Source organism: Mesoplodon bidens (genome assembly GCF_964165515.1).
Source record: "Mesoplodon bidens genome assembly, chromosome: 12".
In the NCBI taxonomy this organism is placed as follows: Eukaryota; Metazoa; Chordata; class Mammalia; order Artiodactyla; family Ziphiidae; genus Mesoplodon; species Mesoplodon bidens.
Genome location: NC_138168.1, coordinates 25,739,782 through 25,811,870, shown reverse-complemented (window position 1 = coordinate 25,811,870; position 72,089 = coordinate 25,739,782). Strand labels below are relative to the sequence as shown.

Genomic DNA, 72,089 nt, shown 5'->3' with positions numbered 1-72,089 from the left:
TTTTCTTTTGTGCTTTTTTTCCCCCATTTTTGATACATTCTGGGATAATTTCTTGCTGCAGTCTTTCAGATCACTAATTTGTTCTTCAATTGTGTTTATTCTGTTATTCAGCCCACTTTTGAGATTTTTTTATTTCAAAAGGTTTATTTATTCTGTTTCCATAATATCTAATTGGTTCTTTTTCATAATCATTCACCCTAGTTTTTTGAATGCAATATTTTTCCTTATTTTCCAGATGATATAAAAATAAGCTTATATTACAGTCTTGCACTACTTCCACTAGGGAAAATTCTTTCATATGTCTAGTTTCTAGTTTTTTTGAGAAAAGTCACCCTTCTAAAGTGTTTGTGTTCCTCAAACTTTGAGAATATTTGCATCTTTCTTATGAATTTTTTTATTGGTAGCTGAGCTTCTTTATTGAACTTTCTAGCTCTCTTTGCACAGCCCTGTGAGAGAGAGGCTTGCTTTATTTTCAGCGAGACTGATGGAGGAATGAGCCAGGGCACTAGGTGAGGTAGAGACATACCTGATTCTTCTGGGATGCTGTAGACACTTGGGAGAACAACCTTGTCACTCTATCCCCAGCTCCTACTGCTCCTGGGTGAAGACAGGTAGGCCGTGTGTGTGTGTGTGTGCGTGCACGCGTGTAGGGGGTCAATGTGTATGGCTGCTGCCACGCTGGTACCCTTTTTAATTGCCCCGGGTCTCCTTCCTGTCCCCTACCTCTAACCACTTCTAGCAATGGAGTTCCTTCGCTACTCCTATACATGTTCTGAGAAGTGATTTTCCAATTTCGTCTTAAACCACGTGCTTTCCACTTTTCAAGTTTTCATTGGTTCCTCGTCAAGTAAAACTTCTCAATGTTTATGTATTTTTAATCATTTTTATGGATTTTACCTGGGAGCAGTATTTACTCATGCTACATTCGGCCATTTTGAAATCAGAACTATATTCTTTTTTTTTTAAGCAACAATTTCTTGAACCAACTCTGTATCAAACACAGCTAGTCATGAGGGTTACAATAGTGCCCCAAAAGGCTCTTTGCCTCTCCTCATAAAACTTATTTTTCTGTCACTTTAGTGCAAAAATCGAATCTAAAGGCAAAAAAAGAAAAATGATTGAGTTTAGGGAACATTTAGTAATCAACTCAAAAGGTCAGATCAATTATATCAAGCCAAGGAAGGTGTCAAGAAAATAGACAAGACATGAGATATGGGCAAGAAAAATGCTCTCTGGTCCTCCAGGGTTTTGTAATCCTCTGTGTATAGAGTGCCCATATGTCCCAATTTGCCTGAGATGGTCCAGTTTATGCCAGTTGCTCTGGTGTAATCATTAACAGTATCCCTTTCACTCTCAAAGGTGTCCTGGTTTGGACTATAAATCATATGCTCACCTTATTAAGATATTCTGTGAAGAAAATCAACAAATGAATATCTCTTGTTGGTGATAATATTTGGAACAATTGTGGGTGTAGACAGCAGGAGCAGCCAGTCACCATTCATTCATTCATTTCTTCACTCATTCAACAAAGTTCACTGAGGTTCTACCACGTGCCAGGCACTGTGCTAAGTGCTGCTTATACAGTGATGAGTAGCGCAGATACACTCATGGACCTTTCCCTGAATAACGATTAGCACAAACTAAACATGCGTTATATGATCTCTCAATATTTTTTCCTAGTTCAAGAACTTGATAAAACGTTGTAAACTCCCTGCTTACTCAATCATACTCTGACAGCTAAGTATTAAGTAAGCACATCAAAAGCACACCACTGTTTGAAAGGAAAGATGAAATACTCGTCTACCCAACAAGAACAAAGCAGGGGGCTGTGCAGTTCATATGGATTTGAAGTCACTGGATGGCCAGTTTGGATAATTAAGCAAACAAAACACACCACTGGAAAAATTATCTAGATGAATGATTAGCATGGTTTTGAATTCAAAGGATAATTTCACCACCTCCTTCTTCACTTAGGCACCGAGATAATGTATATAACAGATCGATCACCCGCAATTTTCTGCTCATTATACTCAATCCCTCCTCATCAAATTCCCCACTCCCTGCACAAAAGCAAAAGCAAAAAGCAAGTTGCAGCCTGCAGCCACTATTACTCTTTTATTTTTTTAAATGCAATTCCTTTGAAGAGTTTGAATACTGAGTATTCCTTTTGTTTTTTCATTTAGACAAAATTTTGCAAGGAATTTTCCTCTCATTTCCTAGAGATCAGTGTTCCTAGAAAGGCTCTCATTGTAAACCCCAGGGGAACTTTGAAAATGTCAGGAGCTTCTTAAATGGTGTGAAACCCACTTACAGCTTATTTCTTATAAGCTTTGATGTGGAAATAGCAGAATGCTTATTTTTTAAAAAAAATCCAGTGGCAATAGGAATGCACTGTTTGTGATATTATCCATAGTCAATTAACCCCTGGCGAGAGGATGGTGGGGAAGCCTCTGAAGGCTGGGGGTCCATCCCTTGTGGTGATTTTTCTCCTCTGTGGATTACAGCCCTGGTCTTGGTCCCAGATTTTGCACAGATGTGACTACAAAGGAGAAGGATAGGTGAGTGGAGAAGACTCAATGCAAATCTATCTTTATTTCTAGAAAAAGAACTCAAAATCAATGGTGGCCAAAAAGACTATCAAACGAAATGTAAAAGTCTTGGTAATATCTATATGTAGATATTAAATAAAGCACATGTGCTCGGGCGTTTGCACACATAATTATTAAATCCTAAGATTCTTTCTCTTTAAACCAGCTTCTCTTCCCTTATCACTTTGTTTAGTTAATGGTATCGTGATTTACTCTTAGTCACCAAAGCAGAAAACTAGTCAATCACAAGACTTCCCTCACCCTCCATAGCCAGTCTTCTTCAGATCTTTCAAATCTAACCCCTCCAGGTCTCTATCTCCCTTTCTCCCGTTGCCCTGCACCTGCCTTACCTAGCACAGTGACATCTTTAGGGCCATGGTGACAGTTTTCCTTAAGATCTCCCGGCTTCACTTTAAGCCTCTTCTGCTACAAGGATATTCTTAAAATTCCAGTCTGATCCTGTTTCTCTCTTTGCTTAGAAATGTTCAGCAGTACCCTTAGCATAGAAAGTAGCAATCGAGACCCAAACACCCTTCCCAGCCTCATCCCTGCCTGGCTCTGGGCCTGCCCCATACCCAGGGCCTACTGAAATATCTGCGTCTCAGACACATTGACTCCTTTAAGGTCTCCATGGCTTTGTACACTTTCTCATAAATCCAGAAAACGCTTTTGCCACTTCTCTACCGAGCAAACTCCTATGCATCTGTCATGGCCCTGCTCAGTCAACCCTCTTCTATGAAGTCATCACTGAGTTTCTGTGACAGAGTTCATCCCTTGCTTTTTTGCAGCCATAACTCTTATAGGTAATTCCATTACAGCATGCATTACACACTACCATAATTATTTGTCTTTTCCAGAAGACAGTGGGAGTCATACTCTTTGTTATTTTACCAGCCCCTTGCCGTGTTTGGCAAACGGTGTGCTCCTTAAATATTCATGGAATAAATTATTCAACATTTCTTTGCTAAATAATACAATTCATGAGAATTAATAAAACTTCTGTCTATAAACTATCGCGAGGAGATATCTTTAGTTTGTTTATTTCTGCCATGCTGGCATATGTGTGTATGTGTGCAGAGGATTTGTGTGAGTTGCCCCACTGGCTCACGGCATTGAATAACAGAGCAGTCAGGATGCTCTGATAATGCCTGCAGAGCCACGACACCGTCTTTTCAAGAATGAGGGTGAGTAGGGCAGAGCAGAGCCCCTCACCAAGGCCTACCCAAGTCAAGGTCAGGGTGTTCTGGGGGCGACAGCAGTACTCCTGGTGACCTGCATGTGTTTGACCCGCCTAATTCAGAGGAACTTGAGAAAAAGCCGATTCAGTAACATCTGGAAATGTTGCCTCTGCAAAGAGCTGCCCCCTGCTGAAGGAACTGTCAGGGAGTCACCCATTTCCCGGAGGGGACTATGATCTCCAAAGTGAATCCCATGACCTGCATGTGAAGGTTGCCCCAGCTCCACCCCAACCTGCCCACAGCCCTGGCCAAAGTCACCAGCAGCCTTGTCAGCCTGAGTTCCTCCAACAAACCCAGCTGGCTGGAGTCTGGCCTCATGGACCCTTAAGAGTTCTTTGCCACACACTTTTCCACCACTCTGGGCAGATCTGTGAGTCCTAGATAACAAAAAGAGTTGAAAATACTGCTTCCTCTAGGTTTGACTTTGAATGCCTTCGAATTTAGAGAGAGATTTGCCAAGTAAATTACTTCCCGGCAAGTAGTGTCATAGTGCTACAGCTCTCAAAGTTCACTGAGCCCAGAGCACTTTCTTCACATGAAAGTTTAAGCATGAGCCCGAAGTATGAAATAAACAAAGCAACACCGTCTCCAGTTAAAGTGGAAGTAGGGACCTGGGAGTCCTACTTGTTCAGCCTCCCTCTGAGTGGGTCCAAGGATCCCTAACGAGTCCTCAGAGAACAGTGAAAGCTGTGGGCATGATTGGGTTCCGGTGAGCTCTAGCACTGACCAGCTGCCTTACTGGGACCTCACCCTTTCCAGCTCCCCTGCTCGCCCCCAGCACCAGCACTCTCTTGTCCCCTCCTCTGGAGTATTCTCACCAACATCACAAACATACTTGAGCAGCTGTCACTTTCTAACATCCCTCCCTTGACTCCAGCTTACGACCCCTTTCTCTGCTCCCTTTTATAGAAAACTCTACCTGCTGCATTGATTTTCTCACCTGTTGTTTCTGAAATGTATTTGACTCCATCTATTCCCTTCCATCTCCAAGGCCACCACTGGTCCAAGTCAACATCATCTCTTGCCTAGACCATTGCAGTGGCCTCCTATCCAGTCTTCCTATTTCCCCTCTTGTCTGCCTGATATCCATTTTCCCCAGAGCAGCTACACAAATATTTTCATTTTATTTTGTCTTCTTTTAATTTATATATAATTGACATATAACATTATATTCATTTCAGGTGTACAACATAATGATTCAATATCTATATACACTGTGAAATGAGATCACCACATTAAGTCTAGTTACCATCTAGAAAAATATTTTAAAAGCATAAGTTAGGGCATGACACCCCCGCACAAAGGCACCAGCAACCTTGTCAGCCTGAGTTCCTCCAACAAACCCAGCTGGCTGGAGTCTGGCCTCATGGACCCTTAAGAGTTCTTTGCCACACACTTTTCCACCACTCTGGGCAGATCTGTGAGTCCTAGATAACAAAAAGAGTTGAAAATACTGCTTCCTCTAGGTTTGACTTTGAATGCCTTCAAATTTAGAGAGAGATTTGCCAAGCAAATTAGTCCTTGGCAAGTAGTGTCGTATTTGCCAAGAAAACTAATTATTTCAGTGGCATCTCAAAGCACTTAGAAAAAAATTCAAATTCCTTCTCATGCTGTATAAAGGTCTGCAGGGTCTGCCTTCTTCTTATTTCTCCAAGGTCAATTCAGGCCACTCTCCACCCTCTGTTCTTGCTGTTCTCTGTGTCTGGAACATTCTTATCCCTGTCTGCAGCTACCTGATGCATCCTTAACATTTTTTGGTCTTGCTTAAATGTTATCTCCCCAGAGAAGTTGTCCTTGACCCTGTAATATAAAACTTTGTCCTTATTTTTCTTGCTCTTATTCATCCTGTTTATTACTACAGCCTACAATTCTCTTGTTACCCCATTTGCGTTTGTAAGCACCCATCCCTCTCACTGGGATTCAGGCTGCGTGAGGGTTGGAATGTGTCTTTTATGTTCACCCCCCAGACCCAGTGCCTGGCACACATTCTGGCTCAGGATTTCACACAGAGGTTAAATGTTTGCTTTTTATTATTGCAGAAACAAAGTCCATTTGGAGTGACAAAAAATGGTCTAAAATTGGATTCTGGTGATGGAGGCATGACTCTGTGAATACACTAAAAATCACTGAGTTGTACACTTTACATGGGTGAATTGTATTGTATGTAACTTATATCTCAATAAAGCTATTTTTAAAAATTAACTTACTTTACCTTATTAAGACTTATTTTCCATATTTGCAAAAATGATGATAATACCCGAGAGAGAAAAGAAGGTTGATTAATTTTCATAAGTTTCTGTTTGTTTTACCAAAATCTGAGACCCCGTCCTCAGCTGTCAAAACTCTCACTTAGGAACCCCTAGAAATCACCTTGACCCTCAAATGTCAAAAATACCACACTGACTTTGCTCCATTGGTAACAGGTTACTGCCAATCTACTGAAGAAGAACCTATAAGAAAGAAAGAAAAAAAGAAAAGCAAAGAAAAAGAAAGAAAGACAGGAAAGAAGGAAAAGAAAAAGGAAAGGTACTGCTAGAAATGGAATGTTTCCCCCCAAAATTCATATGTTGAAAACTAACCCCTAATGTGATGGTATTTGGAGGTGGGGACTTTGGGAGGTGATTAGGTCATGAGGGTGGAGCTCTCATGAATGGAATTAGTGCCCTTATACAAGAGACCCTGGAGAGCTCCATCATCCCTCCTGCCATGTAAGGACGCAGCAAGAAGACAGCCATTCATGAACAAGGAAGCAGGCTCCCCTCAGACACCAAATCTGCTGGCCCCTTGACCTTGGACTTCTCAGCCTCCAGAAGTATGAGAAATGTTTCTGTTGTTTATAAGCCACCCAATCTATGCTTTGTTATAGCAGCTCAAACAGACTAAGACAAGTACACTCTAACCATAGAGTTATAGCAGATCACTAGAACCTTACCACTACTTGCAAAATTACAAAGACAAATGCATCTACTTCTTTTCCTTCAAATTTCTTTCCTTCAAATTCATGTTTGTTTGCTTCTTGTCCGAGGTTGGATTCCCTGAGAAGTGGAGCCTGAGGCAAGGATTCAAGTGCAGCCTGTTTGTTTGGGAGGTGATCTCAGGAAGCAAGAGTGGGGGCAGTGGGGAAATGAGACAGGGATGAGGGTGGAAGGAAGCCAGCACAAAGGAGTGAGAAGGGACTGCTGGGGTGTATGCGGCTCAATCTTTCAGGGTACAACACACCTCAGTGATGTCCCAGAGAGATGGATTTTCTCTACCATCTCCCAGCTGACATTGTTTGAGGGACCCTCCCATGGGCACTTGCTCCCCAACACTTGGACTGCCCTGCCTGGGCCAAGCACACTCCTGTGGCCAAGAGTTGCAGATGCTTATAGGAATAAGACCACGGAGCTATGGTCAAACACGGATGGGGTCTTCTGCATTCCAGATGTAATCTCCCAGGCACACACCAGCACAGAGGCAGCATTCAGAAGCACTGTCCACCTTCCATGGTATTTGGTGTCATCAGTGGGAAGGCAGACCTGTGCTAAGTTTCCCTGGACTCTTTTTGTTCCTCTTCTTCATAAACCCCTCCTGAAAGCCAAGGCACATGAGACTCCTGAGGACTTCATTCTCACAGAAGACATTGTTAGTAGCCAAGACGAGTTCTGGATTCCACAGTGGAAGTTGCAGCTCTGCACAAGACGTGGGTGGAAATCCGAGCACTCTAGTTTAATCAGCTCTGAGACACATCCTGCTGTCTTCTCTGCTTTCATGTTTACTACAACCCCAGGTTGATTCTATGTTTCCTTACCCTATGGAGCCCACACCTCCTCAGCACCTTTTATTCTGCCCTATATATGTGGTAACAAGCTGCAGTTTTCTTGAGGACTTTGTAAAACCGTGATAACTCTTTAGAAAGATCGGAAAAGATAAGTGACTTATTGTAGCACATAACTATGTACGTAAATTTTAGAGACTCTCTTTTTGCATCTGCTACTTTAAAATTTAGAGTTAAAGCTATGTTAGACATGGCAGTTAAAATGACCTGGTGATATACTATTGCCTTGAAGATTCCTCTCATAACGTTAATGCTGCAAATGTCACCTTTCTGTACACCCAGAATTCCCTTTAGCTTTGCTCTGTTTTGATCTTTGTAAGTTATTTTAAAGATTCCCTGTACTTTCCTTTTGCTGTGTTAAGTGTGTTGGAATGACTTTTGGTCAAATGTAATAACATTTTACCCGATTGTAGCTTACTTATCTTGCTTCTCTTCTCCGTCTCACACTTCCTGCCTACTCTACAGAAGGTGCCACTGAGGCGATCTGTGCCCTGATAGCTCTATCCGTGCTTGTTTGGGAAGTGCCCTTGAGTCTCAGCTGGAACCCACGTGGGAGGCTGAAGGAGGAAACTCTGATATCACTTCAGCCCACAACTCAGGGTGGAGTGACCTGGCCCCATCTTCCCCAGAAATGACAGGGACCTCACAAATGCTCCTCAGCCCTGGAAGATAGGAGGATGCCTTACACTTTTTAGTTTCACATGGTATTTGTCAATTCTTTAGCCTCATTATTCTCATTGATGCCAGGGTGGAAAAGTCTCTTATGTCCCAACTACATGAGGTCATCACATCAGCATGTCCCAAGTCTTCCTGCCCGGCCTTTGTTTATGCCTAGCTCTGCCACAAGTGCCCTATTCTGTCTTACTTGTTCTCAATGTTCTCCATTCATTTAACAAACACTGACTGATGGTTGTCATAGGCCAGGCATGTTGCTAGTGAAGGTGAAATGGATATATAACCTCATGGAGCTTAAGACTAGTTAGAGGAAGGAGACAATGAAAATACAAGGCATAAGGAGATAAAGAAATGGACAGTTACAAATTGAGAAAATTATTATAAGATATTTTTAGGGTGTCATTGGAAGCTCTCTCTGTGGAGGAATAACAGAAGAGAGTAGGAGACAGTCCGGAACAGGGAAAGAGAATAGTACGTTACATAAATACACAGGCCCTATAGTCAGCTAGCACGGATCCAAATTCTAGTTACTACTCTCTACATGTGTGACTTAAGTAAGTTACTTGACCTCTCTAATCCTTAATTTTCTCCTCTGTAAAATGAAGGCGATAACACCATCTCTTCCTAATGATACTGAGATTCAACTAATTTATATAAAACTCCTGGCACAATCTTAACAATGAGATGCCACTACGTACCTATGAGAACGAACAAAACCCACTAACACTGAGAACACCAAATGCTGACAAGGATGTGGAACAACAGGAACTCTTCATTCAGTGCTGGTGGGAAAGCAAAATGGTATAGCTACTTTGGAAGACAGTTTGGCAGTTCCTTACAAAACTACACATAACTTATGATCCAGCAGTTGCACTCCTTGATATTTACTCAAATGAATCAAAAACTTATGTCCACACACAAACCTGCTCATGGATGTTTATAGCAGTTTTATTTATAATTAGCCAAACTTGGAAACCACCAAGATGTCCTTCAGTAGGTGGATAAATAAACTGTGTTACATCCAGACAATGGAGTATTATTCAATTCTAAAAAACATGAGCTGTCAAGCCATGAAAAGATGTGGAGGAAACTTAAATGCATATTACTAAGTGAAAGAAACCCATCTGGAAAGGCTACATACTGTGTGACTCTGACTATATGACATTCTGGAAAAGGCAAAACTATGGAGACAGTGGAAGAATCAGTGGTTGCCAGGGGTTAGAGGAGGGAGGACTGAAAAGGCAGAGCACAGAGGATATTTTAGGGCAGTGAAACCATTCTGTTTGATACAATAATGGTGAATATGTGTCATTACACATTTGTCCAAACCCATAGAATGTACAACACCAAGAGTGAACCCTAATGTAAACTATGGACTTTGGGTGATAATGATGTACGTTCACTGATTGTAGTAAGTGTACCACGTGGTACAGAACGCGGGGAAGCTGTGCATGTGTAAGGCAAGTATACGGGATGTCTCTTTACCTTCTTCTCAATTTTGTGGTGAGCCTACTACTGCTCTAAAAAATAAAGTCTATTAAAAACAAATAAACCTTAGTCTTCAAAATCAAGATTATTTTCCTAGCACAGTATTTCTGGCCCTTTTTGATCTGACCTTCCTCTCTCTTTCCTGCCTTATCTCCTACCACATCCCTCTTTTATACCATCCATCCATCCATCTATGAAATATTTAGACTCTTCACGTGCCAGATATTGCTAGGTGCAAAATGGTGAAAAGGTAGACACTATTATAATATTTATAACAGTAAATTGTAATCATTGATTTTTTTAAAAATTTACGACTATGAGTTCTTTGAGGCCAGAGGTTTTATCCTGTTTACCAATATGATAGGTTCTCAAAGAAAGTTTGTGGTTAGATATATGAATAAATAAATATATAGACAAAATTTTCCCTTATGACATTTTGAAATTTTGAGTTCTGTTAGTATACTTATATTTCCCTTTGAAAATGTTCTTCTGAAGACGTCTAAATAAATGGGCATTTGTTAAGTGAATGTACATTATTAAATTATTATCCTTACTCTTCAGCACCTCCTGCGCTCCTGAGAAAAAACCTGAGAGTAAAAGGTTACTTTCCATGTCACAGCAACAGAGCTTGCTTTTGTAACCAAGCTTGTCTCCCTTTGGAAAAGTACAAAAGTACATGCCTTCTGTAAATGCTCGGGGTTGACAGCGACTGACAGAAGTCTTGGCAGAGGAAAAAGCGTTTCAGAAATAAAGCTTAGAGCTTCCCTGGTGGCGCAGTGGTTGAGAGTCCGCCTGCTGATGCAGGGGACACGGGTTCGTGCCCTGGTCCGGGAAAATCCCACATGCCGTGGAGCGGCTGGCCCTGTGAGTCATGGCCACTGAGCCTGCGGGTCCGGAGACTGTGCTCTGCAACGGGAGGGGCCACAACAGTGAGAGGCCCGCGTACCCAAAAAAAAAGAAAGAAAGAAAGCTTAGTTTGGACTGTTTACTATTTAATAGAAATAAGACTTCTGAGTCATCTCTTCTGGGGATTGTTTTACTTGGTCTTTTTTTTTTTTTTTTTTTTTTTGCGGTACACGGGCCTCCCACTGTTGTGGCTTCTCCCGTTGCGGAGCACAGGCTCCGCAGCCATGGCTCACGGGCCCAGCAGCTCCGCGGCATGTGGGATCTTCCCGGACCAGGGCACGAACCCGTGTCCCCTGCATCAGCAGGCGGACTCTCAACCACTGCGCCACCAGGGAAGCCCGGTTATATTTTTTTAATTCAATATACATAGGTAAGAAAAGGTACTTAAACAATTTTTAAGAAAAACCTTCAAATATTTGTTAAGGTTTTAATTATGGAAAATTTCAAACACATGCAAGAGTAGAGAAAGTAGAATAGTGAATCTTTGCAGACAAGCAACCAGCTTCAGTGATCATCAAGTCAGGGTCAAACGTGTTTCATCTCTAACCCTGCTCACGTCTCCAATGTCTGCTGACCACCAGGATTGTTTCGAAGCAAACCTTACCTGCGAATATATAATTCTAAAAGATAAGACCTCTTGAAAAAATTATAGGCACAATACTATGATCACATCTAAGCAAATTAACAATAATTCCTTGCTATCATCAAATATCCTGTTAGTGTTCAAATTTCTCCTTTTATCCCAAAATGTTAAAATGGTTTGTTCGAATCAGCATCAAATAAGGTCAATGCACTGCAATTTGTTGATATCTCAAATCTCATTCATCTTAATACGTGCCCCTCCCTTTCCTTTTCCCTTGCAATTTATTTATTGAAAAGAGCTTTGGTTTATTTGTCCTGTACAGTCAATTTCTCGATTTGCTGATTGCATCCCTGTGAGGTAGTTTCACATGTTCCCCTAACCTATGTATGTAGTTCCTGTAATTTGGTAGCTGTATGTAGAGGCTAATTTGACTCAGGTTCACTTTTTGGCAGGAATACTTCACGATTGGTTGCGTGGCGTCCATCGGGAGGCACATGATGTCTGGTGGCCTCTTTTGTGATGTTAGCAGCTCATGATAATCATTGCCTAGATCTATTATTTCATTAGGGATTGCAAAATGGTGATATTCTAATCCCGTTATTTCTTCTACAATTATTTATTGCAACTTTGTAAAAAGAAACTTACCCTCCTCCAATATTTGGTTGCCCTGAGGTAGTTTATATAGGAAAATCAAAATAAATGCTTGACTCCCTTTATTTACGAGTTTTCAAAATAATGAATGGATTCCCCAGTCTCCTCCAAAGTTGACCAGTGAGTTTTTTTTTCCACAATGAGTTTTCCCCTCAGGGTCCTTATGAACGTAAGAATTTAAATATGCTTGATGTGTTTTAATTTGAGCATCTAATGTATTTGATATTCCAATGATCCCGTCTTTGCATGAGGGCGTAGGGGCCTCTTCACCTTGGCTCCTGAACTTTTTTTTTTTTTTTTTTGCGGTACGCGGGCCTCTCACTGTTGCGGCCTCTCCCGTTGCGGAGTACAGGCTCCGGAGGCGCAAGCTCAGCGGCCATGGCTCACGGGCCCAGCCGCTCCGCGGCATGTGGGATCCTCCCGGACCGGGACACGAACCCGTATCCCCTGTATCGGCAGGCAGACTCTCAACCACTGCGCCACCAGGGAAGCCCTCCTGAGCTTTTTTAAGACAACTCCCATAGACTTTAATAGCTTCCTGGCTTTCACATATGATATGCCAGGCTTATCTTCTCCTTGACATGAAACCAACCATCTCTCCAGCAAGTCTTTGTTTGTTTTAGTGGGAAATGGTTATTTAGAGACCACAATCTGGGTCCTAAATGTGTTCATTGTTATTGGGTTGGTCACTGTTTCTAGGCCTTTTTAATAGCTAGACCTAGTATATAAAATACACTTAAGGATATATGCAAATATTGTAAATACTTTCATATAGTTTACTCAAGTGATCTGAGTTTTAAAACAGAGTATTTTAACATATACTTTTAGAGTGACATTATTAAATATTTCCAAACCTTAAGATGAAGGGGAGGGATAAATTAGGAGTTGGAATTAACATATACACACTACTATATATAAAATAGATAATCAACAAGGACCTACTCTATAGCACAGGGGACTCTCCTCAATACTCTGTAATAAGCTATATGGGAAAAGAATCTGAAAAAGAATAGATATGTGTATATGTATAACTAAATCACTTTGCTGTACACCTGAAACTAACACAACATTGTAAATCAACTATACTCCAATATAAAATAAAAAATTTAAAAATATATATACTTTATACTTTAAAATGTTAAGAAAAAAAAAGATTTCCAAACTTCAAACTACAATAGTAGGAGATAATATATGAGAAAAGAGTTCCTCTTGAACACTTGTTTTTCTGATATGAGGTCCCTCCTTAAACAAACTCTTCAGTTGAAAGGCATATTCAAAATCTTACAGATGAATTTATGAAGAGTAGAACTGCTCATAATACAAAATCATCTTAAACTAAAATAAATATACAATTACATTTGGTAAAAATATGAAGAGTGAAAAAGTGCATACATCATAAAATGATTTTGGAAAAGTATAATTCCACTGAAAATAAATATACTTAATTCAATATCCTTTATAAGAAATATAAAATTCAGGGAGTATATTAAGGTTTTTTTGCTTTAAAAATCTTCACATATCAAAGATATGTGTACATAAAATTCTAGTATCAATTTTCAGTTTTAAAAATTGGAAAACTTATTTTGAATAACAGTATTTCCGGAGAGGGAAAAGGGCTTTTTTTCTACATTAATCACTGCATCCTTAGACTAACTAGTCTTGTTCTCCAGAATAATTGGCTGATTAATTTCCAACCTTATCAAATTTCCTGGTTGTATCAGATTTTTATGAAGTAAAATATGTTTCAGACATCCTTGCTCATTTTTTTTGTATATTTCATCACAGCATGGTGCATTAAAATTTGGGGGTTCATAATTTTTCAGCAATTTCATCTGTACAATGCATTTTCATCCATTTTCCAATGGATGCGTGCCGAGAAGAGCAGAAATAGCTTTACCCCAGAGTCAATTTCCCATACATTCTAATTCAGGAGTGTGGAGGAGAGACAAATTATGAAGTCTCTATTTTTGTCACAGTCTCTTGCTCCCCACCATTACCTTCTCATCTCTGAAAGCTTTTCATCCTATCATTAAAAAGACTGCCAGCAATGTATGCCTATACTTTGACATTTAACTCATAACTATTGAGAACACGTATACACTTCCCCTCCTGCTAGAAGATGAATAAATCCTTAACTAATCTAAACGAAGCCCACTCACCAAGTTCAGTGTCCACCATTTCCATTTCTATATGGCCTCTGATGCCACCTGCCTCCTGAGAAAGTGGCTTAGAAGTGAGAAAAACTTGCATGAAGAGCAGTTGTTGGATGCCTGGACCACAAACCATCTAGCAAACCTAACCTGTCGTGGATAGCAAATGCTACACTGAGAATGACATCTTGTTCATGGGTAGTACCCAGGTTTTGTCACTCTATATTAAGTAAGATGTGCACAGAGGGAGAAGGGTCCAAATATATGTATATCAAAATGGAAAATGAGGGGGCTTCCCTGGTGGCGCAGTGGTTGGGAGTCTGCCTGCCAATGCAGGGGACACGGGTTCGGGCCCTGGTCTGGGAGGATCCCACATGCCACGGATCAGCTGGACCCGTGAGCCACAACTACTGAGCCTGCGCGTGTGGAGCCTGTGCTCCACAACAAGAGAGGCCGCAACAGTGAGAGGCCTGCACACCACGATGAAGAGTGGACCCCACTCGCCGCAACTAGAGAAGGTCCTCGCACAGAAATGAAGACCCAACACAGCCAAAGATAATAAATAAATAAATAAAATGTGACACCTTTAAAAAAAAAAAATGGAAAATGAATCTCACAAGTAAAGATGAAAGGAATGTGGGTAGGACACTTTGGTAGGAAAAAGCTGGCTTTTCTTGGCACCATACCTGGACAGGGGGGTGGAGGTGGAGAGAGGAGGAAGAGGGGTACAGGAGTAGATTGGAGGTCTAATCTTTGAGCTCTGGGCTTTCATTTCTTCTCAGAAGACATGCCTTTGTTCCACCTTTTCCATTAGTTTAACACATTCATTTCAAATGCACAATTAAATCTCACTAAAGTGTGAGGGAATTTAGAAATAAACAACATAGTTGAGTGGGGAAAAAAAATCACAAATATAATCTTGGGTTAATTCTCTTGGCCCAAATCTAAAACAATAAATGCCTTCAAGGGGTCCCTAAAGACATTTCACTTTCAGATGATAAGAACTCCCCATATGTGAAGTTTCATTTCTAGGTCAGTGGCTTTTTGGTTTTTGTCTTACTTTGTTTTGTTTTTGCTTTTGTTTTTGGAGAGGAAGAAGGAAAGGAGGAAGGAGTAGTCATTGTTCTCTTTGAGAATCTGATGCTTTCTAAGGTTCTGAGCTTCTCCCCAGGAAAAATGCAGACATACACATTTTTACACATAATTCCATTGGGCCATGAACCTCTACTTTCATTCCACTTTTACTTCCCAGTCCAAAGACTACTTACTGAGCCCCTTTCTTCTTCTCGAAGAATAAAGTCCTTCCCAGATTGAGCCTAACTCCAGACGGATCCAATTTGACTTCCAAATGAATCATATAGTCTTTTCAGCCCTGACCTCACACACCTAGTCAGTGGCCCGGGTTTCTGCCCCTAATTTTGATCTTTCTGTCTAACCTGAGCCATTTACTATCTCCCAGAATCTTTGAGTCCTAAGATCCTCACAGGCTTCTTCCTCACCTCTCAAGTCTGCAGGAAGATTCCCTGGCCCTTAGAGATTCAGTTCACCTCTTCCCCCACCCCGCCCCACCTTTACAATGGCTCCTGTGGGGAGCCACACTAATGGCGAAGTAATGACAATCCCACAGTCTGCCCTCACAAATTTTAAAGCACTCAAGTCTGCTCCATTTACATTTTAACACAAGAATCATTAGTCCCCTGATGGAGAGCTCAGCTCTTCAATTCACAGCATTTTTTTTCTTTCTTTTTTTTTTTTACCAGTAGGGAACATTTTATCACAAGCCTAGATAAAGAAGATAAAGTATGACTTAATGGCCCCCCTCATGCATATATTTCATTAGAGATTACTCTATTTTCAGAGCTACCAAAAAATCACACCATCGTCATAACTTCAAAGTAAGCCAAACCAGCCTATTTCTTATCAGTTTACATTTTCCCACAAAAGTGAAAGCATGTGAGAGCTAAGATTCTGTATATTAAACACCAAAGCCCTCTTACATTTTTTCATTTTTATTGAGAAATAATATAAAAAGGATTAAAATCACATTGTATAAACATGCCGTTATATATGATATGCAAAGAGTATTAATTATAAATTGAATTATAAATATAATAAAAGTCTTGTTTTTCCACGGGCAAAATACTTTGAACCTTTCTAATTAATTGCTGATCTGAATTTCAGGCTATATGTGGTTTAGTACCAGATACATTTTTGTGACTATTTGCTTTCTTTGTGCTTTTTTTCCTTTGTATATGTTGTCGACTTAAAAAAAAAAAGCACAATGTGAGAGTTGTGAGTTAAGTGTTATTTGGGGCAAAATGAGGACTGCAGCTGGGGAGATAGCATCCCGTTATGATGGGAGAGATTGCTCCCATCATAGCTCTGAGAAACTGCTCCAAAAAGGTAGGGGGGAAGGTCAGTATATACTTGATTTTGGTGAAGGGGGAATGCATGCAATCAAGCACATATTTTTTGCAGAAGGTTTCTGTTAGTCTCACGCAGGTTACTGCTAGTCACGAGGGGTAGATGTCACCATGAAGGATGCAGTGATTAATGTAGAAAAAAAGCCCTTTTCCCTCTATGGAAATACTGTTATTCAAAATAAGTTTTCCAATTTTTAAAAATGAAAATTGATACTAGAATTTTATGTACACATATCTTTGATAGGTGAAGATTTTTAAGTGCCTCATTTCTGCCCTCCACCCCCTTTACAAGGGGTGTTGAAAGTCAGCAGCTGCAGCAGGACATGATTTAATCCTTGTAGAGGTAGATGGCAAGTGCCAATGGAAAATGCCAGTTTGTAGTTGACAATGTCCTAAAGAATTGTTAAGAATAATATCTACTAAAATGCATGCCAATACAGGATATATTTCTTATGTAGCAATATTTGAAGAACTCCCAATGTCCTTTTCATTTGAACAAACTTAAAAAAATTTTTTTGACAAGGCATTCTCTCAGTAACTTTACTTATTGAAATTTCTGGGAAACTTAACAGTGTTAGCTGCACTGTTTCTCTTAGTGGTGAAAAGAGATGAAAAATGACACAGTGGAGTCGATATTGCCAACTTGCTGACACATCTTGGAGAATAAGTCCGGTCATTGACAAGGACTATATTAATGTGAAATTTACTAGTGACACTTTATTAGGGTCCCTTTAAACACAGCATCCAAGTTGTGAGGACAAGATGATCTCAAATCAAACCTGTTGCCAGCTTGTAAGTCAGAAGATTGGGTGCCTCCCAACTTTCACATTCTCCCATGGTGCTTTGAACACACAGCTCTCATCAGAGCACTTTGGTGTTATGCTTACCTGTTTCCCTTTGGTGCTGCTCAGTCAAAAGCATGGAATTGAATACATTTTACTTGCTTTTGTGTTCCCAGTGCCAGCTACTTAATGGGTGATCAGTAAATGCTTCTGAAATGTAGAGAAGACATCAGTTCCTGCTATGATCTGAATGTTGGTATACCTCCAAAATTCACATGTTAAAACTTAATTCTCAATGTGATGGTATTTGGTGGTGGGGACTTTGGGAGGTAGGATTAGTGCTCTTCTAAAAAAGACCCCAGAGAGCTAGCTACCCCCTTCCACCATGTGAGATTACAGTGAAAAGATGGCCATCTAGGAAGTGGGCTCTCACCGGACACTGAATCTGCTAGTGACACCATCTTGGACTTCGCAGCCTCCAGAACTGTGAGAAATAAAAGTGTGTTGTTTGTAAGCCACCCAGTCTGGGGCATTTTGTTATAGCAGCCCACACAGACTAAGACAGTTCTCTATGAAAATTTTCTTAGGACTTTTAATAAGGCTATTTTAATTAAATTGTATCATGGTTGTTCAATCCCTATTGAGTGTCAACCTGATAATGCATACAGCTTGACACCTTGGCCTAGATTTCTTCTGAACTGCTTTGCTTCATTAACATTTACTCATCCTTCAGTCTCAACCAAGACCTGGAGTTTCAACTAAGATCTCCCTAATCCTCCTGGACTAGGTTGTTCCCCGCCAAGGTGTTCCCATAGTATCCTGTGCTTCTGCTTCCAAAGCTAAGTGAAGAGGGACCAACCCACCCAACTGGTATTGAGATTGCTTCAAAGTGGAAACATCTGAGTTACAAAAGATGCAGAAAACATTCTTATCTGCATTTCCCGTATCCGACTAGAATGGAACTTTATGAGAATCAGCTGCCTCAAATCCCAGCCATCCCACCCCCAGGCCCCTCCCACCGCCAACCTCCAGGGAGGTCTCCAGTCAGGGAGATACTGACCTTGGGTGCCAGGACATTCAAAAAAATTGTATAAACAAGTCTCATAGGAACCTTCCATCCTTTGAAACCCTTAAACTTCTCCCCATCCCAGCCTTTATTAAGCTGGTATATATACTTTTACCCTTAGCTGTTCCAGGAGCTACTATTTCTATTAGGGTAGTCTTGCATGCATAGTAATTTCTTCCTCCTGTTAATATTTCTGTCATCAGTTAATTTGCAGGCCCTTGACTAGTCTGACCTAAGTTGGTAGAAATGTTTTTCTTCTCAACACATTGCTCTGTTTATTACAAATTTGTTTTAATATGACTATGAGCTCACTGAAAGCAGAGACTTAGTCTGTCTTGTACTCCATGAATCTCCTAGAAGGTTCCCTAAATCCCTGCTTATCCTTGACTATTTTTTCACTTCATTCACACATGAACAACAAAGTAATTGGAATTAGAATCCATTGTACTATAGTCTTTTTCTCCCCCAAAGCTAACTGGATATTTCTTGATTAGACTAGTATTTAATTCTTGTTAAATATACCTATTATTCGCCTTCTCCACATCCTCATCCCCTCCTCTTTGTCCACTCCATGGTTTTTTTTTTTTTACACTTTTCTGACCACTGTTTTCTGAGAGCCGTCTTCTGTCCCTGTTGGCATTCTTGTTGGCTTGCTCCTGATAGAGTTTGGCAAAGGGGAGGTACCAGCAGGAAATCAGAAGGTAGGAGGAGAGAGAGAGGTCAAAGTTAGCTTTTCCCCATTCCCCCCTTGCTCAGTGCAGCATCTCTTGTAGTAGCTCTGTCCCTATGCAATTTGAGAACCCCTCCTCCTGGGTTCCAGCTCACTGGACTCTGCTAACTCCACTTTCTCCCCTGGCTTCTTCAACCCAAGGTACTGAAAACTTCCCCTTTTTGCTAATATCTGGGTGTTTCACCTTCCTTTTTTTGTACCTTGAATCCTCTCTGTAAGTGGAATATTTATTAAAGTCTCTTCACTGAACCATCAGAAGTGGTTACTGTTTCCTACAGTGATCATACTGACACAGTAGATAACTTGATGTGTTGTTGTTGGTTTTACTTTGTGTGTGTATTGGGGGTGGGGAGGGGTAACTGAAAGTGCCTAGAATTTTTACATACCTTTATTGGGAATGAAAGTTGTCAAGTATTATTGAGTATTGTTGTTTTGTTATGACATTTGACTGGAATATTATCCATACTTTGATCCTTAGATGTTTAGACTGAATTTCTTTGGGTCAGCAAAGTTTTCTTCCATTAACTCCTTGATCTTGGTACTGATCCATCTATTCCGTTATCTGCTTTGGGAATTCTATATCCCTTGGTTGAATCTCTTGATCTTTTCCTCATATCCTTTTTACTATTTCCATCATCACTTTAATATTTTATCCATTTCTTCTGTGTTCTGGGAGAGTTTTGCAAATTCTTTCTACTTCACTAATTGATTTCCTGCAATACTCTCCTTCTATTGGCTGCTTCCATCTCTTTTAAATTTAGCAATTGTGTTTTTCAAATTCAAGCAATCCTTCATTACTTCAGATTTTCATAATTATTTATTCAACTTATATAAATACAATCTCTCTTGAATCTTAATGAGAAGGCAAACCAAATGTTTTTCAAAGCAGTTTACTGAAATTGGCAGTTCTCTGAGCTGGATTACCCCCTATTTTTCTTTGGTTTAAAAATATCTTTGTAGGCAATATGATATTTCCCTGTTTACTCATCATTCAGAGGGTGCTATATGCTTTCCAGTTTTGGCTTACAATTAAGTAAAACTTAAGTTAGGTTCTATCAGAGATTGGTGTGAGTTTCTGTCCAAATCCTTCATTCAGAGGGCCATCAGGGTCTGGATTAAAAAAATGAAGGAAAAGGGGCTTCAGAAGATACCAGCAGAATCCAGCAGGGAGAGAGTCAGAAGTGACCTGGAGCCTGAGTTGCTGCCAGAAACCATGTTTTATTCCTCTTTGCATTACTAGTACAATATTTGGTTAAAAACAGTTTAGATGGATGAAGTGAATGAGTTCAAAGTTCTAGAGTTTTAAAAGTAGTCATTGAAATTTCCATATTAAAAAAATCAAACTTTTAAATACTCATTATTTTAACACACTGTCAACTCTACAAAATTGTGGGTTTAAAGAAAAGATTAATTTAATGTTTTTAAGTCCTAAAGTGTCATTTTTATTAAAATGCTATTGTTTTCTAAGTCCTGAATCAATATTCTTTCTCTCTGTACTTGGAGAGAACAAATATGAAAATGAATCATCTGACTGGCAAATAGGCCATGGGAGGCACGATGGTGTCAAGAAAAGAGCAAACTGATTTGTGAGAGTAGAACCAAAATCCCATTACCACCATCTAGCCATATGACTTGGGTGTGTCATTTAAGCAAAGTCTCAGTTTTCTTATCTGAAAAATTTGCCTTATCTAACTCAAAAGAAGGGGACAACAGTGCATTTTAACTGTGAAGTTGCTATGCAAATTTTAGTTCTGGTTATTATTATAATTTCATGTGCTGTATTAATTTGAAACAAAATGTTCTTTGAGTTAGAAGGTAAAGAACATGAAACATTTCAAGAATGAGAGAAAAAAAAAAAAAAAACCCCGAATGATCTCTGGCTGTACCGAAGGGGGAACAAAAGGACATGACAAGAAGAAGTTGAAAAAGTAAAGAGTCCTTGAGTTTGAGTGGATAAATAAATGTAGACACACAGGAAAAGTGTTGTTTTTTTCCATTTCCTTTGGAATCAATCAATACTCCTATACGGACCTTTTTGATTTAAGTGATAATCCGTGAAATATGTTATCTACCATAGGGATAGAGAACCAGTCTTTCAAACATGTACCTTTGATGAAGCACAGCAGGCTGAGAACATTGTAAAGTCATTAGTCCACTGATATGTGCATTCTCCTTGCAGTAAACAAACTGCAAAAAGTACCAGTTACAGTATAGGCTGAAAGAAAATTGCCTGACACACTCTAGGGCCCTCTGGAACACAAGCAATGGGCCAAACCCCCTTAAACAATACAATACCATTTTATCAATGCCATCAAACAGGAGGACTTTCAGTTTTTACACTGCTTTAGAAGAGAAACAAGAATAACAGATTTGATTTGTAATAGACTGAAAAACAAAACAAAACAAAAACCAGTATCAAGAATGAAATGCCATAAGAGGGATTTCATGATTCCTAGATTATACTCATTTAGGAAAATAGGCATAACTCTTTGAAATATTCCTGTGTAACAGTGATCCAGCACCATACTGATTCTTCATGACCATTAGAGTAGATTAGCAGATTAGGGTTAAATAAAAGTTTATACAAAAAGGTTTTTGACCTTTGAAACGTAAGCATAGTTGCATGGTGCAATGACAGTAACTAGGTCACATCTCCCCATAATCGCAAAAGAAGGAAGAGGTTCCTTATAGAATGTACCAACTCATTAATTCAGTGCTATTGAGAACCTTGTAGGCCCTGTTCTGGGAGCAGGGACTAAAATAATGAACAAAACAGGGCTTCCCTGGTGGCGCAGTGGTTGAGAGTCCGCCTGCCGATGCAGGGGACATGGGTTCGTGCCCTGGTCCGGGAAAATCCCACATGCCACGGAGCGGCTGGGCCCGTGAGCCATGGCCGCTGAGCCTGCGCGTCCGGAGCCTGTGCTCCGCAACGGGAGAGGCCACAACAGGGAGAGCCCCGCATACCACAAAAAATAATAATAATAATAATAATGAACAAAACATACAGAACCCTGTACAAATGGAACTTGCATTCTGGTTGATGGAGCTGACATTTTGGTGTTGGTTAATTCTTTTTTTAAATTTTAGAGTTTTATGGTAATATTATAGGTAGTCAACATTTTGGAGAAAGGATTTTCACATTATGTAAAAAGAAAGTAAACAGTAATAAATCATCCTTGGAGAATAAGAGAGAGAGAGACTGAAAAATATTTAAAGTGCAACTAAATAATATTTTAATTATGTAATTTAACACAGTAGTTAAGTTCATTCTGAAAATATGGGAGTCTGGGCTATGGTTAGCACCTTGTATAGTAAGCCATATATATCTGGCACTTGCATTCTCTTTCCATACCTAAAACTACAAAAAGCACCAATTACACAGCATAAGTTGAAGAAAAATGACCTCTCTCTCCATAGATAGATAGATAGATAGATAGACAGAGATATATCTATCATATATATAGGAGAATATTATATATGAGGGTATTAACTTTAAGATCTGAAGACTGAGCCTTAGACATCCTACAGAGTGAGAAAGCAGAACTCAAGATTTTCATACTAAGCCAGGACCTTACAAGAGAATTAAAGTAGATCTAAATCAGTAGCATCCCCTGGCTTCTAGTAAAGGCAAAAGCTAAAACAAATCCTCTGTGAAGGAAAGTATCTTCAGTTTAGGTCCTTAAGATTTCCTCAGATTAAGTTCTACAGAATATGAGCTCTCAATTAAAAATAAACAAACCATATGAAACAAAGTACAGTGAGTGAAAGTGAGCAAAAATAACATATAAAAGATAACTGGCCATTCAAGACTTCAGATATTAGAATTATTAGGCAACAGATGTAAAACAATTATGATTAATATGTTTAAGTAATGGAAGTGGAATAAAAAATGAGCAAAGAAAAAGGAACTGTCCAAAACACCAGGTATTACTTGGAGAACTAAATACAATGTCTAGATGAAAATTATAAATAAAAACAAATATAAATGAGCTAAACTTTTGATTAGACACAGCTCAAGAGAAAATGAGTTAACATAAATATAGATCTGTGGCGATTACCCAGAATGCAGCTCAGAGAAACAAAATGCTGGAAAATATAAAAGGGAAGGTAAGAGACTTGGAGGATAGAATAAGAAGGTCTAACTTGCATCTATTTAGACTCCCAGACAGAGAGAACAGAGGTCACAGAAGACAGGCAATATTTGAAGTGATAATGTTGGAGAACCTCCCAGATTTGATGAAAGACATGAGCCCAGAAAAAGAGAAGGCATGATTGAAACAGAATAAATAAACAAACAAGTCCATACGTAGAAGCAATGTAGTGAACGTGTAGAATAGTGTGATGGTTAATTTTATGTATCAACTTGACTGGGCTAAGAGATGCCCGGATAATTGGTAAAACATTACTTTTGAGGGTGTCTATGAGGATGTTTCCTGAAGAGACTAACATTTAAATTCATGAACTGAATGAAGCAGGTGGCCCTCCCCAATGTGGACGGGCATTATCCAATCCATTGAGGACCTTAATAGATCAAAAAGGTGGAGGAAGGGTGACTTACTCTCTCTGTTTGAGCTGGGACATGATTTTCTCCTGCCTTTGGACACTGATGCTCCTGGTTCTTGGGCCTTCAAATTTGGACCAGGATTTACATCATAGCCACCCTCACATCCTGGTTCTCAGGCCTTTGGACTCGGACTGAATTAGACCACTGACTTTCCTAGTTCTCCAGCTTGCAGATGGCAGATCATAGGACTCCTTGGCTTCCAGAATCACATGAGACAATTGCATTAGTTCTGTTATCTGGAGAACTCTGACTAATACAAATATCAAAGAAAAATAGAAAATCTTAAAAGTCACCTTAAAAGTAATCATTTAAAAGAGAATGACAACTAGACAAAGCATACTTCTCAGCAGCAAATGGAAGACAGTGTCAGTGTAATTTACTATTCAAGTGAATTGTATACTCAACTAGATTATCTTTCAAGAAAACTGTCTTTCAAAAATGAAAGCAAGGTAAACATATTTCCAGACAAACAAAAACTGAGAAAGTTTTCACAAGCAGACTTTGAATAAAGAAACAGTTCACTTCTAAACTACACCTAACACTTATATAACACTTATTATGTGCCAAGTTCCTTTTATTTATTAACCAATTGATCCTCAAGATAATCCTGTGCAGTAGCCACTATCATTATCCACATTTTACAGAGATATTAAGAGCCAAGGTCATGCAGCAAGTAAATACCAGTTCCAGGGCTTGAACTCAGGCATAGTACAAGTCTAAATGAAGGTGTATTTCAGGACAAAACAAAATACTACATTATTAAAATAATAAGTAATGGACAAATAAATCAGTAAATATATCAGTAAATATAAACTAATATTGTCTACATAAAATGATAATACCAATAATGATGCTGTCCAATCTGTGGGGTTAAAAATCATATAAAAATTGATAAAAATTTCATGTAAGAAACTTCCAAACTCATTACGAGCTCACCATCACCCTGATACCAAAACCAGACAAAAATATCACACAAAAGAGAAAATTACGGGCCAGTATCACTGACGAACATAGATGCGAAAATCCTCAACAAAATACTAGCAAACTGAATCCAACAATACGTTAAAGGGATCATACACCATGATCAGGTGGGATTTATCTCAGGGATGCAAGGATTTTTCAATATCTGCAAATCAATCAATGTGATAAACACAGTAGCAAATTGAAGCATAAAAACCATATGATCATCTCGACAGATGCAGACAAAGATTTTTGTAAAGTTCAACATCCATCTATAATAAAAACCTCCAGAAAGCGGGCATAGAGGGAACATATCTCAACATAATAAAGGCCACATATGACAAACCGACAGCTAACATCATACTTAACAGTCAAAAGCTGAAAGCATTTCCTCTAAGTTCAGGAACAAGACAAGGATGCCCACTCTTGCCACTTTTATTCAACATAGCTTTGGAAGTCCAAGCCACAGCAATCAGAGAAGAAAAGAAATAAAAGGAATCCAATTTGGAAAGGAAGAAGTAAAACTGTTTGCAGATGACATAATACTATACATAGAAAATCCTAAAGATGCCACCAGAAAATTATTAGAGCTCATCAACGAATTCGGTAAAGTTGCAGGATATAAAATTAATATACAGAAATCTGTTACATTTCTATATACTAATAACAAAATATCAGAAAGAGAAATTAAGGAAACAGTCCCATCTACCATCACATCAAAAAGCAACCTAAATATCCATTGATAGATGAATAAAGAAAATGTGGTATATACATAAAACGCAACATTATTCAGCCTTAAAAAAGAAGGAAATCCTGCCATATGTGGCAACATAGATGAAATTTGAGGACATCGTGTAAGTGAAGTAATCTAGCCATAGAAGGACAAATAGTGCATGATTTCACTTCGATAAAGTATCTAAAATAGTCAAACTCATGGTAGCGGAGAGCAGAATGGTGGTTGCCGAGGGCCGAGGGGAAGGGGAAATAAGGGATTGCTAATCAAGAGGTGTACAGTTTCAGTTATGTAAGATGATTAAGTTCTAGAGATCTGTTGTACAACATTGTGCCTTAATTACAATACTGTACTGTGCACTGAAAAATCTGTTAAGAGGGTAGACCTCATGTTAAGTGTTAGCACAAAAAAAATTTTTTTTAATTGAGAAACCTTTAGGGAGAAACTGATATATCCATCATCACAGTGGAAAATTTCAACACACCTCTCTCAATTATTAACAAAACAAGCTGACAAAAAATTAGTAACGCTATGGAAAACTTGGACACCAAAATTAACAAGCTTGGTCTTTTGGACTTATATAGTACAATGTGCCGACTATTTACCACATTTACAAATGTTGACCATGTTCTCAGCCATAGAACAAGTCTCAATAAATTTCCAAGAATTTGTGTCATATAATCAGGTTCTCTGACCACAAACAATGCAATTAAGTTAGACATCCATAACAAAAAGATCAATTTTTATAACTCTCCATTCTTGTATTTGGTAAGTAAACAATGTTCTAAAAATTCATAGTGCAATAAATAAATAAAAATATAAATTTATTTTAAAACACATAGAAATAATAGAAAATGAAAGCAACATATCAGTGTCTATGGGATACACTGAACATGTACTTTAAAGGAACTGTAAAGCTTTAAAGTATTTATTAGAAAAAAAAAAAGACTGGAAAATTAAGAGGTTAAGTATCCACCGTAAAGAAGTTGAAAACCGTAAATTCAAAGAAAGTAGATAGGAAGAGCTAATGCAGATAAGAGCAGAAATTAATGAAATTATATAGGTAGACATAAAAATAAAGCTACAATTGCTAATAAGGAAAAGCTCTACAATCTATTATTAAATAAAAAAGCATGGTGAAGAATCACATAAACAATAAGATCAAGATGGTATAGGAAGTAAGATTATACATTTATATGTATAAAATATCTTTAAAGATAGGAGACAACAAATGATCATTGTTTCTGGAGATTGGAACTAGGTTTGTGGCAAGGATGAAGACTTCATTTCCATTCAACACTGCATTGGAAATCCTAGATGGTTTGGCAATAGGAGAAATAAATAAAAGCAGAATGACTGGAAATGAAAGAAAACAAATTCACCCTTACTTGCCTATGATATGATTGTCTACATAGAAAATCCAAAAGAAGCTACAGACAAATTACTAGGCTAAATAAGAAGGTTTAGCTAAGTGATGGGATATGCAATCAATATATAAAATTCATTGCATTTCTATAAATACACAGAAAAAGTAATTTTTTGAAAAAGGAGACATTTATAGTAGCAATAAAATGTATAAAATACCCAGGAAGAGATTTACCTAAACTAATCATTCTATGTAGTTCCTTCAAGATCTCAACAAGGTATACAGAGAAAATTGACTAGCTAATTCTAAAATTTATATTAGAAAGCAAAGCATGAAGTATAGCCAAGACATTCCTATAGAAGGATGAAATTAGAATTTCTATGTATTGAAAGTCTGTAAAGAAAGTAAAAAGCCAAGCTACAAAATGGGAGAAGATAGTTGCAACACATGTAACCGATACCACATTATTATCCAGAATCAATTTCTTTCTCACGCTCATTCTCTCTCTTCCACAAATCAATAAGAAAACAACAAACTACATCCTAACCAGGGACACATGTTCTCTAGACACTGGGCAGGTCTCAGGGCAGTAAGCGAGCATCTTCATGTTATTACTCCTCTTCATATGCTCACGGTCACTAGGTTGGCCAGTTTGCTTTCTCCTAGAAACAGAGAGAAGCTCTTCTGCCCACAGATTGCACTGTCCCTCTGGAGAGCACTGGGCAGAACTGTCTTGGCTGGGCTGGTTCACTGGAGCTGCTGTGTAGGATTGGAGTAACTATCTTCCTGTGGGTTCAGGGGCCTGGAGGGTGAAGAAGGGATCCCAGAGCCTAAGCAAGCTCAGAAGCCAAATGGGCCAGCAGGTCCCTCTTGAACCGGGAAATGTGAATGTTCCCTAGCACAGTGGGTTTCATCTCTGGCAGACACAGTGCCTCTTTTTATGACAAATATTTTGTAGTATAACCTTAAGTAAAGTGAAATAGAATTTATAGATAATACAATTTACTATACACATACCTTAAAAAAAATGAACACCACACCCTAAACACAATATAAAAGGAACCAAAAGGCAAGTAATTTATAAAATAAACATATATATCATTATATATAAGCTTGAGTATAGTGGTAGCATAGTCAGATTACAAATAGAATCACTGTGAATTCACTAGTTATAAATAGAGACCAATAAAAATATGTTGGTTTAGGACTTAAAATGCCACTGTGACGCAACTTTCCAAAACGTTTAACTCTCTATTCACATCGTGGCTGTATTCCTGGAAAATTCAATGTATATTAAAAACATAACAAAGGAAAAAAAAAACTGTGGATGAATTTATATGTAAAATGTAGCCAGGCTCTGGGCCCAGGATAATAAAGATTCTACATCAACATGAATGCCCACCAAAACATTTGTAGATTGTATGGGACACAGGACAATTGTTCATTCGGTGAGACTGCCCTATGCACTGCAGCATGTCTAATGTCCCAGCCCCTTATTCCACCCTCCCAATCATTGTGACAACAGAATACCCTTTCCCCTACATATTTCCAAAGCCCCTGCGGGGCAGTACCCATCTACCATCTTTGAGCTGGCCCAACGCTGTTGGAGAGATGGGGCCAGACTGAGTTCTCACTTCACTCTAGCTGTGCGTATATATGGATTGATCATGCCCATTTAAAAGGCTTAGTATACAGTTGACATTTTCTTTCAACATTTGAAATACACAAAACTTTCACTCCAAAATTCCATTCCTAGGACTTTGTCTTTTCATTCAGTCAAGCAATTCTATATACAAACAATGGATAGAAGGATATATATCACCCTTAACAGCAAATGCCTTTGAGTGAAGAGTTGGGAGATTGGGGTATGAGGTGTGGACTTTGACTTTGTACTTTCTATCACATAACTTTTCATTTTAATGAGTATGTTTCACTTTTATGAAAACAGTAGTTTTATAAATGCCATTTTTACTCAAAAAAAAAAAATAAAGGCTGAGAATGAAATGATCAGCTTGAGTAGTGACCCAACCCATTGAGAAGCTTAGACCCAACATATTACTGTGATGTCACTAAAAGGTGTCGTCTTGACATTGTGTTGTCTTTGAATCATTTTCTTGATAAAATAAAATGAAATGTCCAACTTTACCTCAGTGTGCTCTCACTTTCAGGGTTATTGTTAGACCAGTTCGTTTCTGTGAGGTCTCTTAGAGCAGAAATGAATTAGTTAAGAGCTGCTTACACAGAATATGCCAGGAATTCTCCAAAGTCACCCTTGGGGCTGCCTGTAAAAGCTGAGGACTATTACCACTTCAGCTTCATATAGGTAAAGTGTCAGATCACAAATTTCACAGACCATCGCAAATTTCTCATTTTCAGTGTTTGAGGGACTCTAAGAGGGGTTGATATTGTCGAGAAATCTTTCTTATTTTCTACTTTCCTCCTGTTTCTTTTTTCCTGTTTCTTTTTCCTTTCTTATCTCCCCCACCTACCCACCCAACAGGCTCCTTATTAAAAAAAAAAAGGTCTATTAAAGGACGAAAGAACTAGTGAAAGGGGAAACGAAAGCTTTCCTCTAGAAGGTGACAGAACAGTGGAGGCATGGCCTTGACACTGGGATTCTCCTCATAACAGATCATGATAGAAAACTTGAGAACTGAAGCTTTTTTGAAAATGCCATTTACTGATGGTTCATTTTACCCTTTTATATTCTTTAATAACTTTGACAATATAAAATTGTCACATGATTTCTTTTTCTAGACTGCTGAGTTGATACATTGGATCATATCTGGCAAATTATTAACAGCTTTTAGATTAACTTCTCATATGAGATGTCTACCCTTACAGCTGTTCTTCTGATGCCTGAAAACCACACACTACGTGGAGATGAAGTTACTGTTATTTTACTCAATCCCTGTTCTAGGGAGGATGTTAGTTATACTGCCTTAACACTCAGCAACCAGTTTTGAGGAAAGTTATATTTTTAAAGGAGTAATAAATTGCACATTTTCCAGATTTTTATGCATAAGGAAAGTATATCCCCTTGAGTGGAAAAAGTGACCCTCAGTGGGCAACAATTTGCAGCATGCAGTGGCGATAAGCACAGGTGGATCAGTCAATTTACCAGCATAGAGAGACATACCATCATGCCAGGGACTGAAATTCCTTTCAATGTACATAATTATCTATTACCTCTGTCCAGTATTCTTGCCTAAGAGTCTTCAACTTGGTTATTAGCACACTACATCCTCTTCTCTGGGGCTTAGATACAAAATCAATGCCTTCGCAGCTCTAAGATTCATTATTTATTATATTCTTTTGACATGAGCAGAATAATTAAAATATTCTATGTAATCTTATACAACTGAGAAATCAGTGAACCATTATATTAGATAAATTATTAATGGTAATAAAATCTTTCAGTGAATTTTTCTTAAAGCTTTTTCCAATGTGTTTCTACCTTTATTGTCTTGTTAGCCATTCTCAATGACAGTGTAAAAGAATTTAGGCAAATTAGTGGTACTCCCATCTCACAGAATAGAAAAGTGAGGTCTAGAAATGGTAAGTGATAGTCTGGGTCATTGGTGCCATACCTTTGAATTCAAATCTGTATCCCCAAGATGTTCTGGGCTCAGATCTCACCTGAAATTAGAAGACAGTAGGATCCTTTCAATTCTTTAAACTAAATCTTTAAACTAAACTAAATCTTTAAACTAAAATTAGAAGGCAATAGGATCCTTTCAATCTTTAAACTAAAATTAGAAGACAATAGGATCCTTTCAATTCTTCAATGCTGTTGAAACCATAAAGTCTGAGCTGTACCTGTTTGTTTAACGTGTTTTGGATTCAACAGACAAGACGACGAGCCCACAGACACCCCATTGGCTTTTGCCAATTCTCATTTTTACTGGCAGCTGCATTTCAAGAAAAAGCGGGTGAACTGCAGGCAATGGCTAATGGGGACTTCTCTGGGTATCAGTACATCCAGACCACCGCATAAAGCAGATAGCCGGCGGCATCTGTTTAGAACGGGAGCAACAGCAAAGAAGTCTCAGCTGAGCCCCAAGAAACCCTCAAAATGTGAGCACTTTGTTTACGAATCAGCTGCCCGCCCTCTGGTTTGAGAATTAAGGAGCCTCCAGCCATACTGTGGTCCTCTCCAGATAGTGAATACAGATGCAGCTACAATATAACAATAGTAGTGAGAGAAAGAAAACAGCTGTCATTTATTGAGAGCCTACATTCCAGGCACCAGCCTGGGAGTTTTATGTTTATTATTTCTTTGAATCCTCATAACCCAAGATAGATAGCCGTTTCTTCTTCTAAGTTCCCACCTGAAGTTGAAAGAACCATGAAGAACACTGAGAAGAGAGTTTACTCAGAAGGCAGGTCAAGTGACTATTTAAGATGTACACATTTTTAGCACTATTTTTCTATTATTTGCCATATTTTGATACGATAATACTACTGCTTGCCCTATTTTTTTCAAAAGGAAATATCTAGACTTATAATGTTTGCAACCTTTTGAATCATAGAATTTTGATGACTATTTTGTAAGAGTTTAATCAAGGGGGAACAAAAGCTTTAGGAACCTGTTTTCTCACTCCCCTTATTTGCACTATATGCTTATTTATTATCTGTTAGAACATACTCCTCATATGGTTTGAAATGAAAGGATGATCCATCCATCTCCTCATTACCGATCCTCTGCTTGGTGATGAAAAACAAAATAAAACATATGAACAAAGGAAAAATGCCTTCCTGTCATTTCTCAGCCTTCCTTGCTGCTTCTCAGCTGGGACGTTCAAGAGTGGGGTTTAATGAAAGAAGGTGAGAAGGTGAAAATAAAAGCCCTAACGAGCATGTGTTTAGTTATATGGAAAGATCACTGAGACACGGCAGTGATTTTCTTTGTGCCTAACATAATGCAGTGTCCCCCAAGGTCAAAGAAGCCCATCAGCCTTCCTTCCCCACCCCTTCATTTCCTACCCTGGCAACCAGCTCCTCCACCTACAGCATATATCATAAAGTTTAATTCCTGATGGTGGAGTGAAAAAGAATGTCACTCCCCATCACGAGCTTGTAGTTTTTGAGAAACACACAGAAGTGGCGCGGGAGGGTCTTTCGGTTGCTTGCATCACTGGTTGAGCATCTCATGAGTGCACATTTCAGATCTCAAGCTTGGGATGACAGATACCCAGCCCAGTCCACAGGCTCACTCACACTCACCCTTTACATCGGGAATGAAGAATAAATTCCCATCTCGCAATGCAGAGACACTGAAAAACACACTGCGTTAGTGCTTCGAAGGAGAGCCAATAATAACTGTCGAACTCTAAAGCAACGCGCCGAATGAGAACAAATCCTGTCATCATAACATCATTCTGAAAATGTCTTTAATCACCGAGCATTCCAATCCTGTGGTGTGAGCATCACACTGAAAATACAAAAAAAAAAAAAAAAAAAAAAAAACAACAACCCTAAAACAAAAACAAAAAAGACCAACCACATGAAGCCCAAACTCAGACAGAACTCCCAAACTCTAAGAGAGGGTGATGTTTTTGCTTCCACTTCCCAAACCAGGAAACCATTACTCATCAATCCCAACAGATCACTCCTTTAGGGAGTGGGCGAGATGTACGACAAACCAAAACAAGCAAAAAAAGAAACTGTGGAGTACGGCTCCTTTCGGATCAGCATCTGTCTCAGGGAGGCAGGACATGCTTCTCTAATGTTCTATGTCCAGTATAACGATCAATACTTCGGCAGAAATTAATTGAGATCTATTTTTCTTTGAAGTTGAAATATGCAGCCTGAACTGTGCTCTCATCCTCTACGTTGCACTGAGTGAATAACCTAAATTACACAGAACGGCAGTAAATTGGCTCATCATAGCCCTGTTCTAATTTTAAAAGGATAAAAAACTAAAAAACCAGACAGCCTCACATGTAGCAATGCAGGGACTAGTGAAGCCCGCTAAGGGGCTCTCAGTGTCTTTCCCCAGAAGGTCATGGGTTCAAATTCAACCTAGGTCTGTGATGACCAAGGACCATTCAATGTCTTAGGTTAAATATATATGTGCCTTCAACATAATGTTCCCAAAAGGATGCTGACAGCTTGCATCTGTCATGCTTGCTGACTCCCTCATGAGGACAGTGGCTGGCCAGCCACATGTGGAAACTAAATCACTTCCTCCCATATAAACGTGATCCTTGCCAAAAGCGAACTCCGAGGCATCAAGGAGCATCTTGCTTTCGCGCTGTCTGCTGTCTGCCCATCTTCCAGCTCCAAGGGAAAAGTAGAGCCACTCTTTGACTGACAGTCTAACACCTTGATGAGCCCAGGACAGACTTTAAATGTTAAAGACTTACAAGCATGCCCACAAGGAAGGTATTTTCTAAGCAACATAATAACTCTCTCAGTTTCAACAAAGCATTCACTCATGGCGATAAAATGCCAGGTCACACAAGTCAAATTTTGACTCCATTACTGAGCATTACCCTTGAGCTCTAAATGGAAAGTCAGTACAATTCACCAGCTGTCAGGCTCCAGCCTTCCCCTCACACTGAACAACAACAGACTAACAGGCTAAACAGTTATAGCTGCTGGAGTCACTACTTGATTAGATTCTTAATGAGTGGCTCTGTCCACAGGTCACTTCAGCCAGTCACTCAACAAATAGACTTCAAGTCATTTTGGATCCCAGGTTTCTGCTTGGAATTTCATAGAATTCAGTGAAGAGATCCGCCATCAATCAAAAGAGATTTAGGATGACTTAGAGATAATTAAGGTAATTAGATTGCTCCTCTTCAGGAGAAAGCAAAAGTCGGTGTGGGTGAGTTGAGATATGAGATTTCCATAGAATTCCTTCCATAGGTTGTAAATGGTTTCCACCCTTAGATTTTTTTTTTTTTTTTTTTTTTTTTTGCGGTACGCGGGCCTCTCACTGTTGTGGCCTCTCCCGTTGCGGAGCACAGGCTCCGGACGCGCAGGCTCAGCGGCCATGGCTCACGGGCCCAGCCGCTCCGCGGCATGTGGGATCCTCCCGGACCGGGGCACGAACCCGCGTCCCCTGCATCGGTAGGCGGACTCTCAACAACTGGGCCACCAGGGAAGCCCCCACCCTTAGATTTTTGATGTTCAGCACCAAGGAGTAGATTGGTAAGTGGGAGAATGCCCTATAAGGGGCCCCCCAGGAAGTGTCAGTGTTGTATATCCGAGGGATGCTAAAAACCTCGGCCACCCCAAGAGCATAGATTGCCAGGCTGCAGGGAAAGATGGCAGCACCCATGTGAAATCCTGTTGCCTAAAATCCCTTCAGGAGCCCAGCTCCCTAGCTTTTCCTGTCACCTGAAAGACGACCTCATCATAGCCAGAAGAAGATTGGCCTAGATCCTCTCTTTTGAATACTAGTGATCATCTGAACCTATGCTACCAGGAAGTGGCAGACTTTGAAGTTATTTCTTGTCAAGTCACCAGGTCACCTGGGAAATTAGAGTCTGTAAGGTCACAAGGGGGGCAAAACTTGGCGAATATTTCCTCCTGCCAAGGGTGTGAGGTGAAGGTAAAATTAACAACCATGACCCCTAAAAAGAAAGAAAAAATAGGAACAGATGCTGAAGCGCCTCCCACTCCCCTTTTAAATCTCTAGATGGAGCTGTGTCCGCAGTGCCAGTGGGTTGAAGACGGGTTTCTTGGGCAGGAGCAGAGGCTGCCTGAGGCATCAGGTTTAATCCCACATCTACCCAACCTCCATCGACTGATGGGTCCATCAGATCTTTATTTATAACTTATTCCATCTACCTACCTAGCAGAAATTGATCATTTCAGCTGTGAACTCTATCGCAAATGGCCATTTTTCTGATGGAGAAATGAAAAATATTTTTTCTAACCTAAAGCAGTCTAGGGGGATTTTCAGAGGCTTCACTGGCGCTCTGTGCCTTTCCAGGATTTGGCCTGATTTTTCCAAAAGGCCCTCAACGGCCTTCTCTCCTCCAGGACTCTGGACCCACCATCCCTGGGCTTCCTCCACACCAATTTTCCTCCCTTCCTTGCGAGGCTGGCTTTTCCGGATTCTCACCACGTAGTCCAAATATGGGGCCCAGATATGTTACGATTGCTGTTGGTCTCTGGGCTTGGGCAAGAGGAGAGTGAAGGTCGGTACCAGAGCGAGTGCGGGATGAAGACTGGGGCAGAATTTATCAGATGCCCAGCGGGGTGTCATAAGATGAACCCCGAAGTGGCCACAGAGAGGAGAGCTTGGGAACTGAACCAAGGGTTTTCGTCGGGGCTCCTGGGGCAGGAGTGACATGGCTCCATCCATCAGGTGGAAACCATGAAGTCCTCCCCCGACCCAACGCCAGAGAGATAAAGATGTCTAAATAACCAAGGTCGCTGCCACAGCAACACTGCCCGGGCCCCGGGGGGAGGGGGAGCGCCTTTTCTGCTGAAGCCACGGCTGGGGCTTGTTTGTAGGTTCGCAATTCACCATGATAAATGTAAAGACCAATTAAGGTTTGATCCGTGCACACAGGAGGCAGACGGCGGCTGATAGTGGAACCAATTAACGAGCATGTCCCCTAATTCCTGCCGCGGCCGCCGGGCGCACCGAGGATCCCCAGGCGCCTGAGGCGGCTGCCCCCGAGCCCCGCGCGCCCCCCCTCCAGGCCCTGGAGGGGGGCGTCCTCCTCCAGCTAGAAGGTGCAAGGAGCGGGTCCCCCGGGCGGCTGGGGAGGGGGCGCGCCGGGCAGGGAGGCGCAGAGCCAGCCGCCTACGGAGCCCAACTGTTTGCAGCCGGGGCCCGGCGGTTGGAGCGCGCCCTAGTGGTCCGCGCCGGGCGGGGACGGCGGGGGCTGGTGGCGGCGCCCGGCGCGAAGCCAGGCGGTGCCCGAGGGCGGAGGACAGGTGGCCGCGTGGCCGCCGCCAGGTAGCAAACGGCTCGGGGGCTGCGCGGTGCGGTCCCCAGCCTTTGCCTGCCCCCGGGCCCGGTTCGTGGCCGCCCGCCGCGGGGGCGGCCTGGAACGGGGCGGCAGGGGGTGGCTGGAGGCCGCATCCCCTGGCCCGGTGCGCGGCCGCCTCGGCCCCCCCTCCCCAGGTCCCCCTTCCCTTCAGGCTCAGCCCGCTGGCCCAGATGTGACCCCCGCGCAAGGTGCTGGCGCTGCGCGCTGCCGGGGCGCGTGTGATTAATGGCCCGAGGTCGGGGACGGCGCAGGCACGAGCCCCTTCTTGGCTCGGCCAGGGTGTGAGGGTATCCGGGAGGACAGCCAGGTCATGGCGGTGGGGGCCCTTGGGACCGCGGCGGCGGCGGCGGAGGAGGAGGAGGAAGAGGAGTAGGTGACGCGGCCCGGAGAGGCTCGTCCCCTCTGGCCCCGGGGCCGGCGCCGCGGCGGATCCCCAGCGCCAGCAAAGTTTGGAGCCACGGGCGCCGCGCGCCCGTCCCTCCCCGCACAGTTCCCTCGGCGGTGTCTGTGCCGCCGCTGCTGCCAGGGCAGGACAAAGGCTCATTAACACGTGATGGGACCGCGCTTCATAAATGGGACCGGAGCGAGAGGGAGCCAGAGACAGAGCGCGAGCGGAGGGAGAGGCAGGGACCGCGCGAACCGACCAGGCGACGGGCGACCGGGCTGGCGGAAACCGGTGGGCCCGGCGGGGCGAGCGGGAGGAACCAGCGAAGAGCCCCGGGAAGGGGTGAGGCTCGCGGACGGAGGGGGCGCCAGTCCCTATCTCTGTCGCGGGCGGGCGCTCGAGGCAGGGGACGCCGGCGCGCGGGCTACGCGGACCGACCGACTTACTGACCGACCGACGGAGGCACACCCCGCTCCACCCCACCCCGCCCGGCCTCGCCCGCATCCCCGCGCCGGCGCCGCCTCCCTCTCGCGACTCCCTCGGCCACCCCTTCCTGCTCCACTTCTTTTCCGCCTCCGCCTCTGCTCGGTTCCCGAGGCGCCAGTGCCTTCCCCTGGCCCGGGCGGGGTGCCTCGGCTCCCGGCAGAGCTCTCCGTAGAGTCGGGGCTGGGGGGGGGGACGTTTCGTTCTAGCAGAGAAGCAGCCCCTGCGCTGGGCAAGAGGTGCCGAGGGAGCTTCTCCCGCGAGGACCGGGGGATGCGAAGGGTAAGACCTGGCAGAGTTGCGTTTGTAAATACTTCTTCCGCCTCCCGCCCCCTCGGGTGCTGACCAGTGTAGTCCCCAAGTGTCCTTCGTGGAGTTCTTATTCCGTGTGAGCGAATTGTGCATCGGTGTTTACTAAGCCGTAGAGCCCCAGCCTGTTAACTGTGGTCCGTGCTACTTCTGGAGGTTTCTACCATTTACTAGTTATTGAATGTGTGTGCACCTGGCTCTCTGTATGCACTGACGTCTGTTTGTGGAAAATGTGTAATTGTGCATGTTTGAAAAACGGGCGCTTGAGTTGGTACTTGATGCTTCTAAGCCATATCATCAACTAAGTCTTCCCGGAGAAATACATCGATCTCTGCACCAAACCTGAAAACTGTCTGAAGTCAAATAGTAAATGTCATATAAAGGAATGTATATCAAATAATAAACTTTTGCGTATAAAAATATAGCTACAGGAACCACTCTTCTTTTAGGAAAAATGAACGAGCATTTAGCTGATATCTCAATTTGAAGTGATGGAACCATTTAATTTAGAACTAGCTGTTAGATGAAAAAAGTTGACGTGTTTTTAAGAGACCTTTCTTGCCAAGGCTCACAATCACAAACGGATCAGCTCCCGAATGAACCTGTGTTTGCTGTGACAGACGTGAGAAAGTGTCATTTGGTCGTTTGAAAGTTTAGAAGCAACATGCATGTTTCTGATTTTAGTTTTTAATTAAACAGATGAGAAGAACATTAGTCACCTTTTAATCCTTGTGTCTCCCATGTTTTTTACTTTCCTTCAGATAAGTGCTCTTCTTGTCTTTGTTGTTGCTTTCTTGATGTATTAGCGTCCTCGGGCATTTAATCCAATAAGACATGAGGACAGATCTACTGGTTTTAAAGGTGTTGAAATATATCTCAGTGAGTCCCATAACTTCTCATTTTTAAGACCAAGTTAGTATCTTTTGAACAATGGGGGAAACGGAATCTCCCTGGGGAAACTCAGTGGACACTGAGTATCAGTGGGTGACCACTGCCATCAGTCGATTTTGCAGAATATTGAGAAGCTCAGAGCAACCAACCTTTAAGGTTCCCATAGGACTTTATCTGATTTAAGGTGTTGCTTTTCTAATCCCACCCTACTGACAGTTTGCAAGAGAAGATATACTGATTGATTTTTCTCGGTCCTTTTCTTCCTGGTAGTCCTTGCCCCTCCCCCGCTCTCTAACTCAGTTAAAAGCAGTGTTCTCAAAATAAAAGGCTACGTATAGTTTCTTAAGTGAGACAGATTATTTTCTGATTATCCATACATGAACAGAATCCACGCACCTCCAGAATTTTAAACGTTGCATACTGCAGGTGGTTTCTGTAGGTACAATAGCAGTTACCACAGTTGGGCAAGACGCTTGGACATGGTTTTTAAAAACAAATGCATTTTTAGGTTATCAAGAGAACTTACTGTAAACGAACTCTTTTTGTTCCAAAGATGTCTCGCACTCCTGGCAAGGAGCAATCTTAGCTGAGGTAGGTATCAAGTGTCTGATGGGGAAAGGTCTTATTGTGTTCTTTAGTCTCCCTGGGGGTAACATGATGCCACAGGGGGCAACTGCTCAGTTTTGGCCTTTCAAAAATAAAATTACTATGCTTGCATACTCGTTGTTAGGAAGGCAAATTATATTCATGACACCCCCCCCCCAACTTTTAATAGATAGCATCAGTACATGTGCATATAAAAAGAATGTTATGCCTAGTCCCTTAAACAAGCCCTAGGTGATATTATTTACTTTGGCGTGTGAAGTTTCACCTTCTAGTGAAAAATCTGATCTCACGTTGGAGTAGTGCTCGGCTTTGTTTGTTATCCACTGTTTTCTTTTTCTGTTACCCTTTTCCCAGTGGACCACGTGCCTCTCTGTCTCGCTTGTGAGATTGTTCTCCTCTAATAAGCCTAGCTGCAGGATCAGTGTGTTCTCTTTGGCATTTCAAAATGTTAAAATAGTGAAATTGTTAAATGTTACCAAGACGAAACTGCTGGGAATTAAATTCTCCAGAAGAACCACTACATTTGTGGCCTATCACAGTCTCTTCCAAAAGAAAACTCCTTGAATCGGTTTACCTATTTTCTCAAGAAAGAAGCAGTCCCAGTGACTGTGTTGATATGTATTTAGTATGCGGTGTCAGCTTATTAATTACTAAGGCAAAGCCTGAAAAACTCACTCAAAACAATAATGTGCCATTCTTCTTTGCTTTGACTGAATTAATCTGAACCACCAGGATATTTAGACAAGCTCCTGGGTTGTCTTACATATTAGTATGTGGAATTAGAATTGGAATTCTCGGCTGTATTAGAATAAACTGTTATGAAATGGAACTTATAATAGCAGTTTATAGTTCATCAGGCTTACCAAATGTTTCTTCCCAGAAAACAGTTGGCCTAATAAGGAGAGGGATTATTTCCCATAATTAGCTCTCCAGGAATGCTGCAAAAAAGAGTAATAAATCAAATTTGGAAATACCTAACAACACGTGATGAGTAAAATGAGATTTGGTTATAGGGTCTTGAATTTGGTTAGGAAGATGGAGCCTGTCTGTGAGTTTGCTGACTGTTATTCTTGGGGTAATGATGTTAGCTCAGTTGCATGAAGCACACAGATGAGAGCTTTCCTTCCTCTTTCATTCTAAAGGGATGCCATTGTCTCCACCAGTGTAAGTCTGTCTCTTTTATTTTTGTATTCATCATTTTCTAATTGAACTAACAAATGAGAGTGAAGACAGCCTTTGGGTTTAAATTATTTATAATTCTGCTTCTGACTCTGAAATGACCTGGACCTAACATTGTTGTGAAAAACTATGCCAGGGCAGGTTTATATATTGCATATCTATATTTTGAGGGGCTGAAAGCTCTGCTGATTTTGCTTATCTTGACTGGAAGTTGGTCAGGAAGTTAAAGAATAAGAGGAAATCAAAACCAATGGATGTATTTTGTGTTGGCAAAATTTTAACTTCCTATTTTCCCCCCTGAATCTCCAGCTCTTTCCTAATTCTGTTCTCATGATAATGTTAACCTTATATTATAACCACGTGAACGCTGTTTTTGAGGGCCTGGAAGGTTCAACACTTTGTAACTGAATTGCTGTTTAATGTTCTGATAACCATTGAATTCGCTAATCTGTATATTCTTAGATTAGATTAGGTTAACTTTATAACATATTACAGATCAACTCAGATTTCTCCCAAATATTTTCTGGACTAAAAGAAAGAATGGCATCCAGAGTTTACAAAATGTCAAGTTCTATACTGCATAATTTAAGAGCACCAGCATATATAAATACACTTTTATAAATATGTCTGAAGAAACTTTTTCAAAGACATATATCAAGACCGAAATAAAAATTGAGACATGTTGCCTTGATGTATTTGAACATATGATTCAGATTTTAAATAAATACTACAAATTTGGGGAAATGTCCAAATTCAAGGCAGTTATGCAGAGGACATGGAAGACTCAAGGCAAAAGGGAGTATCCAGCTTGAATCAAAAAAAGGCTGCTCTTATTCTCCAGGATAGTGGAAATCTGTTCCAGTGTCCTGTGTTCTAAAAATCTTGCAAAGATGCTAGGATGGGCAGAACCACATTCCATTATAGTTTTCTCATAAACACCAATGGATGTGTTTAATACAATTTTCACCAACCTTGCTGACTGGTTATTGAGTTTGGAAGGAAGTTGGGAGAAGATATACAAGGTTATTACTGTGTCACAAGATGCGTGTTAGTATAGGTATATTTGTTGGATAGAACACATTATAATGCTGTCACAACTAAGTTAAAACTATAGGAAATTTGTGAGGGGGAAAGGGGAAGGCTGTTTTAGTGGTTTTCCAGTGCTTCCCTTGGTACTTTTCAAATGGTTTGAGGTTAGATGAACTTCTATCTCAAACAGGCTTGCATGGATAATAGATATGTTTATGACATATCAGTAATCAGAGGTCAAAGCCATTATATAAAGTAATCAGTGTGATTACCTCTAGTTATTAACATAAAATATTTACTGAAAATCTTTCCTGGATCATATTTCTTCACTGAACAGGGTGCCTTATGGAAAATAAAGTACATTTCATTATAACAGTTTTTCTAGGGCAGTTGTGATTACAAATATATTCTTGATCTAGTTTTTATGGCTATTTTCCATATATTTGAAGTGCTTTTCATATAGATTATTGGTGAATAACTTTGGGCTATCCTCTGAAAGTTTCATTTGGACAGGTTAATTTCATAACTTAACGAGCACGGAATTCTGAGGTTCAGAGTTGTGTTCACATGGGTTTTTGAGGAAAGAATTGTTTACACCCCAAACCTAAGCAAATAGGCCTGGCAGAGTCATAGCAGTTGTTTCAAAGTACCGTGAATTCTGTTTTAGCCCCAACTGGAGAAATGTTCACACCTGCACTTTAGGAAGGCTTTCAAAAGTTTTGCTTTGTTTGTTTTCTTTTCTTTTCTTATTGAATATGCCAGTTGAGACTGGTCTGATGGGAATCAGTGTTTTTTTAGCCAGCTCTTTTTTTTTTAACCCCCTGCGCTGTTATTGCATTATAGTCTGTATTTTTGAATAAGTTTATTAAAATAAATTCTGCATTTTTAAATGCAACAAGGAATTTAAGTTCCCTTTTCTCCTAACACAGATGGCAAATCATTTTTCCCTAGGAGTATGATATTTTATTATCTGATGTCTTATTTTTCCACTCAAATTTGGATTCTTAATTGTTTAGAGTTTGGATTCCTTGAAGAGAAATTTGATACCTTTGGCATGATTCCTTACCACCATTATAAACTCTGAATAGCATTAAAAAATTTTTTTAACTTCGAGGTAAAGTGCAGCATAGTTTCCAAAATCTGACAGTGTGATATCTATTTCTTTATTCCCACTAGCAAATTCCATGCTATTGCTTTTTAAGGAAAAGCAGAAGCATTTTTCAAAGACATGCCAGGCAATCTGTTGTGGGAGTTGAATATACTGGCAAATGCTTTCACAAACTGTGTATGTCAGTAGTATATTTAAATATAATTAAAATAAAATATTATTAGGAAATAATGTTTTTCAAAGTTTATGTTGAAATGGGAGGGTTCCCCTCTTTCCTTTATCATTTCTTTATTCGTTCTTAGACCATATATTTAGAGAAGAAAATTGGAGTCAAAGTGAGTTCTGTAAATTGAGTTAAAAGGAGTTTTACATTTAAATTGGTGATAAATTCCAGTATGCTTTTAAAAATTCTACTTTCATATTGGACATTTGTACTAGGAAATTTTATAACATTGATTGCTGTTGGTCAGGTGGTTTAAAAAGATGTTTTTAATATAGCAAGTGAACCAATACCATACATAGAGTATGCCTTTGTCACTCTTGTTGCTTTTAACCCAGCTATATTTAAAAATAAATCAACTTGATTTATTCTTTGTAAGAGAGCTTATTTTAATACCACTGTGATCTGTGTATTTTGGTTTATTCCAGTGTTACTTCTTAAATGGACCATATTTTCAACTCATTTTAATGCATTGCTACCAGAATTTGTAAATGTTTTCTCTAGCTTTTGTACAAGTTGTGGTGAACAAGCGATATGCATGTGGAGAAAAAGGGGGAAAAAAAACTAAAAAGAAAAAAATTAAATAACTTAACTCATAACTAAAGTAAGCAAAAGATTGTCCAAGGAAATCTGTATCTCTGTCTATGTGGGAATTTGACTTTGGAAAATGTACAACTACTTTTGGAAATTAGATCTAAGTTCATACAAATTTTTAAAAAGGGAAACCTTTGAATGATTTTAGTCCTCAGCTAAGGAAACTAGTTATGAGTAATCTGTGATCCATTTTTATTGATGAAATAATTAGAGAGGGAACAGTCTGCCCAGAGTCATATATTTAAGTGCTTTGGGATACATTTCCATATATTTATAACTTGTAGGTATTTTTGAAAGATCCCTGCCAGCTATAAGCAGTGCAAATTGCATAATTACCAGGGTAACTCTGTAAGATAATTTGCAGTAGATTTGCATTACTTGGGCCTACTGCAAAATTTCCATTTCAGTTTGTCATTTTCTGGGTTCACCTCCCGTGATACATTATTTTATGGTTTTGGCAAAAGGACAACAAATAGAAACATTTCCAGCTTAAAAAGGAAATAAGCTGGAGTGTTACTTACTTTTACCTTTTTCCTGTTCTTTTATGCTCAGTAGTCATGGTTCCTTCACAACGGTGTTCATAGACATGGTTAGCAGCCCTATCAAACTTTACATAGACTTTGTAAATAAAATTAAGAGAAAATGGTATGTGGTTTTTAATTTATGTCTGCTTACTGCGTAAGTACATGTTATGTCTTGAAACCACTTTTCTTTGTTGGACAAAAGATCTAGCAAATAAATTACCTGAAAAAGTGCAGAGAAGCTCTGGATTGTAGACTGAAAATTCTTGAGAGGTTCGTCACTCCTTACGCTCATTTTCAGGCTAGACTACATTGTTCTACTCCAATCAAATAGGAAAAGCTTGGTTTTAAAGATCTTCTGTGAGAGACTACTTTATCATGAACAGGCTTCCTTCACAGTCCATTTCAATGATCGAAAAACCTATGCTCATAGAATATTTTTTCTTCCTATCTCACCTCAATTCTTCTTAAAGGCTAGTTCTATTTTCCTCCCCCATCTAGTCTTTTTCACAGGTTTCCATCTTTAACAATGGTTCTAAAATTTTAGAGTGTCTTAGAATCTCCTGGAGGCCTTGTGAAGACACAGATGTGCCCGCACCCAGGAACAGAGTTTCTGATTCTGTCGGTCTGAGGTCGGACCTGAGACTGCATTTCTCCCAAGTACCCAGGTGATGCTGATGCTTCTGGTTGGAGAGCATCCTTTGAGAACCACTGACCTATAAAATAACTAACTCTGTGTGCTCTTCCAAACCACATGTGACTTCTCAGACTGTTCTTTAAGGTGTACCCTGGGATGTCTAGCCTATGCTCAACTATCTTATTTCCTAGTTCTTTATCTTCACATCACTTTTTCTGAATACTTTTAGTTCCTCAACTCTGTTCAAAATCACATAGTTGTAGCACACAAACCATGATTCAAGGTCAAACTCTTAAGTATAATAGAACTACCTCATGGTTTCAATGGCATAAAAACTCTGTACTTGCATCCAATTTGTTTCTACATTTCCAAAGCATATTTTACGTCATTACTGAAACCAAGTTCTTCTAGTTCTGTTTGTACATTATAATTTACATCTTGAAAGCATATTTTTCTGTTTATATCTTGTATTGTTCATACACACTGAAATTTTTTTTTATTAAGTGATTTTCAACTAAAGTAGGTGATATGTAAGTACCTAGTTTTTAAAATCATGTTTAAATGGAACCCTGAACTTACACACAATAAAAATGTTTAAAATTATTCCAGTGAGAAAATGATAGGAAGGAAATTGAATTATTTAGAAAATGAGTGTATCCTTGATTTGTATCAGTATTTAAACAAATATTAACTTCTCTTGTGAAATATTCCATTTTAGCTTCTGTAATGATAGAAAATAATTTTCCATTCTTTTTCGTCACAGAGTTATGACCTGTGTTGGTGATTTTATATTTGAAAATTGGAAAGCCAGATGTTTCATAAAATAGAAATGAGTTGAGTTTGTTATTAGAATTGATCTTGGGCTCCTGAGACATTCCATTCTTACTTTTAGCATCTCTTGGCATAAACATGTCCTTTGTTTTCAGTATAACTCCTTTCCTTTACTCATTCTTAATTACTTTCTTGAGGCACAATTCCAAATACTCACAATTAATTTTTCAATATATTAAATTTTCTCAATGCCTTTTTGCCTCAGAAAAGCAATTAGAAATTTTGTTTTTGTAGGCAATAGTAATAACCCTCTTTAACATATTTTCTTATTTATGTTTAAATTAATTCAGTTGTAAAACGCATAAAATATTGTTAGCAGGAAAAGTTGTTCAACCAAAGCAAGAACCATGTCCACTGAACAGAGTAACAAATTGACTCCTGAGGGCTTATAAAAGCCACTCCATCTAGTGGTTGAATTTTCACATAACTTCTCTTGATAAGTTGCTTTGAAGACACACTTGCACACGCAGAAACCCATCTGGGAAAAATCAGTGCATAATAGCATGCATTTGAGGGAAGGAAAAAGTCCATTATAATTATAATTTCATACACTGTCTTTAAAGGTCTATCAACAGCATATAGTTAGGATTCATTCACAGTTGTGCATCTCACAAAAATCTCCTTATATGTCACTGTTATATGGCAAAACATTGAGGTTCATAGTACATACTCAGGCTGAACAAGGATCAGAATAGAAAGTAAATACCTGATCTTTGTCCATAACTTCTACTTGCCATCAATATAATTTTTGTTTGATACTGAGATCAAAGATCGTGAGATAAACAGTTGTTGATGCCTTTCATGTAACTTTTACATCTGGTTACAGTTCTTTCCAGCTGGATGTTTGTATGAGACCAAGACTCAGGTTTACTTCCCTAATGATCAACTGACTTTATGCCAAGGAAAACTATCCACAGTTAAAAGTCGTTCTGCTAGGATAGCTCTGTTCTACTGCCAACATTCATTTAGTAAACAGACATTGAGTACATACCCTGTGCCAGGCACTGTGCCAGGCACTCTGCCAGGCAGAGGACATTCAAGACCATACAATACAGGTCCCTACTCTCAAGGTGTTCATGAGCTGAAGGGTTTAGACACAAGAAAGACTGCTATGGGATGACTCAGCATTGCCAATCATCTCTCCAGGGAGAAAACCTCAAAGCACATATAGGAAGGGAATTTACCCAAGCCAGTACTATTTGATGATGAAGTATCATCTGCCAGTACTTGTATTCATATCCTACTCAACTCTGTCTTCTGTGGGAGGGGAAGGGCAGATGGATGGGCTTTACTGGATGGGTTGGTTGGAATGGAGAATCATTTCCCTTGCTTCCTTGACCTGTATCCATTTTCCAGGTGTGATACGTGAATAGACAATGTCTACAGCATTTAGCACAGAGTACATGCCCAACAAAAATATGTTACACGAAGCCTGTAAGGGGCCAATAACTTTATATCCATCTGCTGCTTTGCTGTAGTAACACAGCTGTGTACCCTTTGGGCGCCAAGAGTGAGTCACAGGCACTCCCTTGTTTGAGCCCAAATGACGATTACATAGTTTCTTCTGCCTTGATTCCAGGCAAGATCTTAAGAACTGACCAGAGAGTGGCATCCTCTCTCTGGGCCTTAAGAAAACCACCCTGCTCATGGTGGGAAGTGGAGTGATTTCCTTTGAGTTTTAATAGCTCCGTATGGGCAATGGATGTTTCAAGCTTTTGTCGACTAACAACAGTCATGTCTCATTCAGACCTAAAGAAGGTGCCCTCTCTGTTCCTTGCTGGTGTCGTGGAAACTATCATAACCAATCCATAATCTTTATAATTGACTACTGAAGAAAAAAATATATACGTAATTTTTAAAATCAGTGGCAAAGACAAGTTAGATTTTATTTATTACTTGCCAACAGCCATTGATGGCAAATAAGGTGCTAATCCAAGGCTAGGATTTATAGCTTATAGTTAATTCTCATATTTTGTCCCTAAAGCCCACGGGACAAGGATGATTTGCAAGTGCTATGGGCAATTTTCTTCTGTCAACAGAGCATTCCTTCAGATTTTAGTTGTTCATTGTGTAAAATTATTAAGTACTATTTATTACCTCCTTTCTCAAAATTGATTCTTCCCTTTCCTTAGAAGTGGAAAGAAGACAGTCTTATTAAATGGTTCCTGGACCTCGAAGTTGAGAGCAGGGACGTTGAGTTACACAGACTTGGGTTGAAGTTCTAACTCCATTCGCTCTAGTGGGAAACGCTGGGCAAAGCTGTACCTCTCTCTAAGCCTCAGTTTTCTCATATGTAGAATGGGAATTGTAATAGCACCTAATTCATGTAAATATTAAAAATAATACATATCCTTAGCATGATGCATGGCACATAAACATGTTTCTGATTGAAAATATTTGGGAACTGGAATTTTCTCTGTCGTACATTTAATCACCCTAGTCACCCAATCACTGAGATTTGAGCCCGGGGAAAGAAAACTCTGTTTTTAGTTGGACTTCATGTGTCTGTTCATGGATTCAGAGAGAAGATACTTTTTGTTGAAAGATGAATGAAGAGACTGAAAAGTATGCTGCTCCATTGGACAACATGTAGCACGCTTTAAACCACTGTTGTCCTTGGCAATGAACTGTCAAGATTACCTGCCTACTGGGTTCTGCATATTGCTTTTGGCCTTTATCGATCAAACCTCATGCAAGATAAAGACAATCTTATGGACTATTTTGTATATGGGCCAGGGCTTCTATTGAATTGAAAACTTTGCAAATTCTATTTTAAGGGAAGGCTGCTTCAATTATGCTCCTTTTACAGCTTATATAGAAAATGTATCTCCCTTACCCCACTCCCCCCGCGCCAGACAAGCAAAGGCACTTGGTAGGAGGAAACATCAAAACAGCAGAGCAAAGTTAAATGATTAATGGAATTGGTTATAAAAGTCAACAGATCTAAGGAATCAGTTCATCTGTATCATTAATTTGCTTTTGTGGTAGGCTTTCCTCCTAGCATTTTCACCTAATAGTGAGTGCTTAATTTGATGTAGTTTAAAGGCATCATTTCTTGAGCCCTGAAATTCTTTATGCTTTCAGAAGCCTATAAATGTTAAATAATTAGGCATACTTCAGGGTAAATTTGAACAGAAATATAGCCTTATAAGTGTCCTAATGTCTATCTGGTTCATAATAATTGATATTTTTAATGAAAAATGTAACACTCATATTGTTAGTAAGAGTAGACCAGAGAAAAGGGTACATTTAATAGCTTCTGCTCTATGTTACAAAATATAAGAAAAGCTAAGCCTTTCGGAACCAACTGAGCATTACCAGCATAATGGAATTTTCTTTTATATATGGGAAAGAGAGAGAACATTAACACAAGGAAGAAGAATTATGTATTTTTGCCTGAATTATCAGGATAATTAAGTCAATCTTTGACTTTGCTATGGAAGATGGTGCAATAAGTGACCAAACTACTTTAATAATTCCAAAACTCAACTGGTTAGGTAAGAGTTAGAACAGACTCAGTTGCACATTCAGCTGTAACAGAAGCATCATTCATCAAGTTGTGAAGTTGGCCCGTGAGGTCTGCCAGTGTACATTAAGGACGTGCCTTAGAAATAATGCAGTTATAAGAGTCAACTAAAATTTTCCCTACTGACTTTAGAGAAATACATTAGCAAGTTATTTTTCTTGATCAAATTAAGGGAAACCAGACTTGTTCCCAGAAATGAATGGAAAATAACAAACAAATATATCCACTGGCACCTTCTTTCTCTTGAACCATTCGCAAGGCTGTTTTATAAGGTTAACCAAGCAGAGCAAGACAACCAACAAACCAAGGAAAACAACACGATTAAGAAAAGGCCTATGGCTCCTACATTTGATATCCTGGACGTCTATCAATCTAGACATGATGAGCTTGGGATTATTTCCTTAAAGCATTTACAAACTTAGAATCTAGAAAAGGAGCCTGGTCGGCTGATACAGTCCGTAACTATATTGGGAGCGCCAGTGCTTCTGATGCTTCTAGAGGGTTTTCTGCCTTCCTGGACATGATATCCTGCAGGAAGCAAATACTCTCTAGTGCCTGTTCCCCCAGAGGTGCTGCAAGGATTTTGACTCCAGAATCAACAGTGCCAGATATCTAAATTACTGAAGTGTCCCTCTGAAACAAAGAAGGTCTTCAGTGGGGCAATGACATCTTAAATAGCCTGCTATTAAGTTATACTGGTATAGAAAAGACTTTATTTGAAGTCTTGTTTTGAGGACCTACTCCATGTTCATCCTAATCAGAACATGGATGTTTTATACCCTTAATGGTTATAGAAACAAAGATACAGACTCTGAATATAGACTTTTTAAAAAAACTCCATACTGCTGCCAAATCCATAACAATTTCTTGATGACACCATAGCCTGCTAGTTGACGTATAAGTTTGGAAGTGGTGGATGGAGAAAAGCAGGTGTGCATAGAGAGGTGGGCAAAAAGAACAGGTGAAGTTATTCTAAAAATTGAAGTTTTTTAAAAATAATAGATTCAATATATTAAAGTATTTTTATTATTGTTATAAAGGCATGATTTACAGCCTAAATCGTTAGACTATGTTCCTTATATTTTTAAATGCAGAATTCTAGGACAATCCCCTTTAAATGTCGTTCAATCATTTTTTTACTATAATGGTAACAAAACCCAACTACTTCTTTAATAGGTGCATCTACACATCTTGCTGGAAATTTCCAATGATGATTTTCCCAGTAGCAAACAAAAACAAAATTAATGGTAGCTGCATCCCCCAAAGCCTAAACTATATTACTAATGAACTCTCAAAGAAAACTCTCAATATAAAAAAAAAATAGTAAGGTGGAAATTACTGTAATAATCCAAATGTAAAAATAAAGGAAAGACTTACCAAAATGCAGAGCACAGTTTTCTTGCCATGATCCCATTAACTGTTAAAATAGCCTGTGCACAGTGGCATTTTGACCTTGCTAAGATCCTTGAACTACACAAAATCCATGTATATTTTTAACTGTATTCTTTAGAGTTGGCTTATATTGGGTAGAAATTGGGTAGAAATTACTCTGTATTTCATAACCACACTGTGCCCTGACTCAGGTTTTAACAAGCTGTTTTTTTTTTTTTTAATGAAAGTGCTTGGTCACATTAAAATGGGAAATTGTGATCACATATGTGGTGATCTTAATATAGAGTAAGTCACAGGCACACATGTTTTGAATTATTGAAATAAGGTTTGTGATCCTTCGTCTTAACTGAAGAAGCTTTATACCTCTTCCAAATACTAAAATTTTCATCCTTGAGGACGTGCCAGTAGGCAGATTTACCTAGGTGGGTTGGGATAAGGAAGAGTGGTTTAGTAGGAGGTAGTCTTCATTACTATTGGCAAAACGCCAGAATTCGTGTTTGTAAGAAGCTGGAAGACTTGAATATACTATAAGATGCAAAATGGCTTTATCCTAGTTACTGTTAATGCTTAAAAGCATGTATAAAGTCCAAAAGCAGAAACTCTGGTGTCTGAGAGACATGGGTTCAGCTACAAGCTCTTCATATTCTGGACAATTTATTTAAAATCTTATGGTCTCCACTTCCTTATCTGCGACACGGGGCTTATAAATAAGCACCTGATAGAGTTGTCGTGACAATTTCACGATAGAATATATGCAGTCTCTCTCAAATGCCTGGAATGTGATAGGCATTCAATAAAGTTTCCTCCTCCCTCACCCATGTGTGTATCTTATCCTTGCTTCATGCTTTAAGTGCCGAGACAAAAATAAAAATTGAATAAGTAGCCTATGATCTAATTAAGTCAATGAATTATCTGGAAGTATAATTAGTATATGGCAAAGAGCCATTATACTAAGTAATGATAATAATAATTAATATTTATTGAAGACTTAAATTTTGTGCCAGGCACTGTGTTAAGTACTTCACGTGCACTATTTTTTTTCATGTAATTTTCAGAACAATTCTATGATGGAGGCATCCTCCTCCTCCTCCTTCTCCTTCCCATTTTACAGATGAAATAATGAGCTTTAGAAAGATTAACTACTTACCCAAATACAGGTCTGACACTAATCTTGGTTTGCTAACTCCTAATTCAGTGTTCTCTCCATTACTGGTGCTTGGACTGGCTGGAATCAGTGGGGAAAAGAAGGGAGATAGTAGCATCCCTGTCTTAGGTTAGGGAGATGATGTATCATAAAGGTTGAAAGCAGGGCTTCCCTGGTGGCGCGGTGGTTGAGGGTCCGCCTGCCGATGCAGGGGACACAGGTTCGTGCCCCGGTCCGGGAGGATCCCACATGCCGCGGAGCGGCTGGGCCCGTGAGCCATGGCCGCTGAGCCTGCGCGTCCGTAGCCTGCGCTCCGCAACGGGAGAGGCCACAACAGTGAGAGGCCCGCTACTGCAAAAAAAAAAAAAAAAAAAAAAAAAAAGGTTGAAAGCAGCTCCAAACCTGTCAATATCCAAACAATATCCAATATGGTAGCCACTAGCCACATGTGGCTATTAAGCCCTTGAAATGTGGCTAGTTCCACATATTGAAAGGATAATACTTTGGATGTATTGAGTTAAATAAAATATATTATTAAAATTAATTTCAAATAAAATATATTATTAAAATTAATTTCACTTTTACCTTTTTCTTTTTACCCTCGATAATGGAAACTTTAAAATTGCCTATGTGGCTTGCATTCCATTTTTTAAAAAAGTATTTTGAAGCTATAAATCAAGCTCATAAACTACTAAATAAAGTATATTCCAGCCTCTTATCTTGACAAATATGCCTTCACGAGGGCCTGCAAGCCCAGGTTCAAATTTAGAATTTTTGGCCTCCTTGGAGTTAGACAGCAAAACATGATGGTGCGGGGGAGCCAGGTTTGCCCGCCCTGTTCTGCTCCCACCCACACTGCACCACGAGGACACAGGCATGCAGGCACACACGTGTGATCGGCCCAGCCTGCCCATCCTCACACCGCTTCCCCCACAAACAGCTGCCTCCGGTGGCCTCCAGGAGGACAGACCCCAGGAGCAAGCCCACGGAGTTCCTGGAATTGGAGGAGGGTGACTCTGGGAGGGCACCTCCTTGACCCCATCGCCGGGGGGGGCCCAGCTGGAGAGGCTCTGTGACAACGAAACTACGATACCCTCTATAAGATGCACTCTAATTTCAGGGATGTTAAAATGTGAAAAAAATGTGCATTTTTTAAATTTTAATTTTTTGTTGAAGAATAATTGACTTACAATGTTGTGTTAGTTTCTGGTGTACAGCAAAGTGTATCAGTTATATATATATAACTGATATATATATATATTTCATATTCTTTTCCATTATGGTTTATTACAGGATACTGAATATAGTTCCCTGTGCTATACAGTAGGACCATGTTGTTTATCTATTTTATATGTAGTAGTTTGTATTTGCTAATCCCAAACTCCTAATTTATCCCTCCCCCACCCCCTTTCCTCTTTGGTAACCGTAAGTTTGTTTTCTATGTAAGTCTGTTTCTGTTTCGTAAATACATTCATTTATGTCATATTTTAGATTTCACATATAAGTGATATCGTATGGTATTTGTCTTTTTCTGACATACTTCACTTAGTATGATAATCTCTAAGTCCAACCATATTGCTGTAAATGGCATTATTTCATTCTTTCTTATGGCTGAGTACTATTCCATTGTATATATGTGCCACATCTTCTTTACCCATTCATCTGTTGATGGGCATTTAGGTTGCTTCCATGTCTTGGCTATTGCAAATAGTGCTGCTATGAACACTGGGTACATGTATCTTTTTTATTTTTTTATAGATTTTATTTATTTATTTATTGGTTACGTTGCATTGTCGTTGCTGTGTGTGGGCTTTCTCTAGTTGTGGCGAGCGGGAGCTACCCTTTGTTGCAGTGCAAGGGCTTCTCATTGCGGCTTCTCTTGTTGGGGAGCATGGTCTGTAGGTGCGCGGGCTTCAGTTGTTGTGGCTCACGGGCTCTAGAGCGCAGGCTCTCTAGTTGTGGCACATGGGCTTAGTTGCTCCACTGCATGTGGGATCTTCCCGGATCAGGGCTCGAACCCGTGTCATCTGCATTGGCAGGCAGATTCTTAACCACTGTGCCACCAGGGAATCCCCGCATGTATCTTTTTGGATTATAGTTTTCTCTGGATATATGCTCAGGAGTGGGATTGCTGGATCATATGGTAACTCTATTTTTAGTTTTCTTGAGGAACCTCCATACTGTTTTCCATAGTGGCTGCACCAACTTACATTCCCACCACCAACAACAAAAAGAATGTGCATATTATATTGGATGCCCAGCCGCCTTCTACATTCCATTTTTATTGGACAACACTGCTCTAGAATCAGAAGATCTGAGTTCATTCTGACTCTGCCCTTACTAGCTGTGTGAATGGCAAATTACTTACCCTCTCTGTGCCTTTCATCTGTAAAATGGAGATAATAATGGCATCTACCTCACAGGGCTACTGTGAAAATAATTTGATATACATCAGAGGCTCAGAGGGCCAGCTGCACATAACAAGCTCTCCATACGTGCTTAAAAGGGGAAAAATCAGCAAGACTTAGTGGTCTACCTGATTATAGAGGCCGAGGAGAGGGAATCCAGGTTAAATGTGGGGTGTGAGCTTGGGTGACTAGAGAGATTACTCACAATACTGCAAGAAATGTAAAACATGACATGGCTGCATTATTTGTAATAGTAAGAGATGACAAATAAGCTAAACCTGTGTCCATAGGAGGCAGGCAGATACTCAAGGGAGCTGCTAAATGAGGAGGGAGGTTTTGTGTACTGATGTGGAAGTGTCTTCACATATACTTTTAGGTGGAAAAGCAAGGTGCCGAACAGCACGTATATTAGTATTTGTTAAAAAGAAAAGAAAGAGGGGATAAATGTATATATATTTGCTTGAATATGCATGGAATATCGCTGCAAGGTGTACCAAGAAACTTCTTGCCTCTGAGGAGGAAAACTGGTTGGCTGGAACACCAGAATGGGAGAGGTTAGGTTGACTCTTTGCTGTATATCCTTTTGTACATTTTGAATTGTATGAATGGAATATATACGTATAAATAATCAAAATGTCAAATAAATTAGTTTTTAATTAGGCAGTGTGAAGGGAGAATTAGTTACTTGAGAGAAGATGACTTATGGGATGGAGATCATGGACTGGCTCCCAGTAACTGCTTGAAAATGTTGGGCTCAAACATTGATCTTCAGGCCAAATGTCCATTGAACTAATTACTTTTCTCTCTTCTAATTTTAAGAAAAGGCAAATATATATTATTAAATCATTGCTTTCATGGATCAGTTAATAAAATTCAACTGCCACTGTATTAGGTTCATGGGAAGATTTCTAAGGGAGCCCAGCCTCCCCCATCCCCCCTACACCTGCTATCATGTTATCAGGTCAGTGAGTCACATAAGAAAAAAAAGACGCCAGTCCTGTGCTTGGAAAGCACATTCTAGTTATGGAAATAAATATGTAAACGTATGCGTAAATGCTATGATGAGGTCTATAATAGAGGGGAAAACTGGAGGACTAGTTCTCCCTGGTGGGAAGGACAGGTCAAGGAGGTAAAGATAATTTATCTCAGAAAGACAACTTGGAAATGAGTACTGCAGACAGAGGGCGGGGTAGGAGGAAAGGAGGAAGGTGTGCAAGGGTAATTCAAGGAGCAGGGAGCCGTCTCCCAGGCCAGGAAGCCGTGTGTTTCAGCATGGGGGGCAGTTGAGAAGCAAAAGTAAGATTTGAGGACGTGCCAGGACCATTAACGGCTCTCAGATTGTGGCTGTCTTCTGTGTCCTTCCTATTCCATGAACACGTTCCTATGTAAGTGGAGTTGTTGAGTGAATGTACGTTTGCACAAAGAGCAAACTTGACTCAAGAGACAGGGCCCAATGGTGGGCACAAGTAGGACATTTTCTGGAAGAGCCGAGGATGTGAGAAAGGATATGACAGACAGATGGCTGAACAGGGAACTTGAGGACACTTGAGAGTGAACAGGTGGAGCCAGGCTGAGCTGGGGACTCAGGAGAGATTGTAACAGAGGAACCAGGCAGCGCAGGGCAACCACTGTGGCTGTTGAACTTCAGTCTTTTATGTCTGCATCCTTTATTCTTATATCCTCCACAACTAGACAACCTCCCCGGGACACCTGGCTGGCCTTTATCAGACTCTCGGTGGACACTGGGTGTCCCTGTGCGGTCTGTGCACCAGTGCTCCTGCCTCTGGCTGAGCGATGTCCAGCCCTTGTGTGCCTTGCCCTTCGCCAGTGTGGGAGGGTGTGCAGAACCGGCTCAGAGAAGAAGCAGTAAGTTCCTGAGTGATGCCAGAAGTTAGCCATGGATGATTCGGGACCCTTGGTTCGGTGGTGCCTCCAAACTGTCATTGCAGGCTATACTGATCGTGCCAAAGGGCTACAGGACCACGAAGGAGCTAAGGGAGCCCTCCTGACTCACCTGTCATGCTTGCTTTGTTCACCATCTGGTAAAATATTGCCGGTATTGTCCTTCCCCTCTATCTAGCCAAAGTTGCCCGTGTCATGTGGCTCATTCCATGAGTATTTAGGCTAGGTAATCATTACACAGGCAGCTTCCATTTACAATGCCAGTTACGTCATCTAAATAGAGCATTTTTCTAGCACGAATGGATCGGGCAGCTATTTAGGATAGATACCCTGATTCAAGCTACATGCTTATTTATTCCCATTATGATTGGGTGACTCCCTCCCCCACATTGAATAGGGAAGGGATTTTTTTCTCTTTTGAAATACATATATTCAATCAACCAGCTTATGTAGGGCCCCCTTCTATACATTAAATGCTATGAATAAACACTAAGATAAATAAAATTCCTTCCCTCAGTGAGCTTACTACCTAGTGGGTGGGAGGGAGGGGCAAAACAAATGCGAACACGGAGAAATATTAGAATATTTAGTAAACACCATGGACACCATGGTAGAACTCTATCTGGATATTCTAGGAGCCCCAAAGAGGGTATGATGGGAACAGGGGAGCTACATCAAACTGGGGGAAGGAGTTGACCAGGTGGAGGAAGGGAAAGGGTGTTTGCTCAGAGGAGTGTGAAAAGCAGTGGAAGCAAAAGCACCAAGTTGAAAAGCAATGGATTTGGTGTGTTCATGGAACCGAATGATCTGGTATAGTGGCAAGTCCAGGAATGGTGAGAGGAGGGATGGAGAGACAGGCAGGGGCTAGACAACCCTGGGAAGGAAGGCTTTTACTGGACTTCATCCTATGGGTGTGGGGATGGAGGCAGAGAGCTTTCCTGCTCAGGGAGAACAGAATGTGGAGAGCTCTGGGCACAGGGGAGTGAGGGTCAGACCTGAAAGGCCCTCAGCTGGGCCGACACAGATGGCAGAGAAGAGCTGCGTGGGATGGTCTGGAGAGCATGGGCCTGAAAGGGAAACCTCGTGAACGAACTTGAACTTGGTCTTTAGGGCAAAGAGGTTGAAATAGGGGAGTCACGTAATCAGCCGCCTGTTTTATGAAGATCACGGCAGCAGCTATTTATTTGGCAAGTGATCCAAAGGGGATCAGTCCAGAGAAAGGCAGGAAAACTGGCCACGTGGTTGGTACTCGGGTTCTGGTGAGCTGTGATGGTGGCCTGGACTTAGAGGTGGCAGAATGTGGGAACTTGGGCCACATTTAGCATGGTGTGCCTTTTCCCAATTACTAGACAAACAGAACAAAAACCACATCATGACGCTTCAGGTATTCATTAAAAATTTTTTCCTGGGTCTCCGTGTCCTGCCTCCACCCACATTAATTCTACATACTCTTGGCATAAACATCCTTTCCTTGGGGAAGCCGCCTTCAACCCCCAGATGGCTGCTCCCACCGCATCCTGTATGTCCCTGACTGTAGCTGTTACAATGCTTTCTCACACTTACAGGGTCAGCTTGTCTCCTCTGCTACACTGAACTCCATGTGGTCAGGGGCTCTTTCCGGATACTGTTCTGTTTTTAGTGCCTAGTACAGTGCCTGGCATATACTGGGTGTGCCACAATTTGTTGAATGGATGAATAAATGAATTATTAATTCAGATAGGTGGCATCACTGTATTTTAGCAGGAGGATTCAGAACACTTTAATTGGATCCAAGCTAATGCCTATCTTTTCCCCCCTCAATACAGTGTGATATGTTTAGGAACAATAAAAAGACAATTAGTGAGTAAAATATTGGCTTTTATGATTTTTAAAATGATTGTAGATATCACTCCATACTTCTAATGTTTCTTCTTTATTTATTTATACTGAGATCATTGACATTGAACATTGTCTTAGTTTCAGGTGTACGACATCATGATTTGCCTCTCCCACACGTCTTGATGTGGCCCTTTTATCGTTTGCTGTGAAGTGCCATTCAGCTGGTTTTCAAGTCTTTTTCAGAGGGAATTATTCCATTTGTAGCTGTAGATTAGGTGGGCCTCTGGGAGGAGGGGGCTCAGGATCTTTCTACACCGCCATCTTGGACTGCCCTCAGTATTTCTAATATATAAGCTAAAGAGCCCAATAGCCACATTTTAAACAAATATTTATAAATAGGAACACCAATTCTCTGGCCATTTATTTTGAAACAGAGCCAATTGCCTTGCTGAGAATTGAAGAGCCCTGAAAATCTGGCCGCTCCTCTGAGCCATCCTTACTTCCAGTGCCATCCACCTGGAAAGGCTTGGATGATCAGGTCTTTCTCCCATCCTCCAGTGTGTGCTGGTGCCACCTCACCGCTCATGGAAGTCACTGTCTGCAAGCACTGTCCATTGTGACTACTTTCCAGTGTTAAAGATCTTGTTCTTCCAGGAGCATCAGTGCAAATTTACCCTTCGTAACATTTTTCTTGGCTGGTATAGATATTCTACAAGTTCACCTCAGCCATGGCTCAGTTCAAACATCTTCTCTGGGTGAGGAAACTTGCCTGATGGAGTCAGGCCTAGAACCTGAATCTTCCCATTAAGGCCACTTGCTTCCTATAGTTCCCAGCAACGTCCTCCTCCGCCTTTATGCTCAACACACAGGCCACACGACTCAGTCTTTGACTCCACACCCTGTTGTTCTTTGGTTGTCTTATATGCTCAGTCTTACCTGTGTGACAAGGCAGTAAAGTCTTTAAGAGCAGAGACTGTGTGCAATGTGGTTGCTTTCCCCACCAGCATCAGGACTCTGTGTGTGTGTGTGTGTGTGTGTGTGTGTGTGTGTGTGTGTGTGTGTGTGTGTGATAGTAGAAGCCAGGTGGCAAACACTCCCTAACACAGTTGCACCCAAGACACATTGCTTTCACTTGACCACCAGACCCTGGAGGTCCACACGGGCCTCACACAGCGACTCACGTCCAGAGAGCTTAAATAATGAAAGAAATGGATGTGTTGGGTGTGTGCCCTACCTCACCAACTTTTGACAGCTTTTCTTGTTTGTTTTCTTCTTTTTTCATCTTAATTGTGTTCTTATTTTTATCATGGTATATTTTTCTGTACGTTGACCAAATGCATGGCTTTATTTTATTTATTTATTTTTTCGCTGCTCCGTGTGGCTTGCGGAATCTTAGTTCCGTGACCAGGGATCTGAACCCGTGCCCTCGGTAGTGAAAGTGTGGCGTCCTAACCACTGGACCACCAGGGAATTCCCTGGAAAGCTTTTCTTTAACTGAAGGATCGACACATTTTGTTGACAGAATCGGACAAGGATTTTACCTATGTTCAGAGACAGGAATGAAATAACACAAGGGGACATATTTGGGATGTTTACCGTCTTTTTTTTTGTGGGGGGGGCAAGTTGTTCGTGTGTCTTAATTCTCCCTGTTCTCTCCCCATTCAACTTATCTGTTTTCCCTCCCATCAGGGTTTCCTGCTGCGGGGCTCCTTCTCCGTCATTGTGAGTGTGGCCTAATCGAAGACAGAGGGGATGAAGTCTGTCCTCGATGGCCTTGCAGATACCACCTTCCGAACGATCACCACAGACCTCCTCTACGTGGGTGCCAATGACATTCAGTACGAAGACATCAAAGGCGACATGGCATCCAAATTAGGATACTTCCCGCAGAAATTTCCTTTCACTTCCTTCAGGGGAAGTCCCTTCCAAGAAAAGATGACTGCGGGAGAGCACCCCCAGTTGGTCCCAGCAGACCAGGTGAACCTCACCGAATTTTACAACAAGTCTCTGTCCTCCTACAAGGAGAACGATGAGAACATTCAGTGCGGGGAGAACTTTATGGACATGGAGTGCTTCATGATTCTGAACCCCAGCCAGCAGCTGGCCATCGCCGTGCTGTCCCTCACGCTGGGCACTTTTACGGTCCTGGAGAACCTGCTGGTGCTGTGCGTCATCCTCCACTCCCGCAGCCTCCGCTGTCGGCCTTCCTACCACTTCATCGGCAGCCTGGCCGTGGCAGACCTCCTGGGGAGCGTCATCTTCGTCTACAGCTTCGTCGACTTCCACGTGTTCCACCGCAAAGACAGCCCCAACGTGTTTCTGTTCAAACTGGGTGGGGTCACAGCCTCGTTCACGGCCTCCGTCGGCAGCCTGTTCCTCACGGCCATCGACAGGTACATATCTATTCACAGGCCCTTGGCCTATAAGAGGATCGTCACCCGGCCCAAGGCCGTGGTGGCGTTTTGCCTGATGTGGACCATCGCAATTGTGATTGCCGTGCTGCCTCTCCTGGGCTGGAACTGCAAGAAACTGCAATCCGTGTGCTCAGACATTTTCCCTCTCATCGACGAGACCTACCTGATGTTCTGGATCGGGGTCACCAGCGTGCTGCTGCTATTCATCGTGTATGCCTACATGTACATTCTCTGGAAGGCGCATAGCCACGCCGTCCGCATGATCCAGCGCGGTACCCAGAAGAGCATCATCATCCACACGTCTGAGGACGGCAAGGTGCAGGTGACCCGGCCGGACCAAGCCCGCATGGACATTAGGCTGGCCAAGACCCTGGTCCTGATCCTGGTGGTTTTGATCATCTGCTGGGGCCCTCTGCTCGCAATCATGGTGTACGATGTCTTTGGGAAGATGAACAAGCTCATTAAGACAGTGTTCGCCTTCTGCAGCATGCTCTGCCTGCTGAATTCCACCGTGAACCCCATCATCTACGCTCTGCGGAGCAAGGACCTGAGACATGCTTTCCGGAGCATGTTCCCCTCGTGCGAAGGCACTGCGCAGCCTCTCGATAACAGCATGGGGGACTCAGACTGCCTGCACAAACACGCCAACAATGCAGCCAGCGTCCACAGGGCCGCGGAGAGCTGCATCAAGAGCACGGTCAAGATCGCCAAGGTGACCATGTCTGTGTCCACGGACACGTCTGCCGAGGCTCTGTGAGCCAGACGCGTCCCTGGCAGCACAGGAAAAGAAATTCTCTCTCTCTCTCTCTCTCTCTCTCTCTCTCTCTCTTTTTTAAAAGCTCAAAAACCCAGAAGAGTCTGTCGTCTCATCGGTTATATTTTTTTAAGTTGACCACGCTCAGTGAAAAGGTGATTGTCACCGTGATCAGTTTTCAGTTCTCTAACGTTTCCATAGTGTAGGTCCTCAAACTCAGTTCTCTGGGGGGTTTACGGTGAAGAAAACCTGTTGTTTAAGGGACTGGAAGGTCCTTCAAAGTCTCAGTGAAATAGGAGAGAACCTTTGGCTACACAGTTGGAAGCCCAAATACCCATAGAAAAAGGCCATCAAATGAGTAATGCCTTTGTAATCACAACTTTCATTATAATGTGAAATGTATTTGTCCGGAAGTAATCAGAGATGTCCATTTTTACAACAGTTATAGTACTAAAGTAGAGCTATTTTGTAAAATGTAGTGTGTCCTGTGAGATGTGTATCAGTGTTTACCATGTGTTATTTATATTTGTCTAGTCCAGCAGAACTGCAAGGTGGGCTTCTACAAGAACAGTGGCACATAAGCAGCGGATATATGCCAACGAGACCACTTTTTAAAACATTATTGCCCATGATGTAACTTTAGAAACCTTAATATTTTTTTCAAGTATCTCTATTTAAATTTGACACTGAAATAACCATAAGGGTTTATTTTTCTGTTAATCCAACCAGAAGAATTTGAAGACTGTCCAAAGTCTTGAGCAGAATTCGTTGACACTTAAAATTTTCTTAGTCCTGCATTTTCATACGAGGACTTGTATTATCTTCTGGACTGTAGCTGTTCTGTTGGGTGATGGATTACAATCAGAAGAGAAGAGAGACTGCATATTGACTTTGGCTGACATCTCCGACTTTCTTTAGACTTTAGCTCTTACTGGACCTCTTAAGACAGCATGTGTCAATCTTAATGTATGTTGTTATCACTGTGCAATTGCTGTTTTCTTGAAGAGTATTGCATCCTTATATTCCAGGTTTAAGTAGATTTCATGCCTGGGTGGCCAAACAACAGTCTTCATTTTTTCTTAATTGAAAAGAAGTATTGTCTGGATCAGTAAAATTATACTGTGTGTGAGTGTGAATATAAATGTGTGTGTGTGTGTGTGTGTGTGTGTTTCTATCCTGTGACTGTTCTAGTAATGTCCTAAAGTGAGAAAACTGTGACCACGTGTAAGCTGTTCCCCTTGCTGCACTCTTGCACATGAATTCAGTTTCTAAAATTGAGTTCTTCCGGAAATCTAGTTGATAAAAATACTGACCATAAGCCTTCAGAACCCTCCCCCTTTGAAACTGGGTCAAGTAGTACTAAACTGACCTTTAGGTATTTCATAAGACCAGCGTTTATTTAGCAAGGAATCATCTATACTGAACCTTCAGGTCGAGGTCTGTGTTTACAGTGTTCATGTCGGGAAATGGGAGTGTTTTGGTTTCTGAGCACCTAATATTGATCAAGTCCATGGAGATGTAAGTCATTATAAGGGAAGTAGCTCTAAAATAAAACCCTCCAGTGGCAACATATTTTAGTTGTGTGTGTAGGCAGCGTGACCCCAGTTTCAGTAGCACTATACGTTGCTCACTGCAGTGGGACTACCAGATCCGGCTTATGTGGTAAGAAGGCCTATCAGACAGTGGGTGAGACAGAAGAGGGCAGGGTGAGGAGATGACACACTCGTGATCGAGGCCTGGATGTCATATGGCTGCTTCTGTGTTTCGTGCAGATGCCCTTGGTGACAACCCAGCACCCAGCTTTGTCTGTATAGGTTTGGGCTCTTTAGAGAACAGGCCTCTCCTCTGTTCCTGATTAACAAGAGGTGCTAAAGCATAAAGATGAGCATGGCTTGCTTTCTTCTTACGCCCCAGTTTCATACTCCTTAATGGTGCCATGGGTGCTCTGACTTAGGCCCTTTCCCAGTAAGCACTGATAATGCTTAAGAAGCCACCTGACTCTGACAAATTTTACTTACAAACTCTCTTCTCCTTAAACAGATAAAGCTTGGCTTTTGCAGGACCAGGAGGCTTGCATAGCCTGATGTAAAGCAGAGAGCTAGCGTTTATCTGGTGATTGCTAGCTATGTGGTACCCAAGTAGCCTGATGGGACAATGTCCTTTCTTGCAGTGTAAGGCTGAATGTGGCTTGTGGGCCAAGCTGAGATGCTTTTAATTGTCTGTACGGCTCGAATCTGCCTGCTGGTTCCCTCACTTTACCTCTCTGTGATATGCAGATGATATGCTCAGTGTGCTACAGGATTCATAAGATCTCTTTAGAAGGAGAAAAGATTGTTTATGATAAAACTCACCAGGGTCTAGTTTCCATTGAAGCATTGCCACTCTTTTGTTCTAAATTACCCTAAAGATTAATCCACACGTCTCAGAGCTCACTAGGCAATACCAACGCTCTTCTCACAGCTACGAAGACGTGGTGAAGATGAAATTCTTGTTATTGGTAGAAAAATTCCAGGATTCATTTTTGAAACTGTATTTGTGTGTATGCAATGTAGATTTTATAGTGTGTTGTGCTTATAAGATCTCAATCATATGTAATAAATTAAGGGACAATGGGGCTCACAGCACTAAACTTGGTGCTTATTGATATTCTAGGAAATATCTGTGAAATATCATCATGTATGTGTTACACCACCTTCAGTTTAAAACATTTAAATGAGTTTGATTCACTCTGATACTTGTAGTGTCATTTCCTAACCCAAGTGACTCAGATGTTCTCCCCAATGAATATACTCATTAGAATTATTATTCAATAGTATCATTCATTAATTAGTCCCTTAATGAGACCCATTGATTTAAATATAATTTAGATTGCAGTCAGCTTTATAAGGTCTACCTTCAGAGTTATCTACTTTCCTCTGAGGCTGACATATGTGTCCTGATCATGCATTTCACCATCATGTATGTCTTTAGATAGGGCCAAATGCCAACCTGCTCAATTTCTTCAGAGTACTGACGAACCTTTCAATCCCAGACTAACAGTTTTATTTAGAAAAGGAGGGCTGTCTCCAAGAACCCCTAACTTCCCACTACGTATGAAATAAATGTAAAAGAAACACAGATCTGGAAGAAGCTACAGACATATGCCTACACTTGAGATGATTCCCAAGCCTCCTGTCACTTTGAGTCAGGTCTATGTGGCATTAAGTGTCATGGAATGTTGGCCATCTAAACCCACACTGCAGGAGACAGGCCCAACCTCCAGATGAGAATTTTGGCCCTTGATGAGTGGCATTCTAGTTACTGTCCTGTTGATTGATTTCTGCCATCCCATGTCTGTAAAAGAGACCACCAATATCGTGAGCAAAATTAGATTTCTCGTGTTCTAACTGTATATTTGTATGATATTTTAAAATCTCCTAAATGCTGGGCAATGGCTATTACCAATTGTCTTGCACTGGCCTTCTGATGAAATGTTAACAATGCCTATTGTAATATAGACAAAACATTTTATCTACTGGTTTGGGCTGAATGTATGTAAATAGGTTTTTAAAAAGTCAGATGTTTAAGCAGTGGCCTACAAATCAGTACTTTTCAGATAGGAGAGTTTCCTTACATTGCTGTGACATCCTAAAAGCTATCTTCACGTAAACTTAGTGTACTAGGCCTGCTGGGGATCCAGAGCGCTCAAGAAAGGAAAGCTTTCCTTGTAATAATATGAATTAAGATACCAGATGATCTGGATTCTTATTTCCAATGTTTCAAGTGGAAAACAAAGCTCTTTATTGTCTGTAAATCAAACATGATTACTTTTCCTCTTAGAAGAATATTGTACTGTTAGATGTTTGTTGAGCTGGTGACATCCTTGCAACCGCTGCAATATCTTTGTTAGTAATAAAACTTTGTACACAAGTACTAGTAAGATTGTTATTCAATGTAGCTTCAGTCATTAGATTACTATAGTGAAGTAGTACTAATGTAATATTTACAATGTATTAAGCCCACGCTATATTTTAGTTCAATGATGTAGTTAAAATGTTATTTATTCAAAGAGAAAACATCCCATCATGTCTATTGTCCGAAGTTACCTGGAATCAAATAAAAATTCTAGATTATCACAAAGAACATACAGTGTCTTTGAATTCTGCCTTAGTTCACAGTCTGATGTTAAAACACTTGGGGTTTAAATTCTAAAAGATTGACTTGTTCCCCAAAAGCAATGAAGACTTTATTTGAGAAATGGGTATAGATTGGATTAATATATTAATTTTTAACATAGGAAAAACATGCAAAAAGCCATCATTTACATAATAAAGGACAAAAATCTGCCATACCTTTTACGTCATTATTTAATTAAAGCGTTTAGTGATTTTGAAGTAAATTAAAGCAAATTACTATTCTCAATGTATAAATTAAGTTGGAACGTAGCAGACTTAGTAAAATATATAAATCTAAAGAATTTATAACATCATATATTTGGAATCGTGAACTTTTCAACTTAACTTATAAAAACATAAATTTTTATCTGAACAGTAAGAGAAAATATTTTGAAATTTTTATAATGAAGTATCAATAGAAAAGCATTACAATTAAGTTTACACAGTATTACTGTCTGAAGTAAAGTATGTTTGTAGTAAATTTTGAAAGAAGACTTTAAATTTTTCAAATGATGAATTGAGACAAATATTTGAAAATAGATTATCTTTATTTTTTTAATGGCTATAATTAAAACTCTTCATTCTTCTTCTTTTATTAAACATTGTAGTTAACTTCATGAGCTAAATGCTTCTAACAAAGAGCAAATGACATGTGTTCTTAATTCTTAAATTTTATACTGGGGTTTGAAGGGAATAAGATACTTATTTCAATATCTGCATAAGCATCTTGAAACTCAAAACTGATCCCAATCAGTAATACGTGTTGCCATCTATATTGAAATATACATTAAGAATGATGTAGAAACAGAAAACCAATTGAGGTATGCAAGAAGCGCCACAGTGTGCCCCCAGATGGTTCCAACTGGAAAAATTTCACCATCCTCTTTAGAATATTCTATGGTAAGTGTTTCTCCTGGTTTGAAGGTGATAACATGTGAAGTTCTTGGTACAGTCTTGGAATATAGAAGGTGAGCAATACACTTTATCTTTGTTCTTCAACTCCTTGTCCCTGGAATGCTGGTAAGGGAAATTTGGAGTGTACATATCTGATTCGTTTAGGAGGTAATGAAATGTGCAGAATGGGTGGGGCTCTGAACATCTCAAAAATACAGGTTGGGTTACTTGTGAACTACTTCACAAGTTTCTGGGTAAGGCTGAGTAATGAATATAGAGGATTATAAGATATATAGTTCCCTGTGACATACCCAAAGGGAAAGAGAGTGACAGGAAGGAATGACAAATGGGATGAGTAATTAAAGTATACAGTTGCAGTCTTGGATTAAGAGCCAAATGAAATTCTGGGACTCCCAGTACTAACTGCAGCACCTTATTCATTGCTTTGAACACGGATGAGCAGATATTTGTAGAGCAATGGAATAATTTTTCCTTTAACTCTAAGAAATTAGATGACTAATGCAGCACTTCAGTTGTTTATTTTAATAATAACAATAACAGAATCGTTCACATCCTTGGGTAAGCCTGATCCATTTGAAAATGTTTAAATGTTTACTACCTAGCACACAATCTTTTTGGCTAACATCAGAATCATGACAGATGTCAAAGATACCCAGCTTTGACTGACAGAGGCAGCTATTGTGCTGGTGAGAACACTGGAGAAGAAATTATTAGACCCAGGATGTAGTTCTGGATCAGTCACTTTCTAGCTATCTGGCCTTGGACAAGCTACAACTCTGACTTGCTTTTCTCATCAGTAAAAAATGCCAGTTCTGAAAATATCAGTAGCATCAGATGATGTAAAGTGTTTTGAAGAGCTTTGAAAACCATGAAGGGCTACACCCATGTAAGTATTGGAATTAACCCGTGTTCAAATAATTCATTTTGTCGTATTCAGCCAATGTCTATACCAGTCCTTTAGCTCAGGGGTCCCCAACCCCAAGGCAGCAGACTGCTACCGGTCCGCGGCCTGTTAGCAACCGGGCCGCACAGCAGGAGGTGAGTGGCGGGCGGGCGAGCGAGCCAAGGTTCATCTGCTGCTCTCCAGCGCTCCCCGTCATTGCATTACTGCCTAAAGCGTCACCTCCTGCCGCCGTCCATGGAAAAATTGTCTGGCATGAAACTGGTCCCTGGTGCCAAAAAGGATGGGGACTGCTGCTTTAGTTAATAATCAGGAATAAAGAAGCTATATTCTGTTGTGCCTATGAGTGACAGGCATTGTAGCAGCACTTTATATGGGCACCATATATAGATAGATAGATAGATACATACATACATATATACATATATATCTGTGTGTGTATAGATGTGGATGTGTATATATATATATATATCTCCTTAGCAGCGCTATCATGTAGGTGTCATTACCTTCCTATTATAGGTGAGACAAAAGCTCAGTCAGGTAAAGACCACATAGCTAAGCTTAGAACCCAGGCCTTCTTGATTCGAAAGCCCATATTAATTTTTTAAACCACAGTGCCTCCACTCATCCATCCATTATTTATTTAAAGCCATATATTCCACAAGTATGTATCAAAAATTTCCCCTGCCCTAGGAAATGCAAAGATGGAAACTCACCTTTTCTTACCGGAAGGGCTACTACAAATAACACCCAAAGTTCTTGTGTTTTACAGCACATTTCCACATATGTAGGTGTGGATCTTGCCCAAGTTTACATGGATAGTTAGTAGTGAGTTGAATCTCTGGAGCTCAAACCCGGGTCCCAGCTCGGGATCTTTCCCCCCGACAACATTGCAGCGTTACATGGGATGTGATGAGGTGCACGGTTCTAACCAGGTACCTGCGTTTTCCCTCCTTCATTCTCCAGACAGCAGCAATTTGAAACCTTATCAAACCCATTCTGGATGTCAAAATAAATTAAATCCGTGTTCTTCTTCACCTGCCTAGTATAAATCATCACTCACCTTGGGTAGCTGAAACAGTGGCTGAGAAGTTTATTTTGTCCCCTGAGCTGGGTGCTACAAATATATTCCTGATCTCACTTAGAAAAACTACTTTTCCACCTCTTTGGCCACTTCCTACCACAAAGTTTTCACTTTAATTCTCTTAATTTAAAAAAACACGTGCTTGGGGCTTCCCTGGTGGCACAGTGGTTGAGAGTCCACCTGCCGATGCAGGGGACATGGGTTCGTGCCCCGGTCTGGGAAGATCCCACATGCCGCGGAGTGGCTGGGCCTGTGAGCCATGGCCGCTGAGCCTGTGCGTCCGGAGCCTGTGCTCCGCCACGGGAGAGGCCACAACAGTGAGAGGCCCGCGTACTGCAAAAAAACAAAAACAAACAAACAAAAAAAACCATGTGCTTTATTTTTAAGTTGTATATAGAACAAGGCATCTAAGAAATAATACTCTACTTGTCAATGAAATATAATTTGTTAAAATCGTAAAATACAATATAGCAAGTATTTACTGAGAACCTATGTTGTACTTAGCACTAACAATAATGGTTAGCATTATCTCATTGATTTGGAGATGCAGCATCTCATTTAAACCTCTCAACCAGCCTGTGACGTATCATTATCCCCATTTGGCAGACAGTTAACTGCCCAAGGTCACACAGCCAGTAAGTGGTAGAGTTGAGATTTGCTCTTAGCCACTACATTACTGAGTTGATAGCCTGAAGCCAGTCTCCATTTAGCAAACTGTACTGTGCATTTATTTTGTTCAATTCAAGCAACATTTATTGAGTATCTACCATGGCAAGTCCTCAGATTACTTAAGATCTAATGAAAGAAGGTGAACACTTAAACAGATAATCTCAGTGCAATGCAACAAATGCTAAAAGAGACAAGGCCATGGGAAACCAGAAAGGGCACAAGAAACTGACTTAGGAAGAAGTAATACCTGAGCTGAACATTGAAGACCAAGAGGGAGCTAGCCAGGAAAAAAAGAAAAGGGAAAAAATAGAGATAAAAGATGTTATAGGGAGAAAAATAAGGGTAGGGTGGGAGAGACAGGTGAGAGACTTAAGAGAACGTGGTATGTCCAGAGAATGACACATAGACGGAAGTGACTGGGATGTGACTGGGATACAAAGCATTGCATATATATGTAAAAGTATGACTTCCTGCTTGGCCCAGTAGAGCACCCAGGGCTGGGGGTGGGGAGTCGGGGCTCTGTATCCTGTTTCCTCATTAGCCGGCCACATATTTTCCCTCCTGATGACATTACTGTCACTGCTAGAAAGAGCATTATTCACTAGGAACTGAGGGACATCAATTAGCTCCCCAAACAGAGCGGTCATCAGTCACAAAGTGTTCCTGGTCATTAGTCACCTGGGCTGGGGCAAACCCTCTGATCTCAGGATGACAGGGACGATATTGAACTCCAGCCCTTGGGGCCTCCAACCCTGTGCCCTATTGCTCTCTTTGTAAATAAGATTATTGCTGCTACTGTGTGGTTTGCCCAAAGAGATACAGAAATCCTTCAGGGAGCAAATAAATAAGGACTAAGGGGGAGAATCTTTTAAAACTGTCCAAAGCAACCCAACCTTACACCTGATGCAAATATAATTATTTCATTCATATCGGATAACACAGACTGTTTTTCAATTAGGAGTTTGAGTTTATAAAAGGAAGGAAAAAAACTGAAAACATCTTTGAGTTATGCTGTGGGGAGGGGAGTAAAGCTTTAAAATATCCCACCATCAATCCTTTTCCAGCTTAACTGCATACTTCACAGGTTTGTCAAGATTCACTATACCAGCGTTCACAAAATCTACTCAAAGAAATGTTGCATCTTTTTTGGGGGGGTGGGGGGAACTTTGCCATACATTTTTTGATGGCTTTTATTTACTTGCACTTATAAAACTAACAGCGATTTTTCCGGTTTGTGCCTCATTCAAACCTCTGATTATTCTAGAAAGGGACAGAGACCTTTTAGCAGTTCAATTCAGCCTCTGATTGCTTGTCTTGTTAAATCGCTCTCTTTCTAACATGGGTGGCTATGAACAATTTGTCTTACTTCGTCATCCAATGCAAATATTTTCAAGTATTAATCCTTTCCCACTGGTTGAGGAATTAGAGATAGAAAGCCTTAGAAAATGCCCTCCATTTCCTAACAAAGGGAAAAACCTTATGTATTGCTGCATTATTCACTGACATTAGATAAATCCAAATATCCCTTTGAATGACCCAGAATAGGACACACTTACTGCAAAATGCCACTGTCTGTCTCCCAAGGACAGCCTCTAGGGAGAGATGAGCAAGATGGAGCATGTTGCTGTTACAGCAAATATGAATCAACAAAGATCTTGGTACAAGTTTTCCCTTCTTGAGGCCCCTCCGAGAAGATGGGGGCAGGTTTGCTTCCCCTAGAGCCCCAGTCCCAAGCCTGCTGGGTTGAACTCCCCCACTCTCACAGCCATTGCCATGTCTACATGGAAAGAGGACAGCTGAGTTCACGTGTGAGAGGAGGACAGCTGGACAGTGTTTCTTTAGCAAACATTCTGGCATGTCCCAACGCATGAGTGTTCTTTGTTCTAATCACATTGTGTCCAAGTGGAGGGAAACAGGAAAAGAAATATTGATTCTGAGAAACTGATTATGAAAGTAAATTCTTTAACAAGGTGGCCTCAGGAGATGCCTGCAATAGAACAGGAAGCTTCTTGAGACTTTATTGGTCTATGAACAGACCACTTTCGACCGTTTGAAGCTAGAAACAAGCAACACTACGGTTAAAATGCAGTGGCCACCAATGGAATCGGCTTCCATGGCTCTCCTTATGGAGAGCCTGGCCTTCTTAAAGTTGAAGGACAACCAAAAGCACTTCCAGGGCTGCTTCTAAGGATGACTAAGCATGGAACCAATGTATGACCTCTCAGTTGCAAAGATGGGAATGTATACCAATGCCAGGGAACAGTCGTGAACCAAGGGACTTGGCAACAAGGCTTAACGCTATTATTCTCATTGCTATCATCTCTGACGGTAAATGGAACGAACCAGTCTAAAGAGCAAGCTCTTTCCTTTGTGTCCAGGGCTAGAATATTTAGATGATAGGCGGTGGGCCAAGAGAAACGAAAACTCTGGGGAAAATCAGCTTTACTCTACCTTAAACTCTTACAAATTTTTTGGCTTATTTTTCACGGTGCTATATGTTTCTGTTGGAACTCTGAAGCCATTTGCACAAAGGACGGCAAAGACAGCAATTATCTGGAAAATGGGAGCTAAAAACACTAGTTTTTTTCTGTAGCTAGGAGAGTAAAGATGAGGCATAAAAAGCAGAAAAGAGTATGTAATTTATGAATGAAAATGAGCTTATATAACTATTTGGGCCTAATGAAAATTCCCTAGGTAAGTGATTAAAGTATTTGCAAAGATATTAGATTTAGAAACTTAAAAACAAATAGGTCTTTCTTATCCAAATATATGTAAACACAATAACCAATAGATTTAACATTACATAAAGCGGAAGCTTCTAAGTCTGGCTCTATAAACTTGTGCATTTGCTTTTCTCCCATAGGCAGAGAATAAGTGTTCAAAAATTGTAGGAACCTAACCAGGTGTGGCCCATTAAAAACCTTATGTCCAATTTATGATAGGCTCTTCTCACCTTTGAACGTGGAAACAGCCAGACAGCTTCTCATGTTCCCGCAAGAGGATGAGTTCATTCATCTACCAGGTAGCCAATGAAAAGCATCTTGGCAGATTTAGCGATACAGGTGTTTTAAGACAACTGGATAGATTCAAATTCATAAAAAAGACAAATGGGGAGGGAATTATTTCCTTACAAAAATACTCTGCAACCGCAAAAGAGCTCATAGCAGGGTGTGCCTTGAGTTGTCAACTCCTCTGCTGGATTTCAAATGTAACTAAATGTTCATAAATCCCATTTTTTTAAAAGTTTATTTTTTTTGAAGTATAGTTGATTTACAATGTTGTGTTAATTTCTGCTGTACAGAAAAGTGATTCAGTTATACATATATATATGCTTTTTCATATTCTTTTCCATTATGGTTTATCACAGAATATTGAATATATTTCCCTGTGCTATACAGTAGGACCTTGTTGTTTATCCATTCTATATATAATAGTTTGCATCTGCTAAGCCCAAACTCCCAATCCCTCCCTCCCCTACCCCTCCTCCTTGGCAACCACAAGTCTGTTCTCTATGTCTCTCAGTCTGTTTCTGTTTCGTAGATAAGTTCATTTGTGTCATATTTTAGATTCCACATATAAGTGATATCATATGGGAATTGTCCTTCTCTTTCTGACTTACTTCACTTAGTATAATAATCTCCAGGCCCATCCACGTTGCTGCAAATGGCATTATTTCATTTTTTATGGTTGAGTAGTATTCCACTGTATATATGTACCACATCTTCTTTATCCATTCATCTGTCGATGGACACTTGGGTTGTTTCCATGTCTTGGCTATTGTGAATAGTGCTGCTATGAACATAGGGGAATATGTATCTTTTTAAATTACAGTTTTGTCCAGATATATGCCCAGTTCTGGGATTGCTGGATCATATGGCAGCTCTAGTTTTAGTTTTTTGAGGAAGCTCCATACTGTTTTCCATAGCAGCTGCACCAATTTGCATTCCCACCAACAGTGTAAGATGGTTCCCTTTTCTCCACACCCTCTCCAGCATTGGTTATTTGTAGATATTTTAATGATGGCCGTTCTGACCGGTGTGAGGTGATACCTCATTGCAGTTTTGCATAAATCCGATTTTTAATAACTTTTCAGAAATAGAAATATTATTCAAAGGGAGACGTTCCTATAGTTTAAAACTTTTCACCTTTCCTACCCTCTAATCTTACGCAAGTGTTTCTTGCATCCTTCTGTATTCTGTAACACGGAATAGTTCGCGTGGACAGATATAATAAACTGAATATGTTCAATTCCTCAGGGCACAAGACCCCTCTGCAAACTTGAAATTGTGTTAGGAATGTAGGCAAACCTCAGCTCTTCACAATTACAGTGAATGGAATAAAGTGAATAATGAAATCCATAAATAATCCCTGGATGTCCAGGTCCTTGAGAGCCCAATATGAAACATTCTGTAAAGATTTTTCCACTGGTGCTAACAAGTGGGAGAGGAGGCTGATTAAAGTCTGACGCCTTCTCTCGCTGACCTCTGTCTGCTGACAGAGTAACAGTCAGGCAAATGGTCAGAGAGAGGACAGCAGTG

At 40.5% G+C, this 72,089-nt stretch overlaps 1 protein-coding gene across 2 annotated transcripts; it reads left to right on the top strand.

Annotated features, from left to right (window-relative positions):
- Positions 1-36,342: 36,342 nt before the first annotated feature.
- On the top strand, positions 36,343-63,944 carry CNR1 (cannabinoid receptor 1). 2 transcript variants are annotated; one of them, XM_081250526.1, is made up of 2 exons: positions 36,343-36,404; positions 58,350-63,944. In XM_081250526.1, exon 2 carries the CDS (start codon positions 58,413-58,415, stop codon positions 59,829-59,831), a length of 1,419 nt encoding a protein of 472 aa, XP_081106652.1. In that variant the 5' UTR covers positions 36,343-36,404; positions 58,350-58,412; the 3' UTR covers positions 59,832-63,944. The 2 variants fall into 2 exon arrangements, with proteins under 2 accessions (XP_081106652.1, XP_081106651.1); XM_081250525.1 differs by lacking the exon at positions 36,343-36,404 and adding an exon at positions 36,742-36,827.
- Positions 63,945-72,089: the final 8,145 nt, after the last annotated feature.

Coding starts and splice junctions, on each gene's coding strand:
- CNR1 (XM_081250526.1), top strand. CDS start 58,413: ATGAAGTCTGTCCTCGATGGCCTTGCAGATACCACCTTCCGAACGATC.